The 71416-nt window shown below is 42.9% G+C and overlaps 3 protein-coding genes across 5 annotated transcripts; 2 read left to right on the top strand and 1 right to left on the bottom strand.

Moving 5' to 3' along the window:
- Positions 1-19185: 19185 nt before the first annotated feature.
- FAM210B (family with sequence similarity 210 member B) lies at positions 19186-30384 on the top strand. The gene is made up of 3 exons (XM_075011618.1): positions 19186-19624; positions 23342-23517; positions 27115-30384. Exons 1-3 carry the CDS (start codon positions 19196-19198, stop codon positions 27329-27331), a joined length of 822 nt encoding a protein of 273 aa, XP_074867719.1. The 5' UTR covers positions 19186-19195; the 3' UTR covers positions 27332-30384.
- A 3358-nt stretch (positions 30385-33742) lies between these two features.
- On the bottom strand, positions 33743-47195 carry AURKA (aurora kinase A). 2 transcript variants are annotated; one of them, XM_075011634.1, is made up of 9 exons: positions 47073-47195; positions 46056-46114; positions 41289-41577; positions 40607-40661; positions 39546-39737; positions 37585-37723; positions 36121-36269; positions 35222-35396; positions 33743-34520 (listed from the first exon to the last, which is right to left on the bottom strand). In XM_075011634.1, exons 2-9 carry the CDS (start codon positions 46107-46109, stop codon positions 34329-34331), a joined length of 1245 nt encoding a protein of 414 aa, XP_074867735.1. In that variant the 5' UTR covers positions 46110-46114; positions 47073-47195; the 3' UTR covers positions 33743-34328. The 2 variants fall into 2 exon arrangements, with proteins under 2 accessions (XP_074867735.1, XP_074867736.1); XM_075011635.1 differs by lacking the exon at positions 39546-39737.
- Positions 47196-47863: 668 nt separating this feature from the next.
- CSTF1 (cleavage stimulation factor subunit 1) lies at positions 47864-70453 on the top strand. 2 transcript variants are annotated; one of them, XM_075011632.1, is made up of 7 exons: positions 47864-48530; positions 49002-49085; positions 53641-53836; positions 57143-57420; positions 58074-58271; positions 59271-59661; positions 68781-70453. In XM_075011632.1, exons 1-7 carry the CDS (start codon positions 48384-48386, stop codon positions 69038-69040), a joined length of 1554 nt encoding a protein of 517 aa, XP_074867733.1. In that variant the 5' UTR covers positions 47864-48383; the 3' UTR covers positions 69041-70453. The 2 variants fall into 2 exon arrangements, with proteins under 2 accessions (XP_074867733.1, XP_074867734.1); XM_075011633.1 differs by lacking the exon at positions 49002-49085 and having other exon boundaries at positions 47865-48530; positions 68781-70452.
- The last annotated feature ends 963 nt before the right edge of the window (positions 70454-71416 follow it).

Here is a 71416-nt window from a genome sequence, read left to right as displayed (position 1 = left end):
TCCTTAACTGCAAAACTGGCAAAGCAACCCTTATCTCATAGGGAATTCTGAAGCCCAGTTAATGTTTGCAGCATACCTTGATCCTCAGAGGGAAATCAGCATAAAAGCAAAGCTTTACTAATTATAATGCTTTGTTTCAGAGTGATTCCCAGGTCTCTCAATGTGTGGAACTCTGAGGGACAATGGCAGAGCTGGCAACAGATAGAGAACACCAGCCTATAAAAGCATTGCAAATTTTAGTTACAGGGGGGAATGCTGAAAAGTAAACACATCTTATATCCCCTTCCAGGAAAACAACTGCAGAATGTAACTGGTGCTATTTGGTTTGGAACAGATTACGGCCTACAGAGAGATCTTACAAAAACTATGATTTCTGACACAAAGCTTTTCAAAAGTTGGCACTGTGTACAATTTTCTTAAAGGCTAAATTCTGCACTTACTAGTCCCCATACAAGCCTATTGCTGGTAGCAGTTTATGCAAAGTGAGAAAAACAAAACTCTATATGCAGTGACTGGCTTTGCATGAGGCTGAGCACCCTCAACTCTCATTGAAACCCATGGAGGTGAGGGAGCTCAGCACTTTGCAAATTGGGGTCCTTGATTAGAAGCAAAACTATCCAAGCAAGAACAGTGAATTAATAATTATACTGAAAGCATTTCCAGAGGAAAATGACTAGCTTGTACGTGGGAGATGTGCACCATGGAAACCACTCAAAATTTCTGTAGGGCTGAGTTTTCTGTGATGGTTCATTAGTAATTAAGGGCCTGATTCTCCTCTCACTTCTACTGGTTTTACCTCAGTGCCACATCATTGACTTCAGTGGTGTTACTCCAGATTTACACTCAGGTAGACAAGAGCGGAATGAGGTCCTGAGTCTCATTACATAAAATCCTTCAAGCCTAGATCAATAGTATGCCTTTTAAAACACCCACTCACACATGCTGGGGAACTTTGAAAAACACTCCATTTAGATACAATTCTGCTTGTCTCTTTTATTTTTAGTTTTAATTATTAGGAACATTTGCATGAAATCAGGATACTTGTTTCTTAGGATGTCATCCACTCCTGCTGCTTATTCATCAGCTAAAGTCACCTGCCCAAATTTTCCTCGTGTTCACACTATCCAAGTCACTAGAATTACTATAAACTTACACCAATGAAGCAAAGCAGATTTTGGCCCCTTGACCTCAAGTGTGATATGGGCAGCAAGAATAAATGAATTGTGCAGGGGAAAGATTTTGTTTTCATGCAAGTGTTCCTAATATTAAAAGATAATTAAGGAAGAAAAACAGTAATAGTTCAATTTGATTGTTTTTAAAACAGATTTGTTCTGACCTTTTCCATGAGCTTCTTTTGCATGTCTGACTTATGATCTTTCAATAATGTCCTCCAACACCTGATCACGGTTCACTAAGTATTACACCCAGAGAATCTAGTCCAAGTTTAAAACTGAAGGCAGTGCATGCTGTGAAAGCCTTTGGGATTCTGTTCAGTATCTTGTAGAGGCCACTGCTCACAGTTAGGTGGCTTGCTATTGAATCAATGTGAAGTGAGCTAAGGAGTTGTCAGTAGTCAGGAACAGAAAACTAATCACCTAAAAAATTAAGAGCAATGACTTCTGCAGTAGTTAATACCAGGTCCTGAAATTAAGAGGATGTGAAAAGGGTATGTTTACCCTTATCTAAAAAGCAACACACTGGCAGTTGATCTTTCAGGGTTCGATTTAGCTTACCTAGTGGGGATTGAACTGCCATGGCACCCCTGTTGACTCCAGTACTCCCAGCAGTCGTGAGGAGTAAGGGAAGTTGACAGGAGAATTTCTTCTATTGACCTCCTGCTATGTGGATGGTGGCAAAAATTGATTTTAGACAAATTGGGTTGAGCTATGCAATACTTGTAGCTGGATTTGCATATCTAAAATCAGTTTTACCTTCTAGCACACCTGGCCTAGGATTTAAAGTTTAGCTAATTAAACACTCTAGCATAGATTCTCATTTATACGTGAGTGTGTTTTCATCGCAAACAAAGTGTACTTTGAAATCAGGAGGAGCTAACTCAAGATATACATCTCAGTGCAAAATCCTAGCAGAATTAAAAGTGAAGGTAGTTTTACCTCTTGGTAGGGTTGATCTCAACTAACTACATCAAGATGAAGACAACTTGTGTCAGGTCTCGTCCATAATTGTACAGCAAGATAGTGAGCTCTATAAAAAAAGCATGAATGTAAAACCTTTGACTTCTCTATGGATCAGGCAGTGTTGCCTTGGGACTTGAATATGCAATAGGGACTCAACAGACATGGGCTCTAATTCCAGCTCAGGTCTGCTAGATGACCTTAGACAAGTCCCTGCCCTTCTCTGTTCATCAATTGCCCTATCTTTAGAAATTAGGATAACGGTATTAACTTCCCTTGTAAAATACATCAGGATCTAGTCAAGGAAAATCACCGTATAAGAGCTAAGTACTGTTACAATGAGCATAAATTGTAGCCATACCATAAGGCTCCTTAATACTGCTCAGGGGGATGTAAGGAAAGGCAAAGCATACCCCCTGTGGCTGTCAGTTGTGCACACACAGTTCATTTTGCAGCGAATGAACCATTCTAGAGCATGGTTTAAAATGAGCAAACAGCTGCCGATAGAAGCTCCCCAGGAAACAAGCTCAGCTGTACAAAAGCCAGCAGTGCCATCCATTGACTGTTTGTCATACTGCACGTGCTCCTCAGCATTACCGAAACATCTGAGGAGACAGCAAGAATGACAACATTCCAGCACCATTTAAAATGGGTGAACATATTTCTTCTGATTGCAGCACATAATACCCAAATGAGTGTTAGCAAGCCAAGCCTTTGACAGGATTTGGACTTCTCCATGGCCTGTTCCCCAGAAGCCAGCAGACAGGTGCCCCCGTTAGCAGACATCAGTCACAGAGGCCGGTTTATGTGTATTCAGGTTCCTAATGTCTGATTTGTGTCCATTCATTCTTTGGCACAGTGATGGTCTAGTTTGTCCAATATATGTGGCACAGGGGCATTGCTGGCACATGATGGCATACATCACATTAGTGGAAGTGCAGGACTATACATATATAGGAATATATCCACTTACATAATACAGAAGGAGGGCCTGTTTGGTCGGAGGGCAAACCTAGAACACTGTGTGCAGCAATTGGGAAATCTATACAAAGAGATATTCATGGAGCCTCTCAGCCTGGTCCCACTTATCTTCTCCCCCTCCCCTCCCCACCCTTTGGGCTCTCCAAAGCAATTAGGCTCTCAGTTTTCACTTAGATGATTGACTTCAGTAGGAGATGCCTGATTAAATTCTTCAGCATTTGGAGTTGGGTTCTTAGCCCTGGGCCCAGCAGCACACCTGTTCTGGTAAAGCCTCTGAAGGTTCCGACAACACAGTAAATCAGAGGTTCATGTAGGACCCTCTAATTCTTACTGACATAGCCTGTGAGAATACAGGCTTCTGTCCCTTCAGGCCTTTACAGACCCCATGTTGTGGTTTCCATGCTTTTCTTTAAAAGACTGTTCTAATAAACCTCATGGACTCGATCCTCTTTTAGTTGACCCCAAATACTGACAGGGAACCACCCAAATGTGTGAAAAAGGGACTGGAAATGTAGTATCCACTTGCTTTCTCATCACATACCTCTTTGCCTCCTGCCCAGTGAATGAAAACCACCAGAAAACTTGGTTTCAAGCAACCACTATTTAAGAGTTCTAGGACAATGAAGGAGATGTATTTAAGAAAATCAGGGTCTATTTAAAAACAAGAAGTCCTGTAGCACCTTTTAGACTAACAGATATTTTGGAGCATAAGCTTTCATGGTCAAAGATGCATCTGATGAAGAGGGTCTTTGCCCAAGAAAGCTTATGCTCCAAAATATCTGTTAGTCTATAAGGTGCCACAGGACTTCTTGGTTTTGCAGATACAGACTAACATGGCTACCCCTCTGATATTTGTCACCATGCAAGGGTCTATTTACTTATTTAACCTCCAGGCAACATACAGTGAGAAAGGAACCTGTTCGTATAAAAATTAGGTAAAATGTCAGCACTGAACAGTGTACTTTAAACTAATTTAGGAACCCTTACGTACACTTGGTACTTTGATTCCCACATGTCCATGATTCACACATCAAGGACACATACTCATGCTAGCTCTTTTGAGCTAGTGCACTAAAAATAGTCTAGCCACAGTAGCCCAAGCAGCAGAGAGGAGCTAGTTTTCTTCAGCATACACGCTTCAGAGATGCTAGGTACATCCTTGGACAGCTACTCTCAGCTCTTATTTTGCAATGGCTACATTCAACTTTTAGAGCAGGGCTGGTGACCCTATGGGTGGTAGGCTAGATCCAGTTGACGAAGCTCAGGACTTGCCTCCCCACCACTGGGACTCCACCCCATGCTACTGGGAAGGGTGAGCCCCAAGCCTCATGAGCCTGATCAGGGCTGGCTTTGCACACTGCCCTTTCCCCTTCCCACAGCTATGGGAACAGCAGTGCTGGGGACCGCGCTTCTGGAAGCTTCTCCCACCCCACACCCACTGCTCCCCTTGGCCAGAATCACAGACAATGGGATCAGTGGTGCCAGGGAGTGATTCCAGGCCCCTTGGTAATACCAGGCCCTGGGGCAATTACCCACTTTCTGCCACCCCTTCCCCATCAGTAGGCCTGATCCCACAGCTGTAAACAAGAATTCTGTGATCCTAGTGAGCTCTGAATTGGGGTTGGTGGTGGCCTCTGATATGCAGGAGGTCAGACCAGATGATTTGGGGGTCCTGTCTGGCTTTAAATTCTACTGTATCACTATCACAGGGTTTGAGTCTTCCCTGCTTTGCACTTAGTGTCCTATGCAAAGAGGATGCAGAATGCTACTAAGTCAGAAATGTAGGACACTATGAATCTCTGACTCTGCTGTTTCTCTAAAGCTTCCATACCCAGCTACGCTGATTGAAAAGTTACTGCACTCCTCTCTCCTCCCCCTCCCAGATTAGCTATCCTTTGTTCTATCACCTAGGAATGCTTCAGTATAGGAGCAGCAAAGATAAAGAGCGAATAACTGTTGGGATCTTTCCCTGCTGTCAAGAAACAAACATGCTATCACACCACAAACATTGCTTAAATTACATTTAAAACTGCCTATCTTTTCCAACTGTCCAATTGTTGGAGGAAATTACAGTACCCCAGGGTGGGGCATCTGTTCTTCACATCTGTCTGATGGGGAGAGGGATAGCTCAGTGGTTAGAGCATTGGCCTTGTAAGTCCAGCTTTGTGAGCTCAGTCTCTCAGGGGACCTTCAAGGTCCTGAGGCAGGTTAGATTTTAATGTATAGATATAAATCTGTCAGGGATGGTAGTTGCTGGTACTGAGTACCCAAACTTCCTGTTGTGAGGGTAGGTGACTCATCTTCAAGACCTCTCAAGGTCCCTTCCAGTTCTATGATATATCTGTGAGAAACTCTTTCCTCTACAACAGGCTTGGCCAGATTACCAGGTAGGACACGGACACACAGAAATTATTCCTCAGCAGGATGCAACTACAGTTTTGAATTCTAAACACTTTTCCCCAGAACACTTTTGCTATTGGTTACAGTGCAAAAATAAAAAATCCTTGCTCTAACGTCTAATCAGCCAGCCAGTTTGTAGCTGTGCATCTCCTGTACTATCCTTCACTTCTAACTGGTAAGTACTCTGAGCACCTATTTACTTTTTGATAGTGCTTTTTGTTGTTTGTTTGTTTTTTTCTTTAAAAAAAAAAATGGGCCAGTACTCAGCCAGCTCTCCGCACCTCCCCTGCAGTCAATCCCACAGCAGGGGATGACGAAGTTTGGGTACTCAGTACCGGCAAGTGCCAGCACAAAAAAAGCCCTACTTTTTAATATTTCTGAGGGTAGCAGAGACTCTCAAACTTGAGTACCTAGAGTGAAAGTCATGGAGGTGATATTTATACTCTCAAATCCTTAGAGAAACACTAGGATTGGAATCACCTTCCAATCCTTTGTATTTGTTCATAACCACAGGTGAAAGTAACAAATTTCTTCCTGGTAGGGTACTATCACAACCTAACCCCTACCCCTTTGGGGGTCTGCTGTGCTAAAACAGTGTCTGTAAGAAACTTAAGTGTTGGGTGGGGTGGGATTCAGGGCAGAGGGACAGGGTGTGGCGGGGGGCGGTCAGGAGTCAGGGAGTTGGGTTGTGGAGCACTATACCTTCTAAGATGTTTCATTCATGAGCAGAGTGAGTTTTGTTTTGTGTACCACTACTGAGGTCATGTGTGTTTGTACAGATATGTGCCACCATAGCACCACACGTCAGTCACTAATGTGAGCATTTTTTAAGCAGGCATGTGCACACACCCTCCGAGGGAAGGGGGGACCCCAGACCCCACACATACCACAAAGAGGAGCCCAGCCACACACACACACACACCAGAAAGACGTGGGGAGCTCAGGTACACATGCACTTGAGAAAGGGGGAGTTCCACCCCAGTCACACATGCACACACTAGAGGCGGCAGAAGCCCCAGTCCAGCCGTCAACATGAGAGCAGGGGTCAAGAGGGGAAACTGCCCCCGGGACAGCCCTTTAGGACTGGCTAGGGTCTCCTGGCTCCTTTGAACTGGCACACAGAGCAGTTCACAGGGACTAGACCAGCATTGTGCCTCTGCCACTCTGCCATATTGGGGCCAGGTCTCTTTCCTCCTTGCCCTTGGACCCAGCAGGGCTGTCAGCCCCACTGCCCCTCCTCCTCAAACCCTGAAATGACACCCCACTGTATACACCTACCACTCAGCCTGCCACAAAGGGGAGACCTCATATTGTAAAGAGTTTGACCAGGCCCTGACTGTGTAATTACAGAATGAGCGATGCGTTACTTGTTTTGCAAAAATGTTTTGACATCTGCCTTACAGTAGCACTGGCAGGTTGTAACAGGCAGGACATCCGTATTTGAGTTACAGATTACAACAACAGCAGAACAACATAGTTAACTATTCACATTCAGCTGGTTTCTGTACAAGCAGTTTTTTCCCTACTGGTATTACTCTGAATCCAGTCAAAGCGCTGCTATGGTTAAATCAGCACACTCTCCAAATTCTAGGCACACAAATGCAATTAGCAATACTACCCTGTCATGGGAGATCATCTTGGTTGTGAAGCCTGCAACCCACTGAAAGGAAGGGAGCTCACTGATGCAGTCCACTTACCGGCTGAGGTTGCTTGACACTGTCTTAGAGAAACCTAAGAGGATCTAAACTGATGTAAAGTTCTTCTTCCTACTCCATCAACAAGTACATGTAACTAACCCAAATGTAGACTGAGGGTACATCTACACTTGCCAGGAGATTAATCTGGTCAAGGTCAATCTTCTGGGATTTGATTTTACACACCTAGTGGTGACGTGCAAAATCGAACTGAGGGCTCAACTGTCAACCCCTACACTCCGCATTCTCACAAGGAGTAAAGGAGGTCAATGGGCGAGTTTCTCCCATCGACCTCCCTTAGCGAGGATGGCCACATAAGACGATCCTAGGTAAGTCGATTCCAGCTTCGCGATTGTCAGAGGATCAACTTTCAGGTCCAGTAAGACGTGCCCTGTGAGGAGCAAATTCAGAGTTTATGAGTATGAGAGTCTTAACATAAGAACATAAGAATGGCCATACTGGGTCAGACCAAAGGTCCATCCAGCCCAGCATCCCATCTGCCGACGGTGGCCAATGCCAGGTGCCCCAGAGAAGGAGAACAGAAGACAATGATCAAGTGATTTATCTCCTGCCATCCATCTCCTGCCCTTGTTCTGAAGGCCAGGGCACCATACTTTATCCCTGGCTAATAGCCATTTATGGACCTAACCTGCAAAAATTTATCAAGCTCTTTTTTAAACCCTAATAGAGTCCTGGCCTTCACAGCCTCCTTGAGCAAGGAGTTCCACAGGTTGACTGTGCGCTGTGTGAAGAAAAATTTCCTTTTATTAGTTTTGAACCTACTACCCATCAATTTCATTTGGTGTCCCCTAGTTCTTGTATTATGGGAAAAGGTAAATAATTTTTCTATATTCACTTTCTCCACACCATTCATGATTTTATATACCTCTATCATATCGCCCCTCAATCGCCTCTTTTCCAAACTGAAGAGTCCCAGTCTCTCTAGCCTCTCCCCATACGGGACCCATTCCAAGCCCCTAATCATCTTAGTCGCCCTTTTCTGAACCTTTTCTAATGCCAATATATCTTTTTTGTGGTGAGGAGACCACATCTGCACGCAGTACTCAAGATGTGGGCGTACCATAGTTTTATATAGGGGAAGTATGATATCTTTTGTCTTATTATCGATCCCTTTTTTAATAATTCCTAACATCCTATTTGCTTTACTAACTGCCGCTGCACACTGCGTGGATGTCTTCAGAGAACTATCCACTATAACTCCAAGATCCCTTTCCTGATCTGTCGTAGCTAAATTTGACCCCATCATGTAGTACGTGTAATCTGGGTTATTTTTTCCAACATGCATTACCTTACACTTACCCACATTAAATTTCATTTGCCATTTTGCTGCCCAATCACTCAGTTTGCTGAGATCTTTTTGTAGTTCTTCACAATCCCTTTTGGTTTTGACTGTCCTGAACAACTTGGTGTCATCTGCAAACTTTGCCACCTCACTGCTTACCTCATTTTCTAGATCATTGATGAACAAGTTCAGTAATTGGGTGTGTCTACTGGATTTCCCTAGAGTCAGAATATGTGAATCCAAAATGGCATAAATGAAATGTTAGGAAGGCCAGAAATAGGAGAAGTAACCAGCTTAGACATACCTCTGAATCTGGCCCTGTGTGTTCTGCATTCATATATATAAATTATATGTTCTGTGCGCATGTGTGTGTGTGTTCCACTCGCATCCCTCCACATGCAAACACTAGAAAGTTACTGTGTGTACAACTCATTTTATGTTTTCTTTGTCTCATCACCCTTTCCAAAACAACAGAACAGGACCAATGGACAAAGCAGCTCTGCACGGAAGGTGTAATTCACCTCTGCACAGAGGGCCAGCACATAAATCCAAGCATCCAGACTTTCAGAATAGGACGTAATTGGGACTGACATGGGCCTAGCTGTTGCACTGAGATAGAGTCGCTCAATGAATGTTACCTTAGCAACCAGGACTCTGTGAATCCTCCCAACAGGCTTGCTGCATTCACTTCTTCATTTATTTCATGACCTAAGTCAGATTGGAACATGTGTCTCCTGGTGTGGAAAAAAACCAAAACAAAAAGGAAAAAACAAAAATAAAACCCCAAAAAACAAGCCAAAAAGCAAAATAAAATAAATAAATAAATAAATAAATAAATAAATAAAAATAAAAAACACAACACACCAGAAACAAAAACAAAACCTCCAAATTTCTATAGAAAATCCATCCTAGTTCCTTTCCTAAATGAAGTTCATGATCGGCTCCTGGCTTTCCTCAGTACATTCATGACACATGAATACTAACATGAAATCATCCAGTCTGGGTCATGCATATGCAATCACATCCTACTCATTTGCAAGATCTGTGTCACTCATTTGCACATTAAAAAGCATCATATGTTGGGCCGATCAGCTTTTCAATCTCTGCATTATGAACAAATGTAGAAACACTGAAAAATGTAAATACAATTTGCCACCACGCATCTTAATGAAATTAAAAAAAAATAGTGAGCTTTTCTTGTTCTCACACTACCACTCTACTTTGACTAGGGATATGGTGATGTGACGGTTAAAAAAATCTGAAGTATCTTTGGAAATTCTTTTAGGGGCTATCAAATAAATGCAGCTCAATTAAGCACTCAGTCTCACTAACTCATTACAATTGAGGGACAAGAAGAAAATGCTCGAGTTAAAGTACAAAGAGTAACTAAAGAATAAGAATCACTTAAAATGGAGGAAGATACCACAGTTTTTTTCCAGATTCACTGATTCAATACAACAGACTACATTTTAGATAACTCTTGCATTAAAAACTTATAAGAGCTAGGATTACCATCAGGAATGAAAGGAAATGATCTTGTTAAACATATTCCTGTGTCAGTTGACTTGATTAAATATACTTGATTATAAATTTATTCTGCTAGCACCAGCAAGAATAATATTTCTGAGCCCATGTAAATGAGAACATTTAAAAGACTGAAATCCCGGCCCCACTAAAGCTAATGGCAAAACTCGCTGACTTCAGTATAGCTCAATTTTGTATTGTAAATTATTATTATTATTATTATTATTTAATGCAATGGCATAAAATGAGAGCAGCTGTCTGGATGCTCAGATATGAAAATTACCAAAAGCCAAGTACAGTAAAACCCTAAAACAATAGAAATTACAGTTTAGAAATCACAATGTCTACATTCACTTTGGGCAAACAAGAATTATAGATAGAACGTGAATGCAGCATGTAAAGTGTCTGACAAGTCACCAAGGCCAAAGTTTTCAAAATTGGACCGAAATTGGGGTGTCTGGATTTTCGGTGCTCCCTCTTGAGATGTCCTGGGCTTGATTCCCCCGACTGCTGAGCATCTACAACTCCAGTGGAAGTCAACGTGATCTGTGAGTTCTCTACTTCTGTAAAAAACAGGCTAAGGTGCCCCAGTTTGATATTTAAAAATAGAGATAACCCAAATCAGAAATCGTTTTTGAAAATGTTGTTCAATTCACATCATTTCTGAGTCAAGGGTCAGTTTACTAAATAAATTAGTTAATGTTTCTCTCTAGAAAAATGAGCTTGTTTTTGATGGTAGAAACAAGAGGTGTAAAATAGACTGGACTAGCTATGGCATATAACACAAATTTCTATTCGGGGTTCCAGAATCTTAAATAAATTTGGCAACACACAGCAAAGTTGCGTACCCACTGGCAGAGGGATAAAAGGAGGCAACTCAGGCCTACTGTACTCACAACAGTATGAGATCTCCTCTGGTTCAGGGACCCACAAATCATAAGGTTTAGCACAGAAATAGGTCAAGGCTTCTGTAAGTCTCGTATACACGTACAACATGCTGTCACCAGGTGGCATTCATGGACTATCACATTCCAGTGCTGAATAGTAACAGAGAGGTAGCTGTGTTAGTCTGTACTGCAACAAAATAAAGCAGCAGAAATGTAGCACTTTAAAGAACAACAAAATGATTTATTCCGTGATGAGCTTTCATGGGACAGACCCACTTCATCAGATCAATTTCATTTCCAATACAGACTCATATTTATAAAGTACAATAAAAAGTCCTGTTACACCTTATAGACTGACATATTTTAGAGCATAAGCTTTCGTGGGCAAAGACCCACTTCATCAGTGCGGGTCATCTGATGAAGCGGGTCTTTGCCCACAAAGGCTTATGCTCCAAAATATCTGTTAGTCTATAAGATGCCACAGGACTTCTTGTTGTGCTTGAAGATACAGACTAACATGGCTACCTCTCTGATATTTATAAGTACAGAGGACCAAAAAAATTGCCATAAAGACTGACAAATCAAATAGGATAGAAAGAAGGGGGTGAGGGATGGGGGATGTTAATTGTCCTCTCTGAGATAATTATGAGCATCAAAGGAAGGGAAGCAGTCCTTGTAATGTGTGAGGTAACTGATGTCTCTGTTCATACCACGTGTTAATATGTTGAATTTGAATATGTACTCTAACTCACAAATCTCTCGCTTTAATCTGTTGTTAAATTCTTTTTCTTCCAGACACAAATTCTCAGGTCTTTAACAGAATGGCCCACTCCATTGAAGTGTTCACTGACTGGCTGATGTGTGTTGAGTTTCTTGATGTCTGCTCTGTGTCCATTTATTCTTTGGCGAAGGTTTTGCCCAGTCTGTCCAATGTACATAGTGTCAGGGCATATTGGCACATAATAGCATACGTGATGTTGCTGGAAGTGCAGGAGAATGTGCCTTTGATCTTGTAACTAACATGGACAATTAACATCCCCCCACCGATCATCCCCTTCCTTCTATCCTATTTGATTTGTTAGTTTTTATTGCAATTTTTTTTGGTCCTCTGTACTTATAAATGTTATTAAAGTTCCAGTGCTGGAAACTTACTAAGGAGAGAAAGTGTTCTTCACACGCTAAGACCTACAGGGATGGGGAGGATGACTAGCAATGGACATTCAATATCAAGGACAATGTTTAAAGATTATTCTGATCTGCCAGTAGAGTCTGCAGTGAAAAACCCAACTCTGGCCATATCTGGGCAAAGGACATTTAATAAGCAAGACTGTCTGAAAATAATATATGCATTTAAAAGATTTTTTTTAAATGAGACCAATGATTTATAAATTGCTTTGGTTACTATGAACAACTCATCTGATGGACTGATGATCCTGGAAGGAGCTGAGTTCCTGGCCACAGCTTCCATTAACGTTAGCAGCAGTCGGGGGTGCTCTATTAGCATCTATTAGGAAGCACTCATTGAACCCCATGTAGGATCAAACCATTATAAGGGGAAGGGTTGCAAAAATCTGGGACAGAATCCTACACCGAGCTCAGCATGGAACTCCCATGCCCACAAGGGAAGGATCTTTGCTTGAATGTGGTACAGCTCTGGGCAAAATAAAGCGTGAGGGTCCGTGTCCACTTCCCCCAGACCTAAGATGTTAGTGTACACACACCCACACCTGCATCACCTTGCCAAACACACACAAAAGCAATACTTTGTCACATACAGGTTCTCAACCCTAGGAGTCATCCGTCACCCTTTACTATTGCCCCAGGAATAGTATGTACTGAGTTTGCCTCTTTAAACAATACTAACATTATCGGCGTCTATGCCCTTCTCCTCTCAAGAAAAGATGTTAAATATCCCCACAAGGGAGGATATTTGTAGCCATAAGTTTAATAAATCAGAATGTTAAAAGTCACTGAATCTATGCCAGCAGCTGACTATAGCTAGAGAAACTACAAATGCAAAATCATAGGTCTGTTTTAAAATGTGGCACTTAGTCCTCATACTCATGGAGAATAGGAACCCGTTTTACAAAATTCATATCAGTTGCAGGAGCTGCATAATCTTGTGTTATTGCTGACCACAAAGCAGAGGTATTATCTTTCTGTCAAACATAGATGTACATGTACTGTTAGGTATGTGTATAATTTAAAAAATAATAAACAGTTAAAAACACAAAATTAGCCCATTCAAATAGTTTACAAAGCACTTGGCTTTTGATCGCAACCAGCACCTCAGGATAATTTTATGCGGCTGTTGATGTTTTTAGCAGCAAAAATACTAACATAAAAAATGTAAAATATTAAAAATATGGCTACACTTATGTAGCAACTACTCCTTTAGTTTGTTTTATATTCACATGGATCTAACAGTACACTTTGGTGTATTTACAATATGGGTATGTAAAATGCCTTGGCTGTCGGGGGAAAAGGTTACAGAGACAGAGATACATAAATATAAGACAGTCTTGTGCTGATGCCTGTTTGAGGAATGGATATATTAGAAAAGGCCATGATTATGACATGAAGACAATAGGTCAAATCTAAGACAGTTTTAGTAATCTTGGGGAAATAGAAATTATCTATATTAGTACTGATGGTGACCCTACAAATGTCCATACCAAAAGTGTTATAAAGTTAATGGGCCTGTAAGCACTAACTTGTGTTTATATGGAAGCTGAACATGCTACACCACTGGAATGTAGAAATGAGAGGAGCAAGTGCTTCTCATTAATATTCAGTAGATATCACAGTCACTGCAGTGATTTCATCTGTCCCTCATGGGGCCCACAATACTAACAGCTGATAAATCTTTTACAAGATTAAGGAGGGTCTTTTATACAGAAGGGACTGAAATAAAAGCAAATCAAAGATGAAATATTAATGAGATGTGTTACAGGACACGTAGTGTTTAGAGGCTGGAAACCTTTCACAAAATGTTTGCCTGGATGGTATCCCAGGATTAATTGGATGCTTTGCACCAACAATGACAACATGTCTTTGGAGGCTATGACCCAATGCATTCCAGAGGGACATCAAATGAGATGTTCAGATGCTAAAACTGCAGAGCAGCACTAACACACACTTTCAGTGTAGACTGCATAACAATCACAATACAGCACTGGCAACATTAAGCCTATGCAACCAACAGGGCTGCAAACAGCCTAATTTTTCTAGTGTGGTAACATGACACACACAACTCCCCTGTCAGCCCTCACACTATCCTACATTCCAGCGCTCACCCATACTCACCACATTTTCCACAGCTCTTCAAAGCAGCATGGGCAGGAGCAAATCCTCTAAGTGCGCTCCGTACTGCCTGGTATGGCAACTTTTCTTCAGCTCCACTATTAGGATTTCAGGTTTTCCAAGGTGTATGGTCTGTTACTAGAGGTTATAAGACTTCCCACAAAGGCAGTGCCTTTTGCCATTCATAGTGTCAATCAGTAGGTGGTTGCTGTCACCTATTAATCAGCATTTCTTCTCTGATTACATTGAGCACTGACCTAAGACTGCAGCAACGTAGTGGGAAGCAAATGCAGTAAGAGATTCATCCTCCTCAAGAAGATGCTTGTTTCTTTGGTGTATTGCTCAGTTTCAATTCAGGAAGACTTCATAGGTAAGTTTATAGAAATTGTTGCTAGAGTGTAAAAACAAAGGAGCTCTCTCAGGTAGCTGTCAGATATAAGTACAGTCCAACCAGTATAGGACATAACAATAGATGCAACAATTTGTCAGCAGTGTCCATTCCTGATCTGGCAACAGGTTGTTGCATAGCGAAATTCCACTTCTGCTTATTGTTTTTCATTGCAGTAAGACCAGTTCTACTCCTGAGCCCCAGACACCTGCTCAGTTTGATATCTTGCAGTTAACTTCAGTACTGAGACACATGCCCAACTTGCCCTTGCTGGGGTTTAGATTTCTGTCCCTCCACAAGAAGGTTGTTGGGATAGGCACCCCCTGGTCTGGGTAAATAGTCCTCACCAGCTGAGCTCTCAGGCTACCTTGGGAAACAGAACAAGCTCAAACTCTCCCTGTCAGAGCACCACACCTCCATTGCTGTTTCTAACAATCGAAACAGGCTCCCTCTGCTCTTAACAGCTGTAATCCTCTCCACACCTGCTCTCAGCAGGCAAGGTTACTTTTTAAGGCCTCATGGCAGCCTCAAGTGAGATCAGCTGGCCCTAATTGATTTCTAGCAGCCCCATCTCCACTGCTCCCATTCCACCCCAATAACTCCCAGTCAGCTGCTCCTTGTTGCCCTGAAGTAATCCTCTCCCAATTAGCCAGGGGCATTTCAGCTTCTGGCTTGACCCTGCCACAATATGCATTTTATACAGCAGCCTTAGCTGAGACTCTCGCTGTTCTAGGGCAAAATCAGTACAGGATACTATATCTACATTTTCCATAAGTACATGTTCCCCAGCTCCCAACAGGAAAGTGTGAGTGCTGCTTGGCCAGCTGAAAATATTTTAACAGACATCACACCTTCAGTATTTTAACTATAAAATGATCTGTTGTATAATTATTTCTATAATCACTAAAAATTAGAAACAGATGATTGTTTTAATACTGGACAAAAGAAAATGCCAGGTTCTACCTTCTTAAGTTTCCTCTTGTAACTTTTCTATCACAAATAGGATCCATGCTGATCATCTGGTAATGTGCTATGAAAATATGATGGACAGAAAAACAGAAAGATAAACATATACAGGATGGACAGTTTGATTGTTAGAAGAGATTAGACTGGATTGTCCATGGTAGTGCTGTGGTTTGGCCTGCTTGGAGGGAACATCAAGCCTATAATACCAAAATGAGTCCTATGCTGATTTTGGTTATGACTATGAAATGTCATTGTCTTCAACAGATTTCTTTCTCATTTACATGGTAATGAGATAAGAAATAGGCACTTGGTATTGCAGGTTGGTGTCACAGTTCAGTATCATCATTATCACAGAGCTGGTTACGGTCACATAAGTAAGGCCAAATATGCTATTGTCATATCACTAATATGTTAATAACTCTGTCCCCAATGCAGTAAATACTTCCATGTAGATGAGCACAGCAAACAAACATGCAAATATTTTGGAGCAGTGAAAGAAAAACCTGACAGGATAAACAGTTGTGAGCTTGGAATGTAGAAAGCCAGATTTATTGAGCCAGGACTAAAGTACTTGTGTAGTGTTTACTGTCCATTATGTCTGGAACAGATGTTCATTTAATATATGCAAAGCTTTCCTGCTCTCTTCCTTCAAAAGACTCTTCACAACCCATCTGCTCTATGATGCATTCTACTGATAAGAGCCATCCACTATGCTGCTTCTGCACTGTAGCCTTCTTTGTTGTCCTGTGCAATTCCAGCATGTGCTCCTACACTATAAGCCTCTTCAGACAGGAAATCTCCTATGTATTTTAAATAGTTCTCTTTTGTACAAGGCTCTGTCTGCGTACAGCACTATAAAACTAATAACACCACAGAGGAGAAAGGATGGGTCATTAGGAAAAGGTAAGAAGAAAAACTTTTCTGAGCTACAACTTACCATTGAGTGTTCCCATGGAATTTATGGTAATGCAGTGATTACTGTAACATGCAAAATTTTCCCTCCCCATTGTCTGAGCAGCATTTTGTGTGCCCTTGGGAAATCACCTTTCACCCCAACAGTAGGGTCCCTGGAGCTAGGTGTGAGGGATTTCTGATGATGGTGGAGTGTAGAGGGAAAGGTGCTCTGTAAAAGCCCACCACAGTAATGTATTCACTAACCTGAAGATTGCACAGCTGAGAATCGCAGAAGTTTAGACATTGATTCCTATGGGCAGACCTCACAGTATGCAGACACTGTCCATGCCTCTGTGCAGAGCCCCACTGAAGATAATGGGGATCAACACAGACATTGGTTTCCACATGTAAAGAATAATTTGCTGGACCAGGGCCTAAGGTGCCAACTGAGCTATGAGGCACCTAAATGTTATTTGTACTTTCTGTTTTGGTTATCTTTATAGCTTAATGTAGAATTAACAGGATAGTCAAGTCCGATTTTCCATACTTTTGCTGGGACAGAAGGGATTAGAATCCCAGAGATGTGAGCTGTTTGGGGCAGGAACTACCCTTTTATTCTGTGCCTACCACAGGGGCTGAGGTCCACCACTGGACCCCTGGAACTACCACAATGTACTGTGACTTCTCATACCAGAATTGAAAGGGCAGGAGCATTCTAGCTACCTGTTAACCTAGGTAACTATGTACACCTCCTTAATATTTGAGCACCTCCCATGTAAATATAAACACAACAATAATAATATTTCTTTCTGTCTTCCTTCCCTCCTGTCCAGTAGGACAAATATCTCAATAATGTTGTAGAGGACTTTTTTAATGTAAGGTTCTTTGTGAACGTCGATGAGTGGGTATGTGTATACATATTGAAAGAAAATGAAAATGGAAGGCCCACTCTCCGGGGACTTAGTTCTGAAAATGGGGTCATTCTTAAATCCAGTGGGAGTGAAGTCCACAGTATAGGGTGAGCTGCTATGAAAATTTCTGTCTCTTGCACTCCTGCATGATCCAGTTCACTGTCAACTACTCCTATGGCAGTCTGTAGCACTGCCACAATTTCACTGGATTTCCAGCTGCCATTGATTCTTCCTCCTGAATTCCTGATGTGAAAACAGCAACTTCTTTTACACAATCTTTCCCTAGGTACACACACTTTTTTAGGGCAGATATTTTTCAGGATTTCTTTCTACCTTAAAAAGAAGCAAAAAAGGATACAACTCAGTTTATTTCCCTTTGCAACTCACCTTTAATGATGAGTCATTAACCATGTCTTGTTCTGTTCATTTCCTCTGAAGCATCTGACACTGGCCTCACTTGGAGACCACTAGTCTGACACAGGAAGGCCATTCCCATGTTCTTCATTGAATTCAGTGGTGCTTAAATTCAGAAATTTGCACTAAGGTGAAAGTCTCACACAACATACGTACCATACCAAACAACAGGACTTTGTGCTGGGAATTAAGGGAGGGCTGTCGACAGGTCCCAGATGCTATGAGTCTCCTCTGCACCCCTGCAACCAGGAGATGTGGTGGCATAGAACCTCCTGAGAGACTTTTCTAGCCTGATCACCACAACTCCTGGTATTCGTAGCCACCTGCCAATACAAGGAAGAGTCAATAGTGTAATTTGCATACTCTTTACTGTCAGTAGCTAGCTTCCCTCCACTTGCTTCTGGGCAATGGTACTTTTAATACTAGCAGCTAGTTCTGTCTTCTTTTAGACCAGCGATGGACAACCTAAGCTAGTAAATGAGCCACGTGAGTGGTCCTCCATCTCAGTGGGCCACTGAATTGTCATAATGGAGATGGTCTCTTGGGATAGGATAGTTTTGCTAACTGCACTTGCATACGTAGAATTTGCAGGTTTGTGCCAACTGAACTGTAGCAGCACTTCAAATGGATGCAGAGGGCGCACACAGCTCTGGCAGGCAATGCTGCGTGTGATCAGCATGCAAATCACTTCTCGTCGGTCACTGTAGTAACATTAGTAGGTGAAAAAAAACCAAGTGGATGGAGGCCAGCAGAATTTGCTAATCCTGGGCATTGGCAACATTCAAAAAAATGTCTCATGGGCCACACATAGAACCCCAATGGGCCATATGGGGTTCATGGGCTGCCCACTACTCTCTGCTCTCCTCCCTGGCCTTTACTTCCTCTCTGCTTTTATAGTCTTAGATGCCAGAGGGAGAGTCTTTTCACCCAGTTAGCCCTTTAGCTGTATTTCTACTCAGTTAATTTGCATGGGTGCCCTCTGCCAAGTCCCTCTCACTCCTCTCCCCATTACTGTGTCTGGGGAGAGTTGACTAGCAGGGTACAGCTGAGCCAAGACAGCTGCTGACTCGACAGCCCTCCGACACGTGCATAAACCAGGGCTTCTCTGCACCCCAGTCTAGGATGAGCTGGGAGCTCCCTCTTCCACAGAGAGTAGTGGGGGCTTAAGTGGGGCAATGAGCGACGGCCAGGCTGAGGACGGTCTGCGGAGGGGACCTGGCTTTCCCTTACGGGCACCCGGGTCCAAGGGCCCCGGCTGCCAGGAGCCGCGCTCCTGCTCCCTACGTAGGGTGCTGCCCCTTTAAGGAGGAGGGTGCCTGACTCGGGGCGGGCCCAGCTGCGGCTTTGCGCTGCTTCCCCAGTCGGGATCCCGGGCCCCGCGGCCCTGTTCCAGCCATGCCTTGGCTGGTGCACTTGGGCCCTCCCGGGGCGCTGCTCCAAGCCCCCGCGCGCGTTGTCTGGAGCAAGAGATGCAGTGGCTCGCAAGCAGCAGCTGGGGCCCCGCCGTGCCTAGGCGGCCAGGTGCAGGCTGGAGGGGAAGCGAGAGAGGGTCCTCGCAGGAGGCAGCAGCGACCCAGCTGGTTTCTCTTGGGCAACCTGCGACTGCAGAACCCCCTCCGCCTTCTGCTCGCGGCTGAGCTGCTTGCCCGCGCAGACCCCCGCAGGCGGGTCGGCTGCCGAGCTGCTAAGGCTGGTTATTTGCCCTCCCACCAGGGCTTCGGATGCAAGCAGCAGGTGCAAGAGGGCGCTGAATTCAGCCATCTGCAGCCCCTGATAACTCTGCAAGCAACTGCCAGCAACTTCCCCGGCAGCAGCTCCGGGAAGGTGGGTGAGGGTGACTCAGGCTGAGTCAGCAGTAGCTTGCAAAGACTATGTAGTTTTGCGTCTCTGTTGTGTAAGCATATTGGGCTTCAACTCCGTGCAATCCACTGGTGCTTTAGGAAGATCATGCATGGAGTCTGGAGTGGAACAGTAGCTGTGTCTGGATTAAATATATGAACCTAATCTGTGCTACATACTGTCTCAGGTTCTGCAGTGTTTCTGTCCGAAATGGGTTAATTTTTTGCACCATCATTAAGGTGTATGGAGGAATAAAGATGCCAAGGAGTCTGCACTGGGGAGATGGGGTTACTGCAGGGTGCAGGAAGGGAAATACTTATTCTATTATGTGAAATTGTAGTTCTTTGAAATCTTTCTAGTTATACTGTTGTGATGGCTGCCAACTTGCACGGACTGGTTTAACAGGCAGTAAACCAACCTCCTTTTTTGAAAGAATTATGCCCTGTCTGCATGTATTGGCTGAAAATATACTTGTTTTCGAACCACTTTGTTTTTTGTAGGATAAGATGTGAGAATAGGTGACTGAAGCAAAAGAAAAGGCTCTATGTAATGTGAGTGCATCTTGTTCTCATTTAATGCAGAAGAATGAGTTTCATTTCCTGCAATATGTCAGTTGCACACTTTAATTTGTATAGCTCCCCAGTACCCAGTTTTTTCTGGAGTGACAGTTAACAAACAAGAAAGGTGATGAAATTCAGGAGCAAAGTTGAGGCTGAACGTTCCAGGCAGCAATATCTATCAGCCTGCAGAATAAATTCCCAAGGTAGAGCCCCAGTCACTTGGGACACATAACGCTAGATAGGATACCTAAAAATGTTTTGGGGACGGGAACTGAAGGGTTTTGTGTTTTTTTTTTTAATCTCTTCCTTATTTCAGTTCAAAGAGTATGGAAGTGCTCCTTAGTTATCTGCATGTGTATTTTCAGAGTTCAGTGCATGTAACTTAAAAAAGAATGGCCTTGGTTAGAAATGCTACATAAGTGTTGTAGAACAAAATATGTATTGTTTTAAAATTCTGTAAGTGGGATGATCAGTACGTGGGTTTTTGGACTTTTGTCCTTTCCCTTTTGGTGTTAATGTGTTTTTTAAAATAACTTGTTGGTGCCAAGGTTTCTAAATGGTGAACGGTCAGTTCCTGGCTAATGTTTACTGGTAGTAGTAAACCATATCATTTTGGTGCTTTCATCAGCTAGTACCAATCAATGGGAGTTCCAGTGTACAGTGCCTCTGAAGAATAACAAAGTATGATTGAAGTATATTGTTTTTAACTAGAAGTGCTGCAGAGAGCAGTGCTGTGATGAGAACTGAATGAGAACCAGTGACCACTTAAAGCTCTTGACATGAGCTTCTTTTTCTTTTGCCTCAGACTACACAAGTCTGCACATTATTATCCATACGTATTTTTCTTTTATTAGAGCAAACAATCTTGTTTGAGATCCTTCTGTGACCTATTTTTTTTTATTAATACTGTAGGATTTTTGTCTTGTTGAGGATGAAATAGCCCTGTAGATGCAGCTAAAGAGCCTTATATAACTGTAGATGTTAACATCTCAGGGTAGTTGCTCTAATATTTTCTTATTCATTGCATTTCTGCAGGACTGGTTACACAAGTAAACACTGAATTTTCCTAGAACAGTAAGCTAAAATAAAATTTCATTAATTTTCCCCCACTGAGGCGCCAATTCATCAACCAGATGGATGACTGGAATAAGGGGGTTCCGCACCAGGATTATCACCTAGCTCTTTGATTTTTTTGGTTCCTTTCAGTCACCGTTGAATTCTTAAACATACTGAGCACCTAATGTTCTGGTGGTTGAATCTGGGCCTTGCAGGATTCCCAGGGTCCAAGAAAAATAGACTTTCTAACAGAGATACTAGAGAAAAAATTTTGTTCTCTCAGCTTTCTTTACTAAGCAACTGTAATACAGGGCATGACCATACTGGATATTCATAATAAACACTGGCTCACATGCTACTGGTTTAATCTCTTGCCTCAGTGCCAACACCAGCTCAGAACCTGCCTCAGAATTTAAATGTTGTCTAGTGCCCTAGATTAGTAAGAGAAATATTGAAAGACATGGAAGCCATTTGGGTGACAAGAATAGGCTGCATCTTAGATCCTGTGATTTCATTTTGTAGAGCTGGCTTTGATACAAAAATCCTGAAGTTCCTGAGAATCCCCTCCAGGCTATATGACATTCTTTTTAGCACTGTAAATTGAAAGCTTTTACGGTATAATGTGGAGCTTAACTGGGCCTACTTATTGGCGGTCTGAGCATATAGCTATACTACTCTGACGATCAATGCTGCAGTGATTGATCCACCAGCTGTCAATTTATCATGTCTGCTTAGACACAATAAATTAATCTCTGAGCACTCTCCTGTCTGTGGTGGCATTTCACCAAAACAAGAAGAGTAGCCAGTGTCAAGAGGACAGCAGCCCCATATGACCTTTACCGCACACAAGATGCTGCGGTGAGTATGTGGACTTAGGCTACACAAATACTGTTGCTGAAGTAGATCAGCAGCACCACATAGTGTAAACCAGGCCTGAGCGTTCAAAAGACAGAGCGAGCAAAAGAAACTAAAATACCCTCTTTATTCACTTCAGGGTTTTAAGAAACATTGACTGTCTGGTAGGAAGCATTTAGTGGCACTTCCTGTGCTGTGTATGAACAGTGGGCTTCAGTCACAGTGGGTACCAAACTGGCACCACTGGCTAAGTAAATCGAAGAAGAGGGAACCCTTCTGTCCACCCTATTATCCAGTAATGTAAGGTCCCAAGGTTTTCCCTCTGATGTTGGCCAACTTCTCATCTGAGCTCAAGGAAAGATAGTGTCCAAGATTCTGTCAGATCTAGTACCAGAGGCATACTGAATGCTCTGTGTGTACGGTTAGTATCAGGTTGCTCTGAAACACGATTTTAATGTGCAAATTCCATTTTGAACCCTATTCTGTTATAGAAATTAAATGGATTCTCAAATGGCTTGGCAGAAATCTATCACTGAGATTAGGCTGCCAGACCAGTGCAAATGTATCTGCATTTGCTGCAGTGTTTTTACAGCAAGAGAATAGTGTTGCTTGTTGCTATCAAGCTACAGCCCTAATTCTCAGGTTCTTTCTCTCATTGCTGATGCAGAACATGAATTACAAGAGCTTAAAATGTCAAGCCTTATCGGGGTTATTTTAAGCTGGCATCTCTCAATACGTGGGGTCAAATGTGCTTTCTGTGTTACTAATCGCTTGGCCTTTGGTGATACAGTGCTCTTTTTAAAGATCTGTGATGTGAGGCTGAGCACTAGTGTACAAAGCAGAATCACTGTGGGGTAGAAACTAAGAATTCTGTCCTACAAGTGATTACAGGATGGCGCTGTGCTTGAACTGAGTCGGTTTCGGGATCAGGATCATATTATCTATTTTCTGTAAAGGAAAAATTTTCCTCAGCATTGGGGCCAACAAAGAGCTCAGTGCATTCCTTAAGATCTGTGTAATGGCTTGTGTGGACTCTCTTCCACAGAGTAAATTACACCTTATACTGTGCAGCTTTATTTTTCCCCTTATGCAAAGCACCTGAGAACAGTGCCAAGTAAAGTCTTGTACTTTATTTTGTTTCTCAGCCAGTAGACTGAGACAATTAACTGGAACCTGGGCATCGTGTGTTATGTCAGTGTTCATTCTAAATCATTGCTTTCTTTCTGGATAGGACACAAGTAGATCCCCTGAAAAGGAAGCCACAGAGCCGAGTGATGAGGATGAGAAGAAACCCAACAAATCTCAGCAGCTGAAAAAAGTTTTTAAAGAATATGGTGCTGTAGGGGTTTCATTCCACGTTGGAATTTCATTAATGTCTTTGGGAATATTCTACCTGGCTGTTTCAAGGTGCAGTTTTCTCATGCAGATTCTCTGTGTTTCGGTTGTCTTGCATATAAAATAAGAAATATCAAGCAGGTCTGGATTTCTGAGGTAGTACTTAACTTCCGAGGCTAATCAGGGCCCAGTATTACTTATGCTTTATGTGGAGGAGACTCATGGCATCCAGGTGGATATGCATGTATGGGACAGCTTTAAATTTAGGCCATTCTGTAAAGAGAAGCAAGAGAGAAGACATATTTAAAATGTACCTTGCTCTATACTTGGGAGTATGAAGGATGATGGAGAGTATGCTAGTGCAGCCATCCAGAAGGGAGCTTGAGTTCATGTCCTGGCACATGCTGTTTTAATGATATTCTGGTGTGATCTGTATAGATTTGAGAACCAGTGCTGTGTGCTGGAATGGAAGACTTTTGTTTTTTAATTCAGTATAAAATAAAAACTGTATCCAAAATGAAGTGATTGGAAATCTAACTCTGGGAGCATTTAGATATGGTATGCTCATGTTAAGGGCACCAGCATTCAAGGGTACCTGACGATTAAAAGTGGGTGAAAAGTTTATTTTGTAATAGAAAACATGAAGGTTACCCATGGGGGAAAGAGTACTGAAGATGCTGTGTCTGGGGCATGTAAGGTGTAAATCCAGCCCTGATTATCCTGGAGATCTATTCAGGGACTTGCATGCAAGAAAGGGGAGCAAAAGAATAATGTAGGATGTTCCTTGAAAGATTTTTGCCTATGATTACAGAAGGAATAGGCAGATGGAAACAAATTAAGAGTGGATTTTTAAAAAAAAGGGGGAGGTGGGGAACCAGGGAGGAGAAAAAAGAGTTTGTCCGTGGATTTTGGTGGGATCATGTACTATTTTTAGAAAAGTACATAGTTGTTTACAGGAACGGCACACATGATGGCTGCAAAGATCCCTCCTGCATTGCACAAACCTAACTCCCACGTTGCAAAACTATTAACGTATCATTACATGTAGGCACAGTAGAATTCAATCTTTCTTCTGTGAGTTTGACAATATTGGGGGTTTTATTTTTTTTATATTTAACTATTTTAATTTTTCACATTTGTGGGAAGCAAAGGGGCCCGAGGGGCCAATGGTAACTCTGAAAGCAAGGGGTTCCCTGTGTGGCTGAAACATCTAAGACCAGGGCACAAGGTGCAGAAGAGCCACAGTCCTGGCTTGGCAGAGTGGAGACTTTTGGCCAGAGCTCCGAGGAGGAGGAGGAATCCTCTGCTGGGGGTGATGCCACCCAGATGCTAAACGGCTCCTGCCTAGGGATGATCCCTGCACCCTTGTCAGGGAATGAGTCACCAGGGCTATGTCTACACTACAAAAATAACTTTGAAGATGCTTACGTCGAAGTTGAGGTTCAACTTCGAAGTAAGCAACTTTGCATTTGAGTGTCTACGCACATCCTATTTTGAAGTTAAACTTCAAAGTAGGGCACTACTCCATTCCCAGGAATGGAGTAAGGGCTTGGAAGTTAACTGTGAGAAGTAAGGGGAAAAAATGTGTGTAGACTCTCTGCTGACTACTTCCATGTAGTGCCTAACATCAAAGTTAGTTCCTAGTGTAGACGCATGCCAGGTCTGCAAAGAACTCCCTGCGTGGCTGTGGAGCCAGTGACATCACATCCCTGCAGATGCATTCCCCCACTGTGGATGGATGTTTTAGTTGTTGCTGATTTGTGTTGCAGGTGAAATTGACATTTACTGATGATTAAGGATTTAAATCAGATCCTGCCAAACCCAATTATATGGCCAAATGCAAGAAGTGTAGTGGCAAAATGTAGGCGATTGTAATGTCACTTGGGAAACATTCCAGAATGTAAAGCCTTTTGTAAGCAACTGAAAATCATTGTCTTCCTTGTTTGCAAGTATGCAGGACTAATTAATGGCAGGAGCTGGAAGCAAGTCCATCTTTCCTTCTTTTGATCTGTTTTTACATAAGTTACCCAGTATTCAAACAGCCTTTTTACTCATCCACTAGTGAATTTTCACCATTTTGTGTGGGAGTTTCATATTACTATAGGTCAGGTTTACTGAAAGAACAGGGATGTTACCAAGAAAGGCTGTTTAAAAACAGATAAGACAAACAGGTGTCAGATCACCTAGAGATCCTTGCAAGCCCTACATTTCTTTTTTTGTAAACTGTAAGAAGTATATCTGACTATTGGGCTGATGCTGCAGCTATACTATTATAAAACAGAGAAGGGGGGATATTACACAGGCTGGGTCTACACATGCCCCTTCCTTTGAAAGGGGCATGTTTAATGAGTGGGTCTGAAAGATGCTAATGAGGTGCTGCAATGAGTATGCAGTACCTCATTAGCATAATGGCAGCCGTGACGATTCAAAAGTGCGGCTTTTCGAAACACGTGCTGCCTGTGGAGATGGGACCTTCTGAAAGGACCCCCGCAGTTTTCGAAAGCCCTTCTTCCAATCACCAGATAGGAAGAAGGGCTTTTGAAAACTGGGGCGGTCCTTTCGGAAGGTCCCATCTCCACGGGTGGCCTGCAATTCGAAAAGCCACACTTTCGAATCGCCGTGGTGCCATTATGCTAATGAGGTACTGCGTATTCATTGCAGCACCTCATTATCATCTTTTGAACCCGCTCATTAACATGCCCCTTTCAAAAGGAAGGGGCACATGTAGACACGACGACTGTGTTTGGCAACAGCTTGTGTGCATGATCAGTTTCTGAATGTTGTGTGGGAAGGGAATTGCATAACTTTAAATAAAAATTGTTTGGGAGATATGGGAGGGCATAAAGACCAAATTGCAGTTTTTAATTGATTAGATTTCTAGTTGATAGTCACTATTTAAGTTGACTACAGTTTAGTGTATTTGTTGGCATTTTAATTTCTTTTTTTACTTAATGTGAAGTGTCAGACATGCTAGGCCTCTTGTGCCAGCCTTCCTTCAGAAAAATTAGCATCTAATCTCAGTAGGAGTAGTATAAACCTAGTGTGACTCCCTTTTAAAGACTCACCCATTGGCTACGTCTACACTAGCCCCAAACTTTGACATGGCCACGCAAATGGCCATTTCGAAGTTTACTAATGAAGCGCTGAAATGCATATTCAGCGCTGCATTACCATGCGGGCGGCTGCGGCGCTTCTCAATTGACGCGGCTCGCCGCTGCGCGGATCGTCCCGACGGGGCTCCTTTTCAAAAGGACCCTGCCTACTTCTAAGTCCCCTTATTCCCATGAGATGATCCGCGCGGCGGCAAGCCGCGTCAATTTCGAAGCGCCGCAGCCGCCCACATGCTAATGAAGCGCTGAATATGCATTTTAGTGCTTCATTAGTAAACTTTGAAATGGCCATTTGCGTGGCCATTTTGAAGTTTGGGGCTAGTGTAGACACAGCCATTGTGTTATATAGCATGCCAGCTTCTGATCTAAGTGCTTTTTTAAGTAATGGCATAAACTTTAGCTCTGTTTTGCTAAGGTAGATATGTAGTTGAAGAACAGGAGCACAAGTACCCAGATTATCCTAAGTGAAACAAAGGGTCTCTTTACTAACCTATGGGACTTGGTGCCACTCCTTTGTATTTCTTTTTAAAAATTACAGATATTTTTTTTTCCTCCCCAGTGGCGTGGACATGACTGCAATTCTTTCAAAGCTTGGATTCAATGAAGAGTTGGTGCAATCCAAAGTGGCTGCTGGTACAAGCACATTTGTGTTGGCCTATGCTATTCACAAAGTATTTGCCCCAGTCCGGATTAGCATTACCTTAGTTTCTGTGCCATTCCTTGTCCGATATTTCCGTAAGATTGGTTTCTTCAAACCTCCTGCCTCAAGTCCATGATAAAATTCTATTGTTTAAAAAATAATCATGTTCATATAGCTCTTTAAAGTGCTGTGCAACTGCAGTTACCTTGTTTGGACTCATGTTAATATTGATCTCTTCTTGCTCTGCCCTTTCAGGTAAATATTTCTTTCAGGAAAATGTTGATACCTGCTTTTCTTCCTTTGACTTGTTGAGAACTCTGTTAAAACGGTGTCTGAAAACTCCTGCAAGTGGAACATAGGCATTTACCAGTAAAGAAATTGTTTAGAATATACATCTTAGTATGGTTACAGCTCAGACTTTTGGTCCTTACTTTTTTCTTGTTGCAACGCAGTTGCTACAGAGGTAGTTCACAATAGTGTATGTCCAAATCTAAACCAAGATTGAATCCCCATTAATTCGCTGAAGCATAATCTGTTCTATAATGTGATACCTCTTTTCATACACAAACTCAGTGCTTAATATTGACCTGTTGCCTCTGTAATATAATTTGTTGTTCTGTAAAGACACTCTGCCTGTGCTGTTCTTCCATATTTTTGTGGTGTATGGATGCTGAGCAGCACTTAAAAGCGCCCTCTCCTGGTTGCCCCAATTGGAATGTTATTTATGATGTAGATTATTTGGGTGAAATCCTGACTCCCCTGAAGTCAGTGGAAGTTATGTCATTGATTTCAGTGCAACCACAATTTTAGCCTCCGGGAATGATGCAGTAAGTGGGTGGCAAGGCTGCCATAGGTTTCAATATGCTGAATCAGACCCTGTATTAGCAGACCTATCAACAGCTGAAAACTAACGGTAGCAGGTTGTCAGCCACTGCAGAAGAAGCTCTCATGCATTCCTGAAGGCAGCACACTCTTAATTCTGTGGATCATTGAATGCGCCAGCTAGTTATTTTATTCTTACATTAAACTAATGTAAAGATTTAATATGGGAATGACCTATGCTTGTGACTATAGCAAAGCTCACATCAGCATTTAATATGCTGTTTCCTTTGTTTGCTGTTCACAAGTCAATATGGCTTGTTTCTACAAACTATTGCAATGTGTCTATAAGTCATCAAAGCAAAAAATGTGCAGGTTAGAGCTACCTACTTGGGGCAGATATCAACTAGTTTAATGTAAACTGAAAAAAGCTTAGTTCTTATTGTTGCAGTAAGTTGAATTAGAAGGAACATGCTACATTGCTCTTGCACTGCAGAAGCATTAGTATGAAGTCACAATAAATGAGATCCGCCTGAATGAGCTCTTACTAGTAGTTTTAGGTTCAATATTTAGATTTTTTTTTTTTAATTACTGGATGCTTATGATTATCAGGTGCTTTATCTGGCTGTTCCTCTGCAGTATTGGTGAAATAAACACTATGGCATAATGCAAGTGAAATGAGCTATAAACAGAGTAATTTGGCTCCATCCTCCAAACTGAGAGAAATGCAAAGAGTGAAGGATCTCGATAAGGCAATTTTAACTTGATTATCCTTTTAATAATAATCAGTTGAAAATTACTTCTTAAATATTGTATTACTGTGTTGAGGTTCCTGTCATATTATGAATTTTAGTATGGGCTGAACCTCTGTAATCTGCCATTCTTTCACCCAGCAACATTAGTAATTTGGGATGATTTTAGTTAGCCAGACAACCACTTATTGGGGTTTGGCCAAAATACATAGAACTGGAAGGGACCTTGAGAGGTCATCAAGTCCTGTCCCCTGCACTCTCAGCAGGACTGAGCACTATCCCTGACAGATTGTTTGTTTTTAAATATCTATTTGCCCTAGCCTCCTAGCTGGCCTCCTGAAGGACTGAACTCACAACCGTGGGTTTACAAGCATCACTCACGCTCCTGAGCTATCACTCTCCCCTGTGTTCCTAAAAAGCTTGTTTATGGCCACCAGTCCTGGCTTTCAGTGTTTTGTGCTAATTTAGGGCTAATTTACCCCAAATGGGTGTGTCTACAATAGGAACTAACTTCGAAGTTAGGCACTACTTTGAAGTAGCCAGCAGAGAGTCTACACACATTTTCCTTACTTCGAAGTTAACTTCAAGGTTGGGAGCCCAACTTCGAAATCCTTACTCCATTTCCAGAAATGGAGTAGTGTCCTACTTTGAAGTTTAACTTCGAATTAGGGTGTATGTAGATACTCAACTTTGAAGTTGTACTTGTAAGTAAGCAGCTTAGAGGTTTTCATAGTGTAGACACAGCCCGTGTCTTCTAGGAGCCCAGTAAGCAGTGAAAGTGTTAGTAATGCTGCTAGAGAATATTGTTCTCCTGTGGTCCAGCAAATGCTCTTCTTTGGTGCCAGACTATAGAGGTTCAGCCTGCATGTACATATAGGTATGCAATAGAGTACCAAGACTTAGTTCAAAATAAGCTATTGCATATGCCTCGAGGGATTTTAATGTCTCAGGGCTAGACTGGCAGCTTGGAAGCTGCTCTGAGTAAGGGGCATCCTATAACTGCACTACCTCAGGATCAGGGGCCCTATTGTAACTGTGTGACTTGGAGTGTGGTCTTCTTTGCTCCATGGAAGATTTAAGCTGTGCCAGCCTTCCTTGTAATTCAACTTAAATTACCAGTTCCACCTGCTCATCTCCTCTGGCTAGCACAATGAAATGGCAAGCCAATGGTCCAGGCACTCCTTGCCTAGCCAGGAGAGGGTTAGCTACTCCTGGGTAGGTGCATTCCCTCTCTTTGTGACCCATGAGGCAGGTAACATGTGCAGAGGCAAAAGAGGAGTGTCTCATATCCCTGAAGTGGTTTGTAAGCCAGTTTGTGATTGAATCTGCAAGAAACCATGTAATCAATTTATCAAGCAGAACTTGCATTTTAGTTTAATTGTTGACATGTTTGGATTTTTTTAATTGAAATTGCTTTCTGGTGATGCTACTGAAGAATGGACTTTTATGAATAAAATGAAATATTTTTAAATAACCACTGAAGTTAGGAGTGGAGTGTCGCGTTGTTTACTCCTCATAACAGTATTTCCTTATTTTCCTGTGATTTGCTAGCTGCTAAAACATTCAGGGGCCTTCATGGAATCTTAGACATTCTATGTGAACACTGATTTTTTTTTTTTTTAAAGAAATATTTTTGGTTTTATTTCCTTTCCCATAATTATTTCTAAGGGTCATTTTCTCTGGTAAGCTCCTCATTACTTTATGGAGTTCTCTGATCTCTTCATAAGAATCACTTAGGCTATGTCTACACTAGCCCCAAACTTTGAAACAGCCATGTAAATGGCCATTTCGAAGTTTACTAATGAAGCGCTGAAATACATATTCAGTGCCTCATTAGCATGCGGGCGGCCATGGTACTTCGAAGTAGGCGGGGTCCTTTTGAAAAGGAGCCCTGTTGGGATGAGCCGTGCGGCGGCAAGCCGCGTGAATTTCGAAGTCCCCTTATTCCTGTGAGCAGATGGGAATAAGGGGACTTTGAAGTAGGAGGGGCCCTTTCGAAAAGGAGCTGCGTCAATTTTGAAGTGCCGTGGCTGCCTGCATGCTAATGAGGCACTGAATATGTATTTCAGTGCTTCATTAGTAAACTTCGAAATGGCCATTTACATGGCCATTTCAAAGTTTGGGGCTAGTGTAGACACGGCCTTAGATACTAATGATATAGCAAGATATACAAAATCCTATTTTTCGAAGTATTCAGATGATCACATCACCTTATTCTTTCATTTAAGTAAGGTGTATTTTTTTTATTGGAGGGTGGGGGAGTGGAAAAGTAGCATTCCAGCCCTTCTATTACTTTCTGTAATGCAGTCATGATTTTGCGGTTTCTGGAAACTGTTCACTTTGAACATTGCCACATGCTGCTTACATTTTAGAAGTGAATTTCATTTGCTGAGTGAAGTAACTGAGCTGTGCTTTTTCCCTTGAAGTCAGTTTGAGACACTATTTTTATCTCTGAATTAGACAAATCTGGGTGTATTAAACTGTCATTTGCAACCTTTGTTTAGATTAACTTTTTTGCAATGTATTTTTAATGAAGAATCTATTTTGAATTTCTGATTTCTCACTTGTAACTTTAAAATAATTTGAAAAGAGAATTAGTGTGTAAAATAGTAAAGGCCATATAGAATTGGTAACACTAAGAAGAAATGCAATAAAATATTTTTCCCTTCTTGTTGTTTGTTATTTTTACTAAGAAATCTCAGGCTGCTATGCACTGCAGTTCTGTAACCTAAGTCAAGTGTATACAGCTGCAATAACTGACATACTCCAATATACCAATGGAAGGTGCAGTGGAAAACCTATTGCATGTGTAGTGCAGTATTTAAGCAGAAGTGCATTAGAGAATCTTGAAGAGTGAAGACTGAGAATCGTAAGCATGGATTCTTATGACTTCATATTCCCACTGTAAGAGTTGAACACAGGGTGCTGTCTATGTATACTGACAGCAGGGTCAAGTTCTGGGGTAATGTATTTTTTATTTTCCTCTATTCCCATTTTACCCCAGCACATGTGATTGGATCAAGGCTGGAAACCATGCTATAGAACAATTAATCTATTTTTAATCTAGGCTGGAACAACTGTCTAGACTTCTGCATTCTTGGTGGTCACTTGGTAGCGAGTAGGATGTCTTTGTCACCCTCCTCTGTGAGTCCATTGATGGCCAATCAGTCCAATTTTGGAGCTACAGATCTTATTACAGAAGGGGCAGGTGTTGGTAGCTGTTGGAGGGGTGTAGGGCAGTTTTTGACTCTCTTCTTCTCAGTGTCTTGTCAGCATTGCGGTGGGACCTCTTAAATTGCACCAACCCCTCATGGATTACCTTTCTCCATTGTGAATGGTCTTGGGCAAGGTTGTCCCAAGTCTCTTCTGCATTACAGCCTAGCCTAGGTGGTCTTCAGAACCTCCTGTTGTGTGCTTCAAAGGAATATCTAGTTTTCATTTCAGTTGATCTTCCCTGAGCTCCAAGTTGCATCATTCCTGTTGGCTTTCTCAACCCCTGCCACTGCCTGGGTCCCTCTGCTGTGGACCTTTGCATAGCAGCAGGCACCTGTGCTATCAGCCCTCTCCACCCACCTCCACATGGGTCCCCCTGCTGAACTCCCCACAATGATTTATACAGCCCACCTCACATGTGAGCCAAGAAGTCAAGTTAGGGAACCCCATGGCAGCAAAGCCATCCACTATGTGCTGCTCATTTCCCACAATCATGATGTTCCTCAGGAGATGCTGACAGATTACACTGGCTTCCTACACCACCACTACAGCCCGCCCTGTAGATCTGCCAACCCCAAACTGATTTGCAACTGACCAGCAACTGTTGGGCATTGTAAACTTCCACAGAGCCACTGTAACTTGCTTGTGAAGCGTTAAAGCCAGTTTCATTCTTTTATTGCTCTGCTTCAGGGTGGGGGTCAGCAAATTGCAAAGTTCCATAAAAGTGGACTTGTGCAGCCAAAAGTTCTGCACCCTCTGCTGGTCATTCTAGGCCTCCAAAATGATGTGGTCCTACTAGTATGTGCTGGTTTCAAGAGTCCAAAAACACCACTCCACTATAAGCAATACAGCCAAGGCAACCAGCATTTCTAAGTTCCTGGTCTGCACTTCATTGACTGCATCCCCATCTTCCTCCTCCACAACTATCATCTCTGCCTACTACCTTTGTCAAAGCAAATACCACATGACATTCCAGGAAGTGGCCATAATGGCCTGTGCAATGACTTGAAGCATTTGAGAATCCGTGCTAGTACTAGCACTGGTCTCAGAGAAAATGGCACAATCTGCCATCTGTTTTTGTGCAGTTAGTGGGTGCTCTGAATTGTGGCATAGTGCTTTCTATTCTGGGACAGTGATATCAAGCACCCAGAAGCAAGTGCAGCAACTTTTTTGGCCCCCCTGCAACCCCATGGTACAACTCCCCCAGAATGCAACAGGGCTAAGGTATTGTGGGGTAGGTACCCACAATACATTGCCTTATCCACCTTCAACTGCATAAGCAATGGAGCTGCACTAAAGTGACTTGGAGAAACGGTAAGGCAACTTTCTGGAATGTTTGGGGACAATTAACTTCTAAAGTTTAAGATAAAATGTTAAATCAGTTAAAATATATTTCTTAGTGTAGACAGCCTTATTCTAGTAGAAATGGCTTCCAGGAGTTAGGAAGCTACTTCTGTTTTGAAAAGATTATTAGCCTACTCCCCTCTCAACCTCAAAACTGGATTTTACAGTAGGTTATACCAATATAAAACTTTGCTTATGATAAATTTTTAAGCCTTTATTGCACAGCTCCATGGAGGGTTATTAGAGTAATCAGGTTCTAAAGTCTTTCTGAAAGTTTTCATTTTAGTCTGATACACTGCTTTTCTGGTATAAGAATATGGATAATAGGTCCAGCAGCATGTGTGGAAAAAACAAACATTACCACACACTTAGATTTAACAAGTATTTATTTAACAAAGTTCAAATGCCTCACCCCTCAAGACTACAGGAGGCCAAGGAGTACACAGAAGCAAGAAATACACATAGTATAAGATATTTATGAAGAGGCACATTCATCTCATTCAGGTTCAGATCACTGCACATATGTGATAATCTTAGCAGCCCAATAAATTAGAATGCAGGTAACTCAAGGCTTTTATTATTGCACTGTTTGATCACAAAGAATACTCCAAACCACAGTTGTCTTGTGCTATGAGGATGTATGAGCTGGAAGACTGAGCACATCACAAGGCAAGAACCCAGCTTTGTCTCACCTCAACATATATGGTCCACGTGCAAACTGGACTTCATGTAGGTTGGCTAATATTCCATCAGCTTCTTTAAGTACTTCTGGTCAAACTGATCTGTTATATATAAAATTGTTTTCTTCATTGTAAGAGAGCATTAAATGGTGACTAGCCCACACACCTGAATTGTTCACTGCTCTCCCAGTTTGTTTTAATGATCAGGTCTATGCCTGGTGGCAAGCAGCCTTTCCTGGCTGCATTACAGTAGTCATGGCTACAAGGTTCTCCTTTTTATTACAATCCATTTGAGACTGTTTATAATATCAAAGTGAACATCTGGCTAGGACTGTGTTCTGTTACTAGGAGCAGCCTCACTCTTCCGAATGCTTGGCTGTTTTGTAGAGTTTGTGGTAATCCATGGATGTTCAAGAACATCTTTCAGTGGTAGTCTCTGGTATGGATTATGCTTCAAGAGCTTTAAAATTAGATCTTTAGCACCCTCAGTTACAAAAGGAGGAAATTTGAATTCCACCTAAAAAGCAAGAAATAAATTACTATTCGAGTAAATACAGAAAAGAAAACAGATCATATTAAGTGTTAGGAATTGTTTTGGTTTGTACAGGAACTATAACACTACATGATCACATCAGTTTCAATTACTTTGGTAATTTATTTCAAAAACACCTGTCAGCAAGTATGTCTAACAATACAGACACACAAAAATCCCATGGGAGCAGCAAGTTAAAGAAATCCCTATTACAACTCAGTTCCTGTTTCTTTGCCCCTGCCTTTAGTCCATTTGGGACTGATGCCCCTTCACACATCCAAAGCCCAGCTGTAGGAACACCCCAGATCAGTCACTAGTCCTTCCCTGACCCCTCACAGAAGGCTGGGATGCAGAGGGAGAAACAGCTTGATGTTGGGTCCCAGGCTTGCGTGTAATTTCATGCACATCACCATCTCCTTTCCTCAGGATGGGTCTCTACACGGGCACAAATCTTCAAAATGGCCATGCTAGTAGCCATTTTGATGATTACTAATGAGGTGCTGAATTGAATATTCCACACCTCATTAGCACTGGGACGCTTCCAGCCATGGCTTGGGAAATCAGGGACCTATTTTTCTTCCTCTAAGTAGCTGAGAAAACCATTTCAGTATTATCACCCCCATATCTATGTAACATCACTTAATAGGTGATCTAGGGGGAAGAAGTGAAAATGACCCAATACTTGCCTTTGAAATACTTCTGTAGGTTTCCTGATATGTCTCTGCCTCAAAAGGGGGTTTCCCTACTAGAAATTCATAACACAGAACTCCCAGGCTCCACAGATCCACCTTTTCATCATGTGTTCTCCCTTCAATCATTTCAGGAGGCAAATAGTCAAGTGTACCACAAAGAGTTGTCCTCCTAAAACACACATAAATGGTTTCATATTAACAGAGAGGAAGCCGTGCTACTCTATACACTATCAAAACAAAAAGCAGTATTTGTTTTGGTGGTTTCATACTGAAACTGTTTGCCTTTATTGAGCACTATTATCCATTTCTGTCACTCAAAATTACTTTGCTTGAACAGATTCCACCCAGAACTTCTACTTTCACCAATATTTAATCAAGTTTGCACAATTGAATTAATTTTTAGACACCATCTTGAAGACAACTGTACTGATAATTTGGTGCATTGTTACAAAAGTGCCTAAGTAAATACTGCATTTGGTGCCCCCTTTGCCCTAATAAAGGGCTCATTTCAAATTTCAGTACAAAGCACAATGACAGAAGGCACAGATCTGTACTCTTTAATTACTAGTGGAAACCCTAGTGTTCTACTCAGGGGCAAGCCAAGGTTTCAAATACAGCAAAACCATGCTTTCTTGCTGCCTTCTACAACATATTGAAGAGCATTGGGATGAAGGTTGGACAGTGACTTGTAAATAAACTGGGCAAACCAACCAGTTTTTGGGTGCATATTTCTAGACAAATCCTAATTGTGTGATTCAGTCTCCATGCACCACACTGCACAAGTAGTGCTGTGACAGTGATATATATTTACTACACACTACAGTTTTATTTAGAGCCACAAAGCTTTGCACAGCATCTAGAGATGATAGGATATGTAGCATCTGAGTTCTTACCTAGATGATGGAGCATGCACAGACCATCCAAAGTCAGCAATCTTTAGCTCTCCGTTTGAACCAAGCAGCAAGTTTTCTGGCTTGATGTCTCTATGAATCACTCTCTTTGAATGACAATACGATAGAGCATCGGCCAATTCTGTCATATACTGTAAAGGAGTGATCCCAAGAGATAGTACACATTAAAAACATAGTAACGTTTCAGGGGCCAGCAACCTGCGGCTCTGTAAGGAGCCACTTGTGGCTCTGAGCACTGTTGCCACGCACTCCACTTGTGGCTCTGGAGGCTGCTGCCACTTAAACAATGTCTGCAGTTAAAATGGAATTTAGATTTTGTTTAAGCGGCAGCAGCAGCCTTTAGAGCCGCAAGTGGAGTCAGCGTCAGCCAGCTCGCCCCCGGACATGACCAGAGCTGCTTCCTCCACTCCCAGCTCGGGGGAACTTGTCCTCTTTTGGCTGCCAACTTGCTCCCACCCACACACGCGGCACTGTGCTTAGCAGCAGCGAGGGAGTGAGCAGGCAGCTCTGCTCCAGCCACCCTAGGGAGCCATAGCCGAAGGAGGAAGAGAGGTGGTCACTCTTCTGCCGCCTGTTTGCTCCCCCCTCCCGTTGCCACCAGCTCAGAAGCACCCACACACAGCACCTGGCACTAGCTCTGCTGCTGCCCAGACCACACCATCTGCCTGCACTGCCACGGATGCAGGGTGGGCACTGGCTCTGGGCTGCCTCCTTGTACCTCAGTAGACAGAGGAGGTGGGAAACATGCAAAGCACCTGAGCCAGGTAAACACTGGGGATGGGGGCGAGAGTTTGAGGCTTAAGAGGTTAAACCTAGGGATGGGGGAAACTTTCTAACTGATACACACATTATGTGTGCACTGTTCTTAAAATAGGGGTGACAAATATTACTGTTTGACTATTTATTATGCACGTTCATTGTGGCTTGACATATTGCTTTTGTAACCAAATTTGGAAAAAAGGCTTTTCTCGCCATTTCACTTACAGACCCATGGATTAACTGTTAGAGAAGAACATGGTGTGTGTTATTCATCCACTGTGAAATTGACAGAGTTGTCACTTTCAGCCCAATAAGGTCTATTCTTATCACTATCTACTAAATTATTTCACCCTTTGAAGTCCAGTTGTTTATTTAATGATGTGCTCTACAGCACGCTCCCCTCTTCTCTGTACTCACCTGAAATGTCTAACACCCTAGAATAGCAGCCAATAATGAACTGTCATGATGCACATAGTGACTAACTTCCCAGACTATTCCTAAATAGCTAGTTTCAAAACTAAAAAGATTAAAGAATCAGTTCTGCTTAGTTACCAAATGCATTGACTTCAGTGAAGATGCACTCATATACCCAATATCAGATTTTGCTCTAGAAGTTTAAACTTCGTGCTTCAGATTTTAACTGTGTTGGCTAAGTTGGCAGATGATAAAATACACTATTACACCTACAGTAGCAGTTCTCTGTTCATCAAACTTGGTTAGCTTCTGCAACTCTTTGTAGACTTCCCCACGAGGTGCATATTCTAGAATTAGGTAAACTCTTGTGGCATCATGGAAGTAGCCATACAACCTGAGAATATTGGGATGCCTGCAAGAAAATGTGTATATTTTTCTGTCATAAGACATCTCAACACAGACATACAAAATACTTTTTTTAGTCACCTATATACATGTTCTGTAGTTAGTAGTGCTTACTTAGAGTTTCATGCATTGGAGTTGCTAGATGTTTTTCATTCCACTCCCTACAATTTACACCAATGAAGCACGTCAACTTTAGTTTATAAAAGGCCCTTTTGACTTGATGTTGTAGAAACTTTTTAAAATTTGCTAGCCATAGCATTCCATAAATGTCTTCACTTTAGTTCTATAGCATTTCACCTCAGAGCGCTTCTATTTGGCAAGTCTGTGTGTGGTTTAAGCTAATAAATAAAGTTGCTAGAGTTTATGGTGCACTGTTTTAACTTCCCTTTCTTTTTCGTCCATTGATCTAACTCTGCCTCCCCACAGCTCCACAAACACACACTATTCAGCTTTCAAGAGACACCTTGCAAGTGTACCTCTCACTTTCTAGATGGCCTTCCCAGCCATACTATCAAGATCAAAGTTCTGCTCGCCTCTCGATTATACATTTGCCTAATCAGGTAGGATCCCCAGATTTGCTACTAAGACTAGATTATACATTTTCAGTAGCTAAATTTTGCTTTCATTCAACACGAAGGCTTCAAAAACACTTCCCAAAGAGTCCACAGGTCACTTGTGTACAAACATTGGAATTTAGACTAAAAACCATCAACTTACAACATACCCATTGAAGAATACTTTCTCCATGCTACATTTAAGCTAATTAAACTTGCTTTAAAATATTTGATGCCAATTGGCAAGTAGCCAACTTCAATATTTTCCCAGTTATTAGTTGTCTTTTATTTGAAGTGTCTTTCCTACAGCAACAGCACATTGATTTTTTTCCCTTTTTAATTAAGCAAGTATGATTTGAAAGCTGTAAGAACTGACAGGGGGCCTGCAGGTGTAGTGCCAAATTACTTTCGACTTTCTAAGTTCCTATTGTCTCTTTGTTCAAGTTACTGAAGGAGCTTACAGAAAGGATACACCTTAAATTGCTGTTTGCAACTACTACAGCCTAAAGTTTTAATTTGTGTATTTTTGTGCTAATAAATAGCAAATTTCTCACTGCCATAATTTGCTGTTCATAGACATACACAAAAGAAAGGCACATTCAGCGTAAAGTGCACACTACTTCTTATGCTTCTTGTGGAGGTTGGAGTAATTAAGTGAATGGGAGAGCTCTCTCTCAAGTCAACTTTGAGTGCCTGCACTAGTATAATAGTCAGTAATGTAGCCATAGCCTCTGGGATGTTAAATATCTTTTCCCGCTCCCAAAATGTGGGAGACTAGAACATTTAAGAAAGACAAAGGGGTTGCAAAGACTTGTGCTGTCTGCAACTAAGCACTGAATGGGAAGAGTCCCCTATATAATGTTTTACAGAGGGTAGAGCCTTTATAAGGCCAATTTCTTTGTTTCCTAATATGCACTTCATAAGGGTGAACACAAAATACAAAAACATGCAACTGACCACCGCTCTGACAGGCTGCTGTAACAAAGCACAAAAACCTGACCTGTAAATTCATATTGCAAGCTCTGCATACGTGATATTTTGTAAGTGATCAACCTTAGTTAGATAAAGAAAATGCTTAATGTACAAAAACTGAAGATCCTGCCCATATATGATGAGAGACACAGAAGACTGTTTTGCCCAGGCTATCCAAGAGTAATTTTACAAGATATTCCTATCCTCCTCCTTTAATTGAAGGTCAGGATATACAACAGAATACAATGATCTATCCTTTTCTCTGGAAGCGCATATAAAATACTAGTTTTAGATAAATTTTACCTAAGATGAGACTGTATTTCTACTTCTCTCCGCAGCTGATGTTCTACTCCTGCTTTCTCCAGCTGTGTTTTAAACAACACCTTCAGTGCTAGGATAAATTTACTTTGCTTTTCACGAGCCAGATACACATTTCCAAACTTTCCTTTCCCCAGAGGACGGCCAATTTCAAAGTCATCAAGACACCACTGCCTTCTGTGAAAAAATTAAATAGTTTTATATTGCCAGAAACCACACAAGGAATTTAATTTTTTTTAATCACACTACGATAACGTCCCAGAATAAAACTCTATTGTTGAAGTCAAATGAGTTAATCCAAATGTATGCTAATTTATCTAAGATCTAAATCTGGCCTCCCTCCTCAGGTCAAGCCACCAAGGAAAAGGAATGGTACGTGTAAGGGTCAATTTTCATCCCAGATTTCTGTAACCATTCTGCAATTGTGCAATGTGGACACAAATGCCTAATTTGTGCCAATTCAAGGTGTGCACATTAGTGGTAGAGAGTGCATGCATCTAAATTCAGTGCACATGCTCTTGCAAACTGAGCCACAACTCAATCTTCCACATATACTTTCTTTCTACATTCATGTATACATGCAGCTGCTTGGAGAGTCTGGAAGAAGACAGTTCACATTTGGTTTCAAAATATAAATCTTGTCCAGCTTCATGAAAAAAAAATTAAGTTGAGGTTTTTCCATACAAGGAAAAAAGCTTCACTGAGAATAACTTCTTTAAATAAAACTTAAGTTATTTTTGGCTAAAAAGTATGCAGATTTTTAATTTTAAAAAACTATGAAGGCCTCTGCTCTTGAAGACTATCAGGTCATGAAACCGAATAAAGATACCCTAGGATTTCAAAAAGGTATTTCAATCATAGCTTCAAAATAGTATGGTATTTACAACTGCAAAGATAGCATTTCTGGTAACAAACAGGCTCAAAAACAATAGTTGTGGTAAGTCACAAAACATTTTGCATCCAAATTGCTACAGTGTTTAGTCTTAAATACAAAGTATGAGGCCCAGTCCCCAAGGACATCAGTGGCAACATACCCCTTGACTTACTTCTTAGTTTCTTCATTTTTCTGTCCAGATGTCCCTTCTGCTTCAAGGTTTTTTGCTGCACATAAGAATTGAACACCTTTGTAACTATAGTTAAGAAACACCACCACCACCACATGTCTGAAAAAATTATTTTGGAACCAATTTGATTCCCCAGTTTTGCAGAGAAGCCAGGCACAAACACTAGGGACAACCTGAGCCTATTTCGTATCTCATAGTGCAGCCAGTATCATGGCATCTAAATGTCAGTGACCACTATAGTCATATATGACTAAGATATTAAGATTGCCTATGGAAGTGTAGGCCACATACCTCACTAGTCAATTTATCATAGCTACAAGTGATTTTTTAAATTCAGTGAAACTTTCTATACAAGCCTGAACTACCCTTCTAACTTGTCTTCCCTTTAGTAAAATATAATGAGTACACTTCTGTAGATTGTAAGGTATTTTGGGCAGTGACTGTCCTTTTGTTCTGTTCTTGCACAGCAGTTAGCACAGCTGGGTCCTGGTCCACAACTGGAATTCAGAGATGTCATAATAATAATAAAAAAAGAATTGGTTCAAGATGAAACTAGAACGATCTCTTGTACATACTGGAAGAATAGATGCTGATTCAGTTAATATACTGACATTGTCTGCAGATTATTTGAGATTAAACCATTTATTTACACAGTTACACTTACCAGAAACTGAGACCTGTGGAGGTTCCTCATTGTTTTTACTTGGAGCCTGAGCCCCAGAAATTGGCTGCACTAAAGAAATTGGTCGAGGCTGCTGCTTCAATTGGTTTTGAGACTGTTTCTGGTTTGACATTGCAGATTTTTGAACTTGTGACTGTACAGGAACTCGCTGAGCCAAATTTGAAGGACAAAAGACACGCTGTGCCTGGACTCCACTTCCAGGTACCCGATTCTGAGACTGCTGCTGATGCACAGGGAGACGTTTTGGACCATCCCCAATGGAAGGTAGATTCTAAAACAAAAAAACCACACATTTTAATTACAGAAAAACTAAGTACAACATACCAGATGTTCTGGTTTTTTCCTGTTTATTCCTTGGTCCCGTCCTTTTATTAATGCAGGCAAGTGTTTTTCCCTACCTACAAATGGGCTAATTATAATTAGCTCCATTATGCTAAATTAACATACCCAATGAGCGTTTTAAAAACACATAAATCAGACAGAACGGACAATAACATAAAATCATAGAAATGTAGAATTGGAAGGTTCATAAGCAGGTCATCTAATCCAGTCCCCCTGACTGAGCCAGAACTAAGGCCTGGTATATAATAGATAGGTCAACATAATGCAACTTATGTCAACCTTACCCTGTAAGCTGAGGGCTTAGGTGGCCACCCAGGAGAGATTCAAATGTCACCCAGCTGCTTAGCAGAATGCCCACTGCTAGCAGAATGTTTCCACTGGTGGTGAAAATTCCCACATGCCTTGGTGCACATAACAAAAATTTATTCTGCCCATGGATGGAAAAAGAGTTAGAGGAAACATTGCCGCAAGAATCTACAATAAAATGTAGCTTCCACTGAGGTAAATTGCCCACTGAATTGAGAACTCCACCTCTATGGCTATGTCTACACTAGCCCGCGCCTTTCGAAAGGGGGATGCTAATGAGACACTTTGGGATATGCTAATAAGATGCTTCCATGAATATGCAGTGCCTCATTATCATAATGGCAGCCACAGCCATTCGAAAGTGCAACTTTCGAATAGCACACCATGGCTGCGTCTACACGTGCACGCTACTTCGAAGTAGCGGCAGTAACTTCGAAATAGCGCCCGTCACGTCTACACGTGTTGGGCGCTATTTCGAAGTTGAAATCGACGTTAGGCGGCGAGACGTCGAAGTCGCTAACCCCATGAGCGGATGGGAATAGCGCCCTACTTCGACGTTCAACATCGAAGTAGAGACGTGTAGACGATCCGCGTCCCGCAACATCGAAATAGCGGGGTCCTCCATGGCGGCCATCAGCTGGGGGGTTGAGAGATACTCTCTCTCCAGCCCTTGCAGGGCTCTGTGGTCACCGTGGGCAGCAGCCCTTAGCCCAGGGCTTCTGGCTGCTGCTGCTGCAGCTGGGGGTCCGTGCTGCATATACAGGGTCTGCAACTAGTTGTTGGCTCTGTGTATCTTGCACTGTTTAATGAAAGTGTGTCTGGGAGGGGCCCTTTAAGGGAGCGACTTGCTGTTGAGTCCGCCCCGTGACCCTGTCTGCAGCTGTGCCTGGCTCCCTTATTTCGATGTGTGCTACTTTGGCGTGTAGACGTTCCCTCGCTGTGCCTATTTCGATGTTGGGCTGAGCAACGTCGAAGTTGAACATCGACGTTGCCAGCCCTGGAGGACGTGTAGACGTTATTCATCGAAATAGCCTATTTCGATGTCGCAACATCGAAATAAGCTATTTCGAAGTTGGGTGCACGTGTAGACGTAGCCCATCCGTGTAGACGGGGGCCTTTCGAAAGTTTTAGGAATAAGAGGCTTTCAAAGACGGGGGGGGTCAAGTTAGCATATCCTAAAGTATCTTGTTAGCATCCCCCTTTTGAAAGGCAGGGGCTGGTGTAGACATAGCCTATCAGAGGCATAGCCCTTAAGTCAATGTAGTTGATGCCGTTATCAGTGTAGAGACACAGCATTACATTGTCAGCATGCCATGATGTGCCACACAGTTAAGTCAGCAGAAGTGCTCCTGCTGAGTATGCAGACTGCAAACAGGAATGTAATACGGACATGAAACACCACTTTACTTACTGCAGTGGCTGTATATTGATTTAACTTAAGTTGTCTTAATTCTGTACTGTAGACATGCCTTAAGTATCTCATCAGCTACTGGTTCTGAACCAGGGGTCTGGGACCCCCTCGGGGGCTGCAAGCAGTTTTTAAGGGATCCACTAAGCACGGCCAGCAGGTGCTTCGGCCTGGGAAGAAAGCTGAAACCTCATGTATGAGGCTGAAGACTGGGGCTACAAAACCACCACCACTTGGGACTAGAAGCTAAATGGCTTAGGCATCAGCATACACGGCCCTGTGTGGTGTGGGCCCCAGGCAGTTGTCTGGGATGGACCTCATGATGCTGCTCCTGGTTTTTATATGCAGAAAAATAGTTGTTGTAGCACAAGTGGGCTGTAGAGCTTCTTAAAGCTGGGGCCGGGGGGCACAGATCAGAAAGAAAATATTGACAGCTCTTTGTGTAGACCTTTGTTTTTCCAAGTTACAGGTCCAACCCAGTACTGGGCCATGGAATGCCAGGCACTGGGTCGATTAGGTGACCAGCAGAGGTGCTAAAGAACGCTCCCTGCTGTTCTGGCAAATGGGACAACACAGCACCCCAGCAGGTCCCTGGGTGGGAGGTGGAGCAGTCACAGCCTGGGGCTCTGCACACTGCAACCCACCCTGAGGGGGCAACACCAGAAAAAAGTCTGAAAACAACTGACCTACACCACCATGACAGATGCTTGTCTGTCCTGTTTTTAAAAATCTCTAATGATGAAATTCAATAACCTCGCTAAGCAATTTTTTTTCCAGATTTCAACTGCCCTTGTTAGGAAGTTATCCTCACATCTAACCTAAAAATCTCCTTTACCTTAATTTAAGTCCATTACTTCCTGTTCTCCTTGTCAACTGAGGACAATTTTCCCATTCCTCATTCTAACTTCCTTTTACACACTTGAAGATTTATATCCCCGCCTCACTACACTAGTCTAGGTCAGTGGTTTGTAAACTTTTTCTTGCAACCCAGTTGAATAAAAAACTGTTGATATCCATGTTCCCACATAATTATATCTTTTCACTAAAGTGCAGGCTCCAGGGTGGGGCCAGAGATGAAGGATTGGGTACAGGAGAAAGATTTGGAATCAGGAGGGGTGCTCAGGGCTGAGACATAGGATTACCTTCAGGAACTCCTCGTCAGTGGCATAATGGGGGTGCTAAGAGTATCCCTGCCCATTCTGGCACCACAGACTTCACTAAACCCAGAAAGCAGCCAGCAGCACGTCCAGCTCCTAGGCAGTGTTCCATGTAAACTATGCACTTGTGCAGCTGCTCAGGAGAAATCCAATACTGCCAGCTGATTAACAGAAAACCCACAGCTAGGCTTTTTTTTTATTTCTACTGGTGGTGCTCATTTTCAGATGCCTCCATGTGCATATAAAAATTTATTCCACACATGTATGGAAAAATCCACATATAGATGGAAAAGATTGGTGGGAACATTGCTCCTAAGCTGACACACACACAAGCAGCTCTTACACATTGTTATTGATAACAAGCACCATCCTCTACCCCAAGCTCCTGACCAAGAGTAAAGAGCCAGTTCTTGGGTTGGGGGGACAGTGTTCAGAGCCCAGTGGCTCATTTAGGAGTTGGACCTGCTGCTGGCTGCTTCCAGGGCACAATCAGTCCATTGTGCCAAAACAGGCAGGAAGCCTGCTTTAGTTCCTCCCTCCCACCCGTTAGTCAACCTACAGCAAAAAGACCCAGTGTTTGATAGTCTGTTATCCAGTTCTGGGTCAGGAGCCGTAGATTAAAAAAACCGCTCTATACTAAAACAGGTCCATTTTTTCCCTGTGGTACAGTCCCAAGAACTGAACACTTCACTGCAGATCTCAATGCTGAGTGGAGTGGAAGAATTACTTCTCCTGTCTTGTTTGCAACATTCCCATCAATATATCTCAGCATGATATTCAGTCTTGAAGATCTACATCACAATTCTGCCTGCCATTCTGAAACACACACACACACACAGAGGCCGTGTCTACACTAGCCAAAAACTTCGAAATTACCATGCAAATGGCCATTTCAAAGTTTACTAATGAAGCGCTGAAATATATATTCAGTGCCTCATTAGCATGTGGGCGGCCGCGGCACTTCGAAATTGACGCGGCTCGCCCAGACAGGACTCCTTTTCGAAAGGACCCCGGCTACTTCCAAGTCCCCTTATTCCCATGAGCAGATGTGAATAAGGGGACTTCAAAGTAGCCTGGGTCCTTTCAAAAAGGAGACCCTCTGGATGAGCTGCACGGCAGCGAGCCGCGTCAATTTCAAAGTGCTGCGGCCACCCGCATGCTAATGAGGCGCTGAATAAGTATTTCAGCGCTTCATTAGTAAACTTCGAAATGGCCATTTGCATGGCCATTTCAAAGTTTTTGGCTAGTGTAGACATAGCCACAGGCAGGCAAGAAAGAGAAAACACTAATGGCATGCAGAAGTAGTCTGTAGAAGCTTTACAAGTTGTATTCTGGGTGGCATCTTTTCACATCAATGAGCTTCTGATAAAGTAGCTTGGTGAATATTCTGTCAGAGAAAAGCGCTTCAAGAAAAAAGGGGGCATGTTAATATTCAGCACAGATAATTTGTGGAGTTTACAAATAGAGTTCTATAGTCCTTGTCCAACCAAGCCAAGTAAAATGCATTTATTTAGTAAGTGTGAAAGACCACTTTACCTTAACACTGTGACCAGGGAGCCCATTGGAGTTCTCTTTACCATTTTTCTCCATGTTGCCTAAACACAGAATATGTAAATTGCAGTCATGTCTCATGTAGGGACATTATTAACAGGAAATGTCTTATATACATAGCATCCTCCTCATCACCCTTTGTACTTCATCACACCCCCATCATTCCCAAGTTGCTATCCTCAGCCACAACCTGTATCACCACATACATTTTTCCCTCTCCGCCTCCACTGGTACCATCTGCAATCACCTCCCACTACCACCAGGGGAGAGAGTTAGATCATAAGCGTTTCTAGAGACCAAAAAAAAAAATCTAGAAAACCCGTATCAATTGCAATCCCCCCCATACAATCCCATCACTGTAATCTACATCAAGGTCTTCAGATCGACCCCCTTTTACAACCCTTTCCCAATTACAAGGGTACACCTCCCTGCAGTTCCTGCTTACAACTGCCGCGAATACAACAGCATACAGCCTCATGTAACCCTCCTCACCCCTATCCTGCTGCAATACCCCCCATCCCGCACCGGGGGAAAGCCCCCGCTCCCGACCCACCGGTTTACCCACAACGCACTCGAGCGGCCTCAACCCTTAAGCACCCGCAGCCCCTTTCCCGCGAGAACCTTCTTTCCCCTCGCTCCTCGGCGACCCCCTCCTCACCACCCTTCATCCCCTCTCCCCAAGCTCCCGTACTCCTCACAGCCCCAGCCGCCAGAGCTGTTTGAATTCAAACCGCCCTCCCAGCGATACCCTTTAAACCGCCGCCTCTCGCCATTGGCCCTTCCCAAGCTCCGCCCCTGTCGCCCGAGTCTCGCCGCTCCCCCCAATTCCCGCGTTGCCTGAACACGCAAATTTGCGAGCTCCTGCAAGTCGTCCTTCACACCCCACCCCCCCGGTGGTGCAGTAACTGAGGGAGTCGCAAGAACGTCGCGGCGCTGTGACCACCCGCCCGCCATTGGGCACGGAGAACCGCTGACAGCGCCGCCGCACCACTTGTCACTCACCTGCAGCGTGGCTCCAACGTCCCCTCCGCGCCTCACAGCCCGTAACTGACGCGATTCTGGCGTTTGCCCCAGGCACGCAGCACAGAGAAAGGACCCTTTCACAGACAGTTGAATGACCTGCTGATGAAGAACTGATTTTTTTAGGTTGCCCGATCGCGGAGGTTCCCCATTGGCCCCTCTCGGCCACGTGACAAGGAAAGCTACCAGTTACTGCGATCCGCTCATTTTTTAAAATAGACGCACACTGTGGCCTCGCGAGCCCACGTGCCAAAGTGAATGCCCGCGAGAATTGCTTCGTAGCTACGACGTGATCGCGAGAACAGGGTCATGCCGGCGGGGGAGGTTTTCAAAATGGTCGTTACGCTTTCGCGCTGAGAGTCAGTTAGAAGCAACCGTTTTAAAGGAAGCTCCCGACACCTCCGCACAGCAAACCCAGCAACTTCCACACACACCCCTCAAATAAGGCCTAGCTGGGGAAAACAACAAGCCCAAAGCCGCTGAAATGAACTGCGTTGCTATGGGTGGGTGTACTGAAGATACGTCATTTGCATAAGGACCCAACTAAGCAGATCCTTTGTAAACTCCATAACGGTCTACGAAGTTAGCGCACAAACAGCGAACAGACGCGTCTGTCACGCACGTTGCGTTAAATGCCGGGTGGGGGTGGCGGGAAGTGGGCACGCCTGTACGCGAACCGTGCACGTGACGTAGAGACGAACTCGCTCGGCAACCCGAAGAGCGGTTCGGAACCAATCGGCGGGCGGTGCGGTTGAAGAGAGGCCAATCAGTTTCTCCCAGCCGGCCATTACGACCTAGCGCAGAGAGCGTGTGCGGATTGCCTGTGGGTGCGGACGGGAAGAGCTGTGTTAGGCGGTGCTTGCTCCGAGTGGAAGGGCGGCTGTTGCTTCACGAGCGGGGTGTAGGGACCTATCGTCGGTGACGTGGGATCGGCGACCGGGGTTCGCAAGCGCTAATAGGAGCGGGTCGCTGGGTAGCGCATCGCACCAGTGCTGACGTGCGGCCAGTGACAGGGCCTGAGGGCACCGTCGCGCCAGCGCGAAGGGGACGTGAGGCCCGCGACTCGCACTAGTGGGGCTCGGCCGCTCGAGGACGGACGTGAGGGAGCGTGGGGCCTGTTTGTTGTGCTTCGAACGGGGCGGTTCCTCGAGGGGGCATCGAGCCATTGTGTGATCGACCGGGCCTGGCCTGAGGACGACGTGAGGCGCCTGAAGGCGTGCGCTCCAAGCAGCTCTCGTGCTCGTGAGGAGAGGCGTGAACGCGATCTCGGTGTGTGGCGGTAACGCGTGATAGATGGCAGCGAGGCCCGGTGTGAGGAGGCTGTCCGGCCGTCGGGTGCCCTCGCTCTGTGAAAGACGTCTGCTTCCGCGGGGCCTGTGTAACGTGCTCCCTCCCCCTCCTGAACCACGGCCGCTGCGGCTGCCTTTTCTGGAGGCTGAGGTGAGTTGGGCCGCCTCGAGAGGGAGTGGGGGAGGGAATCTGTTATCTCGGGATAGGTCCTCGGTGCTGCCGTGGCTCCCTGAAGAACCTGCTGAGAATCCCACCCTGCTATCTACTCCGAGGCCTACTCATCCAGCAGTAACTCTGGCCATTGGCTTTCGGGAGGGCTATATTTGTGGGTGACCCATTGGCGATGTCAAGCAGTGTTCTTAGGCTTTTCAGCCAGACCCACTAGAATCTTGCAGTCCTAATGTCCTGTGATCCCACTGCACTCGCTTCAAAATAGGAATTGAACTCAGGAGTTCAGAATTTCATAGATCCTATTACTCAATCCCTCATCTTTCCTGGCCTTTTTGTAATGTTTGACCATGTCTGTACCTCCTTTTATTATTGCTCAGAATACCATGCTCAACCCATTAAATTCTATTTCTGCTAGACCTGGAAATAAATTATTTGTGCTTTTTTGACTAGACTTCTGCTGTTACTAGAACTTCCTCTGGTTCCAGACCAGGCTCCTGGCTCCACCCTATTGTCCTCTTTCATTCCTCACAAAAGGTAGACTTTGCTAGGGGTACGTACATGCTCACACTTCTGTAGTGTGCCTGGGTAGTGGACCTTTGTGGATACCAGTTGTTGACATCTATGTTGCATTGTAACAATTCACAATCTCTAAATTTGCCATTCCCTTTTCCAAAGTGACATACTCACGGTAATGTGCTTCCTCTAATTCTTCCTGATGAGAGTGCTCCCCTCTGTCATGCTATGTCACTCGAACCACTTTCTTTACAAGTCATCATGTCCCTAGAATTGCTTACTTTACACATCAGCATTCTTACAAACATAATTATTTGTGTTGTTTTGGCTTTAGCTAAGTGTACATTCTAATTGAACTCTTGTATTCCTTGTATTTTAACTGAATAATTGCAAGAAACCACAGTATTTCTCTTAAATTATACAGTATACAACATTTTATAAACATCATAGTTAAAATTGCACAAAGTTTGTGTCGTCGTTCTGTTTACTGCACGGGATGTTTTTACTAGTTCCTTATCAAAGGCAGGGAGCATGTGCCCACCTCTTGCAGGAGTTAGACTGTGATTTGAAAATATAAATGAAAAATTACACTAATTGTACCAAATATAATTTAAATTATCTCAAAATTGTAAGGTACATCTTGAGTTTCTGCTGTGATCTTTAACTTCTGAACTACATATTTTGATGCCTATGACTACCTGCTGCAGTTTATGCATTGATTGGTGTAGAATTTCTACCACAGTCCTAATCCTTATCCAGATTATTCCATCTGATCAGCATGCAGCTGTCTAGATTCTGGGCTATCACATCTGTTCTTGTGTCTGTTTCTTGTATGATTTTGTTCCTCACCATTATGTCGTCTTTGTTTTCTTGTGTGTAACAAGGTTGCAACATCAGACTCTTGTGCTCTCTGCTAAATCAGTATAATTTAATCAAATATTAATCTATTTCTGCCATTTTTACTTCAAGAACTTCACTGATTTGCAAATATTTCTCTTAGGGGACATATTTGGTTCCTTAATCTATTTGTCTTCAATTAATGCTTGTAGATCCAATTATAGCCTACTGTATTTCAGTGCGGCTTTTTTGGGGGGTTGGGGACAGCTTTTTTATTTTTTTTCTACTAATTAAGCACAATTATTCAGAATTCACACAGAATACCCAAATTCTTTCATTAGACCAACCCACCTTATGACATGTTCTAATAAAGATACTGAAATAAAGGGTATCATATCAGAGTTATCTGTTTACCTTCTCATATAGTCTGACTTTACTAGGAATATGTAACAAAAATCTAGAGGCCCACAAGCCCATTTAGAAAAGAGTGCATCTCCCAATCAACTTAATTTTTCCATTAAGAACATTTTTTATCTTGTACATGGGATTTTTCTTATAGTTCCTTGATAGTAGTGTCTTTATGTTCCCAATATGTTTCTAGAAGATAATTTTTAAAATGAAAAACTCACCATAAATAACAAGTAATCAAAATTTGACAGTAAATAGTTTTGGGATGAGTGTCCCAGCAGTTGTGCCCATCCGGTAAGGACTTGTTTTTGCTTCTGTTTTCCAGAAGTTACATTTTAGATTCTCCAGTTTCTCAGTGAATGCAGAATCTAAACTTTAAAATCCCTCTCAATATTCAGTAATGGTTTGCTTCTGTATTTAATGAATGTTTGAAATCTCCACTCATGCACACATACGATTTCATATTAAGGTATGCATAATACCTGCCAGAGACTTGTGCTACATTTTGCTGTGTACTGTGCCACTGTTAATCCCTTCATACTCGTGCTAAATGTTAGTGTTTTGGGACCCTCCTCCCTACCCTACACAAACTAACTTCTTCCGGATCCTGGCTCACATGAGGGGGGCACATATAGGGGATGGGGGCTGACCATCAAAGTTGGGCAGGGCTTTCCAAGATCCAGATACAGGCAGATAGGCGAGCACACACCGCTGGTGGGACCAAATCCTTGCAGATTCCAGCTCACTGGAAGGTGGGGGTAGGGTGATGGGCTCAGACCCCCTGGAAGGCAGGTCCCCACAGATTGCATCTGGAGTGGGGAGATCCACCCCTTTCCAAAGCGGCTTGCAGTCCTCTAGATTTTTGTATGTACATGGGAAAGGAGAGGTGTCTCAGTCATCTTATTCTTTCAGCCCCTTCCAAATATTCTTCTGTACTCAGATTACATTTCTGTAAAAACAAAACTCCCTTTGACACAGGCAGATTGGAGCAAGATGTGTGATGTAGAGGTAGTTTCCAGCCAGCCTCCCTATGGTTATGTCTACACTAGAGAGTTTTGTAGCCAACACTGGGGTTTTTGTCAACGAAACTCTGAGCGTCTACACACACAATTCCTTTTGTTGACAAATTGTAGACAAAAAAGCTGTGTAATGCTCCGGGGGCCCTTTTGACTACAGAGCAGATCAAAAGATCAGTCTGCTTCTATGTGTAGATGTGATCTGTTGACAGTTTTCTCAGAACATTTCTTCCAACAGCAACTTCTGTAGGCTGATTACATCCATACTAGAAGTATCTATCTGTAAAGCCACAGTATATTCCATATAGCATGCCATCAGGTTTTGGCTGCTAATGTTGTTTGATTTCCTGCAAAAAAAAATAGTGGTTATCATGCACTTTGAGGTAGCTCTCAAGCATTTGAGAGTCCGAATTGATTATTTCTGTGATCAAACATTCATTACAAAGACACAATATTAAGAAAAGTGGGGTGAAAGGAGAAACACTGGCTGTAACTTGTGAAACCCCTTTTTCAAATGGCCCTAAATTTGAGTAAATGACTTTTCATGCCAATCTAGGGTATCAATCACCATTAATCTAATTTAATCAAAAAGAATAAATTTGTGCCAAAAATGAAATCTGAAAGCTGCAAAATTGATTAAACATATGAAATTCTGTCCTGGAAACATGAGGCATGATAGTTAAAATCTCTATCAACTATATTTTTCAGTTGTGTGCTGTGAAAATATGAATTAAATGATGCAAAGGCATCAGTCTGCACAATGGTAATGAATATAAATGAAGTGTAATAAAAATCACATTTTATAAAATAAATGAGAGAAAACAGCATTAGCAGTGGATTACAGAGAAGGGAATCTAATTCAGGGAGCTGGGACAACAGATCAGATAAATTATTGGACTTCTCTGAAGCTTTATGTAGATGTAAGCAACAGGTAATTCTTTAAAAAACAAAGTCATCTATGGAAATGCTAATTTTTAGAGAGAAAAATCAGTTTAGCTGCTCGATGCATCATTTAAAATAGGGAAGAGGTGCCTTACCCAGCCATTGATATACTGTCCCTTTAAGAACATAACCCTGGTTAGCGAACACACGGGTATACAGTACTGCTTACCGAAGGGTAAACAATAGCTTCCCTCCCACGCACACCCTATCTTTGCACACACCCCCTTCCCCTAGCAGCTCCCAAACTTTATTTCTAGCTCTCTGTGTGCCTGGTCCAGGATCCCCTTGCCTCCACCACTGTTGTTTAGCTGGGGCCTTTAGTCACTATGCCTGATTTTTGCTCCGCTTCTTCGCCTGCCCCTGCTAGCTGTGTGATTGCATGGGACGTGAAGTGTGATTTTTGAAGTGCAGCTTCCACCACCCGCCCGCTTGTCGCTTGCAACGCAAGTGCGGGAACAACTGAGACCACGTCGTATAATCCTGGAAGGGGCAGCAGGCCACCTTCCGCTGCAGTGTTCGTGAGCATGCTTGCTTCCCGGGAGCATGCTCAGTAGCGCAAAGCCGCACATTGAACTGGGGAGTGATTGGGATACAGTTAGCTGCCGCCGCCTCCAGTATCTACCGATGTTCTCAGGGCTCCAGTTGCCATTTTAGGGGGAGAGCAAGGGAGGCAGAATGACGGGCTGGTAGGTACCGGGGCTATGTGAACAACTTTCCTGCATGCCCTGCTGTGCTGAGCAGTTTGCAGTTCTGCTCGCTTGCCAAAGGCTGCTTCCTCCAGCCCGTCTTCCCAAGGATCTGCTAGGCAGTGCACTCCTTCCAGACAGTTTCTGCTCTGCCCCCTTAGTTTGCTTTCACTTCTCCCCGTTTATAACAATCAGTTGTTTTTGGGGGGGGCTGGAAATGGGCGGGTTGGAGGAAGGATGGCATGCTGAGAAGACCCTAGTTTAGGGGGTTGCGGGTGGTAGCATCTTTGAAAACCACACATTTGTTTTGCCCCTTGGATTCCCTTCACAACTGTGTGCATCTCCCCACACCTCCTTATTTGAATTAAAGAAAGATAACTGTTAGACAAACATTGCTTCTCTCAGTTTTGCAGAACTCCTTAATCATAGACTGAGTGCTTTGGTAACTGGTGGTTGCTGCTATCTGCAACAGCTTTCTATTATTTCTTTTCATTTTTGTGGTCTTATTTTGGATCTTACCTGAAAAAAACTATTTCCTTTATGTATATGATACCTGCTAATATGTATCTCTCTCATTACTTTTAGAACTGAAAGGTTTTGGGATATGTTTTATATGAAAGATTATACCTGTGCAATTAAACTGTTTTGTAAGTGTGTTTGTGTTTGTTTTTTTTCTCCTTGTTTCAGGCACCCACAAGGCATTCCTTGCTCACAATGTATAGAACAAAAGTAAGCTTGAAAGATCGACAACAACTTTACAAACTGATTATTAGTCAGTTGCTGTATGATGGATATATAAACATTGCCAATGGCCTAATAAATGAGATAAAACCACAATCAGTCTGCGCACCCTCTGAACAACTGCTGCATCTCATTAAACTAGGTAAACTGTAATGCAGGCTTAATGTACATAAAATAGGAATTGCAGACTTCTTGATGAAGTCCAGGTGTGTAGGCCCTGGCTCAGTATTTGATGACCTCTAGAGAGAGGTTCCCTTCCAGCGCTGCATCTCTCAATCTGTAGTGGAGTTGATACAGTCTAAAATTAGATGTTTTCATTCACTTATGTAATGATAATGCTCAGTTTTTGCTGTACTGTTGTCATATTTATGCATAGAAAACAAAATACAAATGTTTCAGAAAATCTTCTTAGGATGTTTGTTCGGACTCTTTCCAATGATAATAGTGCTTATGCGTGCTCTTGACAGTTCTCTAAAAATCCACTAAATTAAGGGCTATCAGATCTCTCAGAAATCAAATAATGCATTGATAAGTATAATAGAAATTAATTGATCTGTGCAGTTACACATCATAAATAGCAGATCTACTCAAAAACAGTTTCCTCACAGAGAGAGGAGAAATGGTGAGCCTTGCATTGTGTCCTGAAGGTGAATAAATGTGGACTGTTAGGTATCTGGAAATGTTTCAGAATTCCAGGCCCCTAACAGAGAATGCTTTGCCAGACATTCCTCTGCTGTGAGGTTCCAGCTTAGCTGCCACATATCCAGGGACTGTTTCATGTTAGGGGAAAGGAGACAGGTAGGTCCCATGTCATTCATGGTATATTGTTACAAGCATGTTACTCCCACTGGTATTGTCAGATCAGAATTCAGTTTTGTTATTGTCTCATAAATGTCGGGATGCTGGTGGAAGTCCCAGTGTCTCTTTTTTAAGCGGGTAACCTGTCCTTCACAACTGCATGTGCACCTGCCCACACCCTGTTTACTTGAATTAAGGAAGGGTGACTGTTAGGAGACAAACATTGCTTCTCATTTTGGTAGAAGTCATTAATCATAGCCTGAGAGCTCTGGTAACTGGTGGTTGCTGTTATCTGCAACAGCTTTCTATTATTTCTTCTTATTTTTTGGTCTTGTGTTGGATCTGACCTGAAAATCTTTTTCTCTTATGTATACAATACCTATGTTCTTGAGAATGGAACTTAATAGGAAACCTGTGTTAAAAGTTGTTTACTTTCTAATTGGGTGTAATTGAGGCAGTCTTGTCTAGCGGATAGGATGCTGGACTAGCATTCAGAAGACACGGGTTTTATTCTCTGTTTTGTGACCTCAAGCAAGTCACTTCACTTCTCTGTACCTCTGTGTTTCTTCCATCCTTGTTTCTCTGATATTTATGTGATGAGGTTGTTGGGGTACTATGACACACTTTCTTAATGTGTGCAGTGCCAAGGGGCCTCACTCTTGGTTGGGGCATGTATATGCTGCTGACAGACACTTACTGGCAATGTTGATGGCTGCTACGCAATTTTAGGTACGTCAGTTGCATACCTAAAATTCAGTTTTGCAGCCATCGACTTTGGTCCCTGTCTTCACTGCAGAATGTCGACGGGAGCACTGCTCCACCTTAGTTCTTGCAGCTTGCAAGGAGTTCCAGAGTTGACATTGACCCCGGAACACACTGTTTTGCTCATGCATGAAACAGTGACCTGGAAGATCGATCTTCCATGTTCCATCTTCCACAGCCAGTGTAGACCTAGCCAAATATTGTGTAAAGTATTGTGAGTTAGGCAGAAGAATACTAAGAGAAGAAAGTGAGAGCTGCTAAAAACAGAAAGTCTTCTGTCCCATTGTGACAGCTTAACTTCAAAGTAGTCTTAGGTCTGTCATATTGGGTTTGTGTGTGTGTGTTTCCTTCTGTGTTAGTGTTGGAAACACTGTTGTTACAGTGACAAAGAATAAAAGGTATGTTGCTTTTTGAAAATACCTGTAATTTTTCCATGGAGCAGAAATAATTTTATACTGGGGAGAATTTGTGTATTAGCAAAAGCTGTGCTGCAAAATTAACTGTTAAATGTGTAGAATTATTGAGAGACTATTTAAGTTGCTGTAAGCTTTAACAGTCCTTAGAGAGGCAGGAAGTCACAACTAAAGATCATACTGCCTTATTTTGTGTGGTGTCTTGATTTGAATCTCAGCATTTCAACTAGTTTTTGTTTGGCTCAGATGAAACTAGTGACAGAGTAACTACAAAGATCTCTGAAATGCATCCTTTAACTTTACATTTGTTTTAGTATTAAGACAATTGATGTCATAGTATAGTCATCTTTCATTATCTCTTTTGAAAAGTTGCTTGAATAATGTAATGGGGTGCATAGCAAATTGAAATAGTGTTTCAGACTGCTCTGAGAGGATAAGTATAGTAAGGTTTAGATCCGCAAACTAGAAAAATTAGAACCCCTAATTTACAACTGAAAACAGCAAACGTTTTCAAAGCCATATCACCTAGCCATACTCTGAACAGTAACTTAAACCAGATACTTCATAGATGACATAAATTGGGCACATATACAGTAAATCCTTGAAGTATGATTTTTGATTTGCGCTTAACTCGCATTAATGTGAATTAAGTGCAGATCAAAACTGCCCCCCTCCAGTCCCCCAGCTGAGGAGCCTGGGTGGGGACACAGCTGCTCACGGCGCCGTTTCTCACTCCACCACAAACAACTGTGTGCCCCTGAGCTGGGAAAAAGCTGTGGGCCGCATCCCCCACCCACACCCACACACACCCACACACTTCCCCCAGTGGAGGGCAGCTGGAGCTGGTAGGTGTGCCACTTCCAGCCAGGGGAATTCTGGGGATCTCCCCAACACCCCTCCCCCCAACACACACCCATTTACGCAAAATTTAATTCATTCAGAGGTTGCCCAGGACACAACCACCACGTAAATTGAGGGATTACTATATCCCTGATAAGAGAAGTGTTAATGATATGGTTAAAGATTTTTGTGCCCTGTTTAATCTGCAACTTCCAGATGAATTGAGTCCTCATTTTACCTTTAGAGATGTAACCTTGAAGAGAAAAAAGTTGTTAAATGTGAGGTATACATGTATGGAGGAATAGTGGTTCTTATTTTTCCTCATTTGAATTATCGTAATGCCTAGAGCTCTCCTCGTGAAGCAGGACCTTCCTTGTTAGTGGCACTGCTTCACTGTGGTGGGTGATGGTGGTGGCCGTAATCTACCGAGTGTACTTGATAGACCTGCACAGTAAAAGTTCTGTAAATGTCTGTCCATTGAAAAAAAATGTTTTTTTATGCAGGTGCTACTGTTTCTTGTGAAAGCTGGCTGTAGATATAATCGTAGCTATTCTAAGCAGTTACCCATATGTTTAAGAAGACTTAGTCAACCTGTTTTTTGGAGAAAGTAATATATTTAACCTCTTCTCCTTCAGGAATGGAGAACGATGACAGCGCAGTTCAGTATGCAATTGGACGCTCCGATACAGTAGCTCCAGGAACAGGGATTGACTTAGAATTTGATGCAGATGTCCAGACTATGTCACCTGAGGCTTCTGAATATGAGACCTGTTACGTCACATCTCATAAAGGCCCATGTCGTGTAGCTACCTATAGCAGAGATGGGCAGTTAATAGCTACAGGATCTGCTGATGCTTCAATAAAAATCCTTGATACGGAGAGAATGTTGGCAAAAAGTGCTATGCCCATCGAGGTAAAGCATCCCATGAATCACGATGATCAGTCCTTGAATGATACATTCATTTGATAACTTATGTTCTGCCTACGATAGCATACTTTAGCAAAAGTATCTTTGCTGTTGTCTAGAATACGCACACACTAGTGGCAATGCATAGCCTTAAGAATGTTGCTGTGAACAAGATAAGTGCCATATTTGTTTTAATTATAAGAGTGATTTTTATTCAGAAAGGGTAGCATTGTGAATTAGAGCAGGCAACTAACACTTGAGAACTCCACTGCCTTCTTTTTTTTTTTCTTCTTGCCTATTGACTTCCTTGTGATTTTGGAAAAATGGATAACTTCTGTTAGCTTCTGTTTGCTTTTCTGTAAAAGAAATGCATACTTGTCATAGGGATGTTATTGACCAGTATTTCCAAATAACTTTGCAATAATCATTACCATTCTAAGTATCTATGTAATTTTTTGTTGAAAAATGTAGTTCATTCTTGGAATATGAGGGAGTTATTGGTGCAGGTTTAAAACTCTCTTTTTCTCCCAGGTGATCCCATGTGTTTGCTTGGGTTTATATTTTAAATGCCCAGAGTAATACATTGAGGTGATGGCTTATGGCTCATTCATTGCGAGAAGGAGATGCTCTCTAATGGCTTGTTTCAATATTTTCTGTAGGTAATGATGAATGAGACAGCACAGCAGAATATGGAAAATCATCCTGTTATTCGGACTTTATATGATCATGTAGATGAGGTTACATGTTTAGCTTTCCATCCAACAGAACAGATCCTGGCATCCGGTTCAAGGGATTATACACTTAAATTGTTTGACTATTCAAAGCCTTCTGCCAAGAGAGCTTTCAAGTATATCCAGGTTAGAGGCTATGTATAATCTTTTTAAAAATATATATAAAAGGGCCCTTGAGGTCCACAAGTACCATGGTTGTAGTTAGCTAACTTGATTCTGTGTGCAGAAATGGCCAGAGTATGCAACTGTCCAGTTTGCAGATAGTTTTGCAATAATTAAGCATACAAATTAGGTACATAAAATGTGTACCTGTGATCTTTTTAAATCTAATGTACGCTCTACTCCCTATAGCTATGTCTACACTAGAGAGTTTTGTCAACAAAAACGGGTTTTTGTCGACAAAACTCAGAGCATCTAAACACAAAATGCGTTTTGTCGTCAGTCTGGCAACAAAACATTGCACTTCTGCCAACGGCATTCTGCCTCTCCACCGTGAGGAATAACTTCTTTAAAGCTGTGTAGATGCTCCAGGGGCCCTCAGTGAACAGACATGGCCTCCAGTTCACAGGGCAGCTCTGTTCGCTGAGATTCCAGTTGGCTGTTCTGTTAAGAGAGCAGACGCGCAATCTAGCTGCTCTCTGTCGACAGAACAGATTGCTCTTTCAATCTGCTTTTGTGTGTAAACGCAGTTTGTTGACAGAAGTTTTGTCGGCTCCAACAGAGACTTCTGTTGATAAATTGCTGTAGTGTAAACGTAGTCTATATGTTTCACCAGGAAAACCTGAAACTGTAAGGGAGAGTACTGGCATTTCTTATATGAACAACATTGAAGTCTTCTGAATTTCTTTTTTGCTAAGGTGGGGAAAATTCCTCATCTTTCCTCCACTCCGTGAAGGGGCTTTAAGAATTGACACGGGATTTAGAGTATAATCCTGATCCATTTAAATGTGTTGCTGCCATATACTAGAGAGAGAGGTCTGTTCTCCAACTTGTATCTGTCCCTAAACATTGTAACAAAGAAGAGTTGAACTTATTTAATATGAAAATATCATAGAACTTCAGGCTTGTAAATCTACCAGAATTTTCTCTCTGCATATAGGTGATTAAATATTTCTTATCACACAGGAAGCAGAAATGTTACGCTCCATCTCTTTTCATCCTTCTGGAGACTTCATACTTGTTGGTACCCAGCACCCTACTTTACGACTTTATGATGTCAATACATTCCAGTGTTTTGTGTCTTGCAATCCTCAAGATCAACACACGGATGCTATATGTTCAGTAAATTATAATGCAAGTGCTAACATGTATGTGACTGGAAGCAAGGATGGTTGCATCAAATTATGGGATGGTGTTTCAAATCGGTGCATCACTACTTTTGAGAAAGCACATGATGGGGCTGAAGTCTGTTCTGCCATCTTTTCCAAAAATTCAAAGTACATCTTGTCAAGTGGAAAAGACTCTGTTGCTAAACTATGGGAAATATCCACAGGTCGAACATTGGTCAAATATACAGGTATGTGGCAGATGGTTTACCAATCAAAAATTGTTCACGATACTCAGCTGTTGATGGGAATGAATATTTGATGCAGTACAGAATTTATAAGTGCTTACCCCAGTGATTGAATACACTCAGTTAAATATAGGAAAGATCTCACAAGTAAAGGCCTTTGCAGATACACAAATGTGGATCTGCATCTGCCAGGCTCAGCTCATCATCTGATCCACTAGCTAGATTTTATTTGCATCTGCACAGCAAGCCATCTGGAGCGGAGTGGGGAGGGGGCTCACATAAGTAGGGTGAGGCAGCTGGCTGCTTGCAAGACCCTGAGAGCAGCGGCAAGGGAGCAAAGAGCAAGACGGGGACAGGGTAAGTGTTTCGAGAGGGGGTAGGAGGAAGAGAGTAGATTTGCGTCATTTGCTGCTTCTGTCATATCTCAGAGGGGTACAGTGGTGGGGCTCTGTCCACTTGAGTGCCCAGGGTGGAAAAGGGGAGCTGCTGCCCAGGAACTGGCTGGTGCCCAGGCTGCTGCTGCTTCTGCATCAACCCCAGCCCCACAGACCTGGGATGTCTCCTCTTCACCTGGAAATCAGCCATCTCCCCCACAAATGTTTCCAGATGCACTAGCTGGCAGCACAGAATAGCGTCTATCCCTAGGCCAGGCCTCTTTCAGGTCAGTACTCACTGGGCAAGGCTGGCACTCAGCCCCTCATGCAGGGAGATTAGGAAACTTATTGCACCTGCTCCCCACCAGCACTGCAGGGGCCTGCCCTGATGCCCTTTCTCTTCCTCTGCCTGGTGGCTGAGCAGAGTGGGGCGTGGGGAAAGGAGGAGGAGAGCCATGTGCCAGTGTCAGTTCCTCTGTCCACAAAAATTATCTGCAGATATGGAGGGCTCTGCTCATAAGCTCACAGTAGCCTTGTGGTGTTGAACAGTAACTTCTGAAGTTAATTAGAAGTTTCTTCTCTGTAGATGAAATGTTTAGGATTCTCCAGGATTTTTCTTTGTGTTCTTGGTCACAGCTAAGTCATCTTCTGTCTGAGTTTCTTTTGGTGTTGGTCAGTGTCTTACACTAATCTAATCCAAGTAGATTTGGATAGCTTTTCGTCATTACTTAATTTATTCAGATGTTATATTACTATTCTGCTATTTGGTTTGCTGGCTGTTAGTTGCCTGGTTAGGGAAAGCATCATCAAAAACAACTCTCTTGTGTTACTCAAAGTAAAACAAAAGTGGAAAGTTCAAGGCATCTTTTTGGCAAAGAATTGGTGACCAACTCCTTTCAGCACTGGAAATTTTCTTGCTATGAAATAGATTCTGGAGACATTAGGGCAGTTTGATCTACCAAAATGAGAAACTGCAACTTTAATTCTATCTGCAAAAGCATAATGTAACTTAGGCCAGGCCAACACTAAAGGAGAAGGTCAAATTAAGATGCACCACTCCAACTATTTTAATTTATATAGCTGGAGTCGCTGTACCTTAATTTGAGCTTCAACACCATCTCCACTGTGGGAGAGCAACAGGAGCAAAACTACCATTAACTTCTGTTACTCCTTGCGAGGATCAGGATTACCAGTGCAGATGGGTGCCCTGTGAGTTTGATTTAGTGCATCCATAACAAATGTGCTAAATCAAACTCTGGAAGATCAGAGCAGCATTTTTCTTCTCGGTAGTGCTGACATATCCTTGTCGTGATCTTGTTACCTGATGTATAAACTGGTGATATTTTTAACCAGCAGGGTGCAGCATAGCCTCAATACACAACCGCAAATTGTTTGCAAAGTTCTCTTCTTGATAAAGAAATAAGTGAAACGTAATTTCCAGAATTAAGTCAAGTCTGTGCAGGCCATAATATAGCTGGAGTATCTTATTTTTATAGGAAAGTTAATTGTAAGCTTTTACTGTGGAAGTAATGGTTTAGCTAGATAATGGTTTATTACTTATTTGAGAGAGTGAGTCTGTCTGTTCAAGAACTCCTAAATGGTGAGAGCTAGGACCACCAAATTTGGTATACAGCTTTCTTTTATTATAACTTAAAGCGAATTCAGGGTTTGGTTGTGCAAGGAGAATGGGATGTGCCTAGAATGGGATTGCGTCTCATAAAACCATACAGAAAAGAGACAGAATCATCAGATTATGTGGGTTGGCTGGGGAGTGCCCCCTCCCACCGCCAATTCCTATGGGATTATGGATGGCCGTTCTCCTTTGTTGGGGAGTGAAGGGAAATGCACAGTATACTGCATTCCTTGCTCTGGCTGGGGAGTGCAGGGGCAGATGAAGTTGGACCTGTCCCATGTAGGGGGACATGCACGCCTTACCCCAGCTGTGCCTGCTGGAGCTGCAGTGGCAATGGACAGGCACTTCTCACCTGCCCTAAGCTGCTGCAGCTGCAGTGAGAAAGAGCTTGGATGGTTTTTCTCTCCTGGGGAAAGCCTACACACTGAACCCTCATCCCAAGCTTCACTGCAGAGCAATAACTTAAATGATGCATATGTATTTTTCATTTTGTCTCGCAGAAAACACAAATTGAGTTAAGGATCCAAGCAAAATCGAGTAAATCTTTTTTATGTGTGGATATTGATGATAACATGTACTTTCCTCTATTAGCTGTGTTTTCTAATTTTAACAGTTGCTACCCTGCTAAGTTTCTCCCCAAGGGTTCTAGGGGGGTGACTGTTCTTGGCCCAGAGTTTCCATTGTGCTCTAAATCTGTTTTGATTTGGTTAGCTAAGGCCATGTCTACACTACATGATAAAGTTGAATTTAAGGCAGTTAGTTAGATTTTACAGCATCACTGCCTTCACTGCAAATACCATTAGGTCGATTTTAGGGAGCGGTAAGGTCAATATTATAATACTTTGAGAAGCAACTCGGCATAGAGTCCAAAGTGTGAATTTAAGAAGGTCAAATTAATTGTGGAAACGCCATGTCTTTTAACCAACTTTATTAGCCTCTGGAGGTATCCCATATGTATCCCACAGTGCTCCACGATTGTCCACTCTGGCTGCTTCCACCTCTGCTGCTCTCCAGGTGCGCAGGAAGTTGGTAACAGGAAACCTGTGAATTTGAATTCATCACCAGCAAGCCTGGGAAATTTAAAGGGTGCCTGGAAGCCTGAATTTCTTTAGCCACTGCATTGGTAGCCATCTCTTGCTATCATAACTACTCTGGATTGTGATCTGAGTTTTCAGGGTCACAGGAGAGCTCCAGCATAGAACCATCAGGAGATGGTGGATCTCCTTGCTCTCTGGGGAGAGGAGTCAGTGGCGGGCAGACTTCAAGCGTCCAAACGAAAGGTGGACATTTTATGAAAAGATTTCATGGGAGATGATTGACAGAAGTTAGTGCTGGGACTTCCAGCAATGGAAAGTGAAAGAACTCCAGCAGCTGTATCACAAAGTCCAGGAAGCCAATGGGCAATCCAGGTCATCTCCAAGGTTGTGCCAGTATTAGGAATAGCTGCACGTGGTTTTGGGAGGGACCCTACCACATTGCCCACTCTTAATTGGAACTCATTTGGGGATGAGGCGAGAGGAGCTGAGCGTGGAGTCGGGGCAGGGGGAAGAAGCCAATTTGAGAGGAGGCTGGGGGCAATCAGCAGGAGCCCAAGGAAGCTGTTCCTGACAGCCCAGAGCTCTTCACCCTCTACTCCCATCCCCAAAACACCAAGGCACAGCTGTTCTTGTATTTTTTTCCCTAGAATGTTACAAGCAGGTTGCAGTTGGGTTTAGATATAAGTTTTCTATGGTTCTATGTCCCTCAGAACTGCATGTTAATATTTTTGGGGATGGAGCACTCATCCTTCTTGGACATCTCCAGGAAGGCTTCATACAGTTACTTGTTTATTTTTTGCATAAGGTTTTTGGGCCGACCTGATTTATTGTGGCTTCCACAACAGCACACCTTGCCATGCCAGGCAGCCAGATAGTGATCTCGTATCATGGCACCATGCAGCATTTGACAAATTTTCCAGGCTTGTGCTCATGCAGGATGAGCATTTTTTCTTTGGCGACCTAAAGAAGCGTGGGAATTTGGATTAGCATTATACGCAATGCTCCCTGCCCATTTAAATTTCCCTGGACTGCATTGCTGCACCGTGTGGCTGGTGGACATTCCGTCCCCGTCCTCCATGCAGCTGTCAGGCTCTCCTGGCCTTCTCCCCTCCCATCACACTGCTGGCTTGATCAGGAGACACCAAGAAATGTTTTTCCCCCACCATGCATCTGGAAAACTTTTTTCCCATGTGTCTTTGCACTTTACACAGATCCCTCCCTGCCCAGCCAGCCAGGCGGCTGGAATCAAACCCTTCCCCCTCGCCATGCGGCTGCCAGGCTCTGTGGACCATGTTCCTGCACACGGGTTGGCTTTCACTGCTTTAAATGGCCTTTCCCTGATAAGAGTTGCTCTGTGGACTGCCAAAAAATGTGTGTTCCCAGCGGTGCCACTAGAAGACTTTCCCCCCACATTTCTTTGCACTTTTACAAGGATCATTCCCCACCCAGCCTCCCATACAGCTGGAATCAAACCTTTCCACCTTGCCACACAGCTGTCATGCTCTGCAGACCTTGCTCCCAGACACGGGCTGGCTTTTTCTGCTTTGTGCCAGCCCCAACCCCTAGTTAAACAGACAGTAGCTTACCAGATCCACAATGAAATGGTCTGGATAAGCGATGGCTTGTGCAATGCGGAGTTTGATTCCTTGTCATCTTTAAGAAGCCAAAAGTGGCCTTGCAAAAAGAAAGTTTCACTGATTGTAAACACAAAGACCTGTTTATTCTGTGGATAAATGCTTTGTGTGAATTTTATCTGTTTTGATCTTCACTAGCCAGTAGGCATCCTCACCATGGGAGACAGGGTGAGGAAGCACAAAAGGTCCAAGCAGGATCTTATCCTGCAGCACCTACTGAAACAGCACTCTGCAGGTGCACAGGGACAAAGCACAGTGGCGGCGGACTGCCTTTGAGTTCAGGAGGGAGTGGTTGGCTTAGCTGAGAGAGGACGTGGCATAGCTCATCACAGCTGTGACAGACCAAACCGAGGTCCTGTGCTCCATGTTGGAGTTGCAGAGAGACTACCTATGCAACATTCAGTTTACAGGCACCTCTCCCTCCAGGAATCCAGGTTACCCACCCTGTCATGGTCCCCAAACTGCTGCTCCACTGCAAAAAGTTATTCCACCTCCCTTGACTTGATACCCCTTCCTTTCCCTGCCGCTTAACAGCCCCCCCACCCCCAAATAAATGTATTCTTTTTAAGACAACTAGGGTCTGATTTATTGGGTTCACATGTGGTGGGGTGCACAAATCATTGTGGGAATTCATGGCAGAGGGACCTAAGTTGGGGTGGAGAGGGCTGATAGCGCAGCCACCGGCTATTATGCCATTCATTTTTTGTATGGTTAGTGGGTGCTCTGAATTCTGGGAGAATGCTTTGCATTCTGGGATAGTGACTTCAAACACCCCAAAGCAACTGTGGCAGTTTTTCCCCCCACAACCCAGTGCTATAAACCCCCCAGAATTCAACAGGGGCTAAGGCACTGTGAGATAGGTACCTATGCTCAAGCAGTCAAACTCGGGTAAGGCAACAGAGACATGGTAAGTCGACCTTCTAGAACATTTGTGGGCAATTGACTTTGAGTTTATAAGATCATCATTACAAAACTTTTGATTTCCAAGTAGCTCTTTGATGCGGAAATCAGGAAAGTATAGTGTCCACTGTCAGTTTTCTTTTTTACCTTTGCCCCTCCACTCAAAAACAACCCCCACCCACTATAACAAAATACTGTAAGTGAAAGTTACTTGCACGTGTAAATGATCACACTGACATCTAAGCCAGAACACATGAATAATTTATAAAATTTTATTAGCAAAAGCATATATAGATTGCTTAGTGTCAGTGCGGATAGTTGTGACTTCTGCATGGGCACTTCTGCTTGGGTATGGCATCAGCTATGTAGAGAGATGTACCATAATGATTTTTTTCTCTATAATGCTTACACTTTCACTATCAGAATTTAATGCTGCGGGCATTGTTGGTTTTGAGTCAAGTAAAGAGTGGGTAAGTGGGATACAATATTGGACAGAGCACAAGTTCAGCATCCCTATTAAAATAGTCTCTTGTTTAGCATGGTGTGCAATTTCTAATCAGTTCAGCATACATAAATAGTTACATCCTTATTTCCAAGATCATCTCTTACTATTTAAGTCAGGATTTGAAATGGGGTCTCCTGAATTGTTACTGCTCAGGAAAATTTAAAAAAACATATAAAGGTGTGCCTTCATTTCACAGTTCTTCAGTGTGCTAGCTTCTGATGGTCCAGTATTACTTTTGGTAAATTTTGGTGTTTTATTGGTTCAGTTCTCAAATTAATCTGAGCTGTGTTCAGTATCTGGTACTAATCTTTCTATTACAATGACCAGCAGAGGGTGCTGCTTTATATGGAAAGTGCACAATTTGTAGGGACATTTTCCTTAGCATAATTGTCATTCTTTGGGGCTGGGACTATTGCTGCTTCCTTTTGTGGTAATGAGGATTTGGCGAATAGCCTTTCTGTAATGAGGGTGGAAGGAGAAATGTTAGAGCACAGTTTTCTGAAGACTCTTCTCAGGCTACATCTACACTATGAAATAAAATTAAATGTATTAAAATTGATTTTGTAACACTGGGTTTTAAAAATTCGAATTTGAGTATCCACACAAATTCCCCATAAAGTCGACTTATTATTGCCACACACAATTGACAGACATTAACTGTTGCAGCAGAGCAGTGTGGGAACCCATCCCACAGTGCCCTCAGTCCCATAGGAGTCTGGATATTTTCACTGGGGAAAAAAATGCCCCACAAGTGGTTGTGGGAATGTGATGTCATCCTCCCACATAGCATTGCCATGCTGTGGAAAACAAACGGCCATTTTTCCAGAAGGAAAAAAGGAAATGTAGGACATCAACAAAGATCGCCAGATTAACAGAAATCTCTCGCCTATGTAATTGAAACGTCAAAGATTTCGCAAAAAGCAGCAGGTGCCTGCAATGGGCTTAAACTGCACCACGGTGTGTCTTCTCAACTGGCCCTCCATTCATTTTTCTCTGTCTTAAGGGGACCAAAGATTGAGGAAAGAGAAGGATAGAAAAGATTAGGAAAAAGACTTCTGGCTTCCAATTTCACTACATAAAGTTGTCCAACGTGGGGATGGGGCTCCCCAAATTTCAACAAGCAGTGTTGCTTGGGTTGGGGGGCTGGCCCCCCTCATCGCCAGATGGGGGATATGTGGTGTGTGGCTGCAGAGCTAGTTGAAATGATCCCTTCAGCATTGCTCAGGCAGGGGAGGCAGCCCCCCATCACCTTAGGGGGACGTGGCAGTCTGTGGCTGCAGACCCAATTGACAAGGTCCCCCCTGCGGCAGGAAGACCTCAAAAATCTTAGCCACCAGAAGAAATGTCCCTCCGGCAGCAGCAAGTTCCCAAAAATCTTGGCTGTCTTTGGAGCCCTCACCATGCACAACCCAGTATATGGTGCTGCCTGGCAGCATGGTCCACACTGAACAGCAGACATGTCCGTTTATTGGGTCGGGGGCTAGACCTGTGATGTGGCTGAGCGCAGGGAAGACCCTGAATGCATAGCGCCTGTGGGGGAGCTGCGGGGGAGTGCTGCACAAATGTAAACTGCAAAAAAGAAGTTTCTCAGACTCATACAAGCACGTTCTCCCCACCCACCCCCCGACAGCTTCGCTGCCACGTGTTGTGTTGGGGCAGGGGCTGGCACCATTGCTTGGGGGGGAAAAAAATCCAAGTGCTCAGCTTGCAGAGGTAGAGACAGACCTGTGAACTCCATGTTACTGCGATTTTTAATGGGTAGATGCACTCACTGTGCTGATAGCAAAGAGAGAGAGAAATTTCTCAGTCTCATGCAAGCATGACCCTCCAGCCAGGGGCTTCCTGTTGCTGAAGTCAAATTCGTGGGCTTCCTGTTACCTAATTCCTGCACACCTGAGCCACGTCTACACGTGCACGCTACTTCAAAGTAGCGGCGCCAACTTCGAAATAGCGCCCATCACGGCTACACATGTTGGGCACTATTTCGAAGTTAACTTCGACGTTAGACGGCGAGACATCAAAGTCGCTAACCCCATGAGGGGATGGGAATAGCGCCCTACTTCGACATTCAACATCGAAGTAGGGAACGTGTAGATGATCCACGTCCCGCAACATCGAAATAGCGGGGTCCTCCATGGTGGCCATCAGCTGAGGGGTTGAGAAACGCTCTCTCTCCAGCCCCTGCGGGGCTCTATGGTCACCGTTGCAGCAGCCCTTAGCCCAGGGCTTCTGGCTGCTGCTGCTGCAGCTGGGGATCCATGCTGCAGGCACAGGGTCTGCAACTAGTTGTGTGCTCTGTGTATCTTGTGCTGTTTAGTGCAGGTGTGTCTGGGAGGGGCCCTTTAAGGGAGCGGCTTGCTGTTGAGTCCGCCCTGTGACCCTGTCTGCAGCTGTTCCTGGCACCCTTATTTTGATGTGTGCTACTTTTGGTGTGTAGACGTTCCCTCGCAGCGCCTATTTCGATGTGGTGCTGCCCAATGTCGACGTTGAACGTCAACGTTGCCAGCCCTGGAGGACGTGTAGACGCTATTCATCGAAACAGCTTATTTCGATGTAGCGTGCACATGTAGACGTAGCCCTGGAGAGCAGCAGAGATAGAAGCAGCCAAAGCACAGCACTGTGGGGTGTTGTGGGGTACATACAGGACACCTCTAGAGGCTGATAGTCTCTTAATTACATGGTGGTTTCTCACTATACTTAATTTGAACTTTTAAATTTGAGCTTGATGCTACCTCCAGCCACTTTTGACCATGTTATGAAATCAACCTTAGTGCTCCCTAAAATCAAGCTAATGGTATTTACAGTGAAGATAGTGACACTGTAAAATCAAGCTGTCTTAAATTTGACTTTTATCATGTAGTGTAGACATAACGTAAATGTTGATCAGTAAATGTAAAGCTGACCATTGTTGCTGGTCTTTAGCAAAAATACCTGCAGGAGAGACTCCTTGTTGTGCTTTGACAAATCTCTCTAAACTAGGCTACTGTAGAGATATGTTCTCCTTACCCTCTAATGAATATCATGTTCTGGGTGTTACAGGAGCTGGTTTGAGTGGACGACAAGTACACAGAACACAGGCGGTCTTTAACCATACAGAAGACTATGTACTACTACCTGATGAAAGGACCATAAGTCTCTGCTGTTGGGACTCAAGAACTGCAGAACGGCGAAATCTTCTCTCATTGGGACATAATAGCATTGTCCGCTGTATTGTTCATTCTCCTACTAATCCTGGTTTCATGACATGCAGTGATGACTACAGAGCTCGATTTTGGTACCGAAGGTCAACCACAGACTAAAGACAGTTTCATAAACCAGTGAGATCACCTAGATTCATTATGCCATTTTATTGTATTAAGTGTATTGTCCACAGATGCCTAAAAAGAGCCATGCTTTGTCTGTATTAAACTTAGTCAAACATGGTGGGGAAAAGATGAAATCACTGAGATTTAGTTTTCTCTCATTCACTGACCTTTCTGATGTGTGTTGCATTAATTTTGTAAGTAGTCTCAACCATTATTCTTGAATACATTTAATCCCTACTGCAGGGATAGTTTTCAACTTCCTCTGACGTGTCTAAATTTTCAAAATGTTAGTAATGTAAGTGACTGTGTGGAATTTCTCCATTACATCCATGCAAGCCTATTAAAAGTATTTTTTTTTTTTTTTTTTAAAGAAAGTGATTGCACCAAATTCTCATCAGAATTTGGCAAAGTATTTTTTAAAAAGCCTTATGATATCTTTTAGTTGTGATTCATGCGTTGTGCAGTGAAAGCTCTGTTTTTGTATCTTTTTTATTAATTTTTTTTAATTGTCCTAGTGGCACTGCAGCTCTGAGCCAGATTTTTGTGCCATAAGAATTTGAACATCCATTTTTAATGGTTTACATGAATTTAACAAATGATGTTTTAGTTCTGATATTAAAGCTCAGACTTTTGAAATCCTGTGGTCGCCTTTCATTTGAATTTCTCTTAGCAGCTGTAACCTTCAAGCAAATAGAGGCTTACAAGTTGACCTGAACCCATCAGGATACGACCACATGTGTTGGGTAGTGTTTAATTTGTATAACATGCATTGTCACACTTTGAAACAGGTAGGTGTCACTCGGGCAGGTTGGAGTGTGAATCTGTGCACAATGTTTCATGTGCACATCCCTACCGTGAAGTAACTTCATCCTGCTGATGAACAAATTAAGAATCATTAATACATTTTGCTCTTGTCCCATTACAAAGAGGACTGGATCAAAGCATATTAATGAGCTGTTAACACGGTACACATGGACAGCTAGTCCACACAGGATCCCAGCCTCCCAAAGTCCATATTGTCATCTGATTCAGTGTTTCTCAACCTTTTTCTATAAAGTAAGCCCCGCCCCCCCCCTTTTTTTTTTTTTTTGAAAAGTACCCCCAGTACCCATGATTTTCAGGCAAACTTTTTTTTTTTTTTCCTACCATTGCAACACATTTGTTTAAACAACTTAATTGTAACTGGTTGGAAGAAATTGCCTGTGGGAAATAAACTTGCCATAGTATTGATGATTGTGCAAAGAGGATAAATAAAAATAAATTGGATGAAAATAAAATAAGTCCAATTTTTTTATTCATACGTATGTTTTTTTGCAAACATCAGTGAATAGTGACAAATGAAATTACAAGAAAATATAATTAATGCAAAATTTGAGCTTGTTTAGATGAAAACAAATGTTCAAACCTAATTTTCAAACTGCAAAGGGCCACAATTAAATCAGTATTTCTGATATAGTTTCCTGTGTACTACTGTCGTCCAAATCTGCAGTTTTATTCTGTTTTCGTAAGGAATTGGTCATTTTAAACCCTTTCACTATACAGTTACCATTTCACCATACAATTACCCTTTCACGCTTTTACAATTATAAATGCTAAACTAAAATTGTACAAATAGCAATTTTATCACTCATTTCAGATAACAAGCATAAGATTCCAAAACCAGGCACCGCCAGCTCTCCACTTTAACCCAAGCGCTTGTCCCCCTCCTCCTCCAGAGCCAGGTAGCCCCATCCCTTCCTACCCCCACTTTAACCCAATCTCCCCTCCTTCATAGCCCCTCCCCCCACACCGTCTGTAACCCAATACCAGTGACTCTGCTACCATGTGCTTCTTCCTCCAAGCGCTAAGGAGGGACGTGTGCAGATCAGCACAGAGTGCTGCCACAGCTCCCAGTATTTTATTGCTCTAAGAGCTGCATACGGCTCCAATGCATGTACCTCACCCCCGACTGGCTCTCATGTACCTCTAAGGATACACATATGATACACTAAGAAATGATCTAACTCTACCAAGTCTAAAGATGACTGATCTGACTCCTGCCATCTAATTGTATAAGGTCTAGAAGCCAGTAAAGGGCCCATTCAGTACTTAAAGTCTGCTGATGTAGTGGGCAGAACCAATCAGGGACAGGAGAGTAAGATGAACTTTCTCTCTGTTCGGTACAAGTCTGTTTAGCAGCAATGTCTGCACAGTGCTACCCATTCCACTGGCATGTTTTTTTCTTTCAGTGGCATGTTTCCTTAGGGCCCTTGTTCATATCTTTCCCCAGGTTGAGGAGCATCCTGTCTAGTTCTAACAGGATTAATAGGTCTCCTCTATATACTATCTACCAGTGAAGACTGCCTCCTTACTCTTTCAGCTGAGGTGATG

This window comes from Carettochelys insculpta, chromosome 17 (genome assembly GCF_033958435.1).
Source record: "Carettochelys insculpta isolate YL-2023 chromosome 17, ASM3395843v1, whole genome shotgun sequence".
NCBI classification, from domain to species: domain Eukaryota; kingdom Metazoa; phylum Chordata; order Testudines; family Carettochelyidae; genus Carettochelys; species Carettochelys insculpta.
This window is presented reverse-complemented; position numbering and strand designations above follow the sequence as displayed.

Excerpts from the sequence above, each read along its gene's own strand:
- FAM210B (XM_075011618.1), top strand. The coding sequence starts at position 19,196 with ATGCCTTGGCTGGTGCACTTGGGCCCTCCCGGGGCGCTGCTCCAAGCC. Across the intron at positions 19,625-23,341 it reads CCGGCAGCAGCTCCGGGAAG|GACACAAGTAGATCCCCTGA; the intron begins GTGGGTGAGGGT and ends CTTTCTGGATAG. Across the intron at positions 23,518-27,114 it reads TTCTACCTGGCTGTTTCAAG|TGGCGTGGACATGACTGCAA; the intron begins GTGCAGTTTTCT and ends TTTCCTCCCCAG.
- AURKA (XM_075011634.1), bottom strand. The coding sequence starts at position 46,109 with ATGGAGAAAAATGGTAAAGAGAACTCCAATGGGCTCCCTGGTCACAGT. Across the intron at positions 36,270-37,584 it reads ATGAACAGAGAACTGCTACT|TATATGACAGAATTGGCCGA; the intron begins GTAGGTGTAATA and ends ACTCCTTTACAG. Across the intron at positions 34,521-35,221 it reads CCTACAGAAGTATTTCAAAG|GTGGAATTCAAATTTCCTCC; the intron begins GCAAGTATTGGG and ends CTTGCTTTTTAG.
- CSTF1 (XM_075011632.1), top strand. The coding sequence starts at position 48,384 with ATGGCAGCGAGGCCCGGTGTGAGGAGGCTGTCCGGCCGTCGGGTGCCC. Across the intron at positions 53,837-57,142 it reads GCTGCATCTCATTAAACTAG|GAATGGAGAACGATGACAGC; the intron begins GTAAACTGTAAT and ends CTTCTCCTTCAG. Across the intron at positions 58,272-59,270 it reads GAGCTTTCAAGTATATCCAG|GAAGCAGAAATGTTACGCTC; the intron begins GTTAGAGGCTAT and ends CTTATCACACAG.